The 72,089-nt window shown below is 44.0% G+C and overlaps 1 long non-coding RNA gene across 1 annotated transcript; it reads left to right on the top strand.

The window, feature by feature from the left end:
• Window positions 1-14,047: 14,047 nt before the first annotated feature.
• On the top strand, window positions 14,048-44,281 carry LOC130288969 (uncharacterized). Its single transcript, XR_008847460.1, has 4 exons — window positions 14,048-14,354; window positions 15,453-15,515; window positions 32,667-32,744; window positions 42,076-44,281. It is a non-coding gene; the product is annotated as an uncharacterized LOC130288969 (long non-coding RNA).
• The last annotated feature ends 27,808 nt before the right edge of the window (window positions 44,282-72,089 follow it).

The following is a 72,089-nucleotide window of genomic DNA, read 5'->3' on the forward strand; positions in this document are numbered from 1 at the left end:
GCGCAAGCAAGGTCCCCCTGCTCAACCCAGCACATGTCCAGGCCATCTGAAGTTTCCAATGACCACCTGGATGATCCAGAGGAGGAATGAGACAGGGTCTGATGAGCTTTTTGATCTAAACTCCACTCACTTTGTTTGGAGGAAGAAGAAGGATGAGTACAACCCCAAGAACACCATTCCAACCGTGAAGCATACAGGTGGAAACAGGGGGTGGAAAGGGGACAGGATGATTGCGCCGTATTGAGAGATGGATGGATGTGGCCATGTATCACGAGATCTTGGCCAACAACCTTCTTCCCTCAGTAAGAACATTGAAGATGGGTCATGGCTGGGTGTTCCAGCAAGATGACCCAAACACACAGCCATGGCAACTAAGGAGTGGCTCCGTAAGAAGCATCTCAAGGTCCTGAAGTGGCCTAGTCAGTCTCCAGACCTGAACCCAATAAAAAATCTTTGGAGGGAGCTATAAGCCTGTATTGCCTAGCGATGGCCCCGAAACCTGAAGGATCTGGAGAATGTCTGTATGGAGGAGTGGGCCAAAATCCCTGCTGCAGTGTGAGCAAACCTGGTCAAGAACTACAGAAAACGTTTGATCTCTGTAATTGCAAACAAAGGTTTTTGTCCCAAATATTACGTTATGCTTTTCTGATGTATCAAAGATTTATGTCATGCCAAAAAATCCTTTTTTTTTTTTTTTTTTTTACAAATCATACAATGTGATTTTCTGGATATTTGTTTTAGATGCTGTCTCTCACAGTTGAAGAGTACCCATGACAAAAATTATAGACCTCTACATGCTTTGTAAGTAGGAAAATCGGAAAATCTGCAAAATCGGCAGTGTATCAAATACTTGTTCTCCCCATTGTATGTATCTAACTTCAGCAGATCATCTACTTTGCAGTTAAAATATTCTGTAGTTCAAAGAAAAAGGTCTACCATGGTGACAGACCTGGCCATCTATTAGATATTCTAATTAAAATAAGCCCCCAGGTGCTCTAAGGCTGGGTTCACACAGCGTAAAATTTGTATATTTTTTTTTACAAGCCAAATTATCCTGGAAAATGCAGTTGTAATCAGTGGAAATGCAGCAACATTTTTCAAGGAAATCGGTGCATGAAAAAAAACTACACACCAAAATTTTACCTTGTGTGAACCTAGCGTGAAAGAGAATTCTTTAACAGCATACATAGACTTAAGATAGAACAATAGTCAAAAAATAGGACTAACTTTTAGTGCTGGTTATCCCCATTATACTATTAAGGACAAGAAAACTTGCTTGTTTAACCCATAGTCTCCTATTTTGCTCTATTGAAGAGATTTTCCAGGAAAAAAAGAAAATATGGCCTATCTACAGGAGCTAATCATCAGTAGTTTTGGACTGGGGTGCCAATGAAATTGATTCTAAGAGCCCACCAAACACCTACAGAGTGTTACACTTCGCGCTCCAGCCGCACGCACTGGCCGCATGTGAATCCCAGCCCGTCACTTACCACACTTCTCTGCTGCTGCCTCTGCTCCAGCGCGCGTGTCCCTGTCCCCTAGGGCATGCGCACACCGGCGCTCTAAAATTTAAAGGGCCAGTGTGCCCATAATTATGTCCTACACCTGTCACCAGTCTATAAGTTCCTGCACCTCCCCCTCTTCCCTTCTGGATCTTCAGTGCCCCTAGCCTGAGATTAAGCATTCCCTATTGCCTGTTTGCCTTACCCGTGTATCCAGACCTTCCCGTTACGTTATTTGACTACGCACCTTTGCCGCCTGCCTTGACCTTCTGCTAAGTTCGACTACGCTACTGCCTCTTCCTTTGGTACCTCGCCTGCCCAGCTACCTGTGTGGTTGAGCCGTGTCGGGGGTAGCGAACTGGGTGTCACCTGCCACAGTAAGCACATCCTGCCTAGTGGCGGGCTCTGGTGAAGACCAGCTGCACCTTAGAATCTGCTCCCCGATACGGTCCGAGTCATTTGGCCCATAGGTTAGAGGATCTACATCCAGCTCCGTAACAGCAAGATCCGGCCATGGATCCCGCTGGGGTTCCTCTGCCTGATAATCCGGATCTCGCTTCTATTGTGGCGCTCCAGTCACAGCAGTTGGCCCAGCAGTTGAGCCAGTTGTTCGCCATGATGCAGCAGTTGCTAACTGCTCAACAGCAACCGCAACTGCCACAGCCTCCCACACCTACAGTCGTCTCCAGATCTAAACTCTATCAGTCTCTTCCTGAGAAGTATGAGGGGATCCCAAGTCCTGTTGTGGTTCCGTGACTCAGTACTCCATGCACAATGAACTCATGGCGGAACAGTTTCATACTGAACGAGCAAAGGTGACCTTCTTCATCAGTCTCTTAACTGGGAGGGCCTTGGCCTGGGCAACCCAGCTTTGGGATCGCAGTGATGCTCTCACAAACACTCTCCAGGATTTTCTGACGGAATTTCGGGGAGTCTTTGAAGAACCAGCTCAAACTTCTTCTGCTGAGACGGCATTGCTGAGTCTTTCTCAGGGTAATTCCACTGTGGGCGAGTATGCCATCTGTTTTTGTACCCTAACATCGGATTTATCATAGAACAATGAAGCTCTTTGCACCACCTTCAAGAGAGGACTATCTAGTCATATCAAGGATGTCCTCGCTGCCAGGGAATTGCCATCTAGCCTGAATGAACTCATACAGTTGGCATCCCGGATTGATATCCATTTCTCTGAGCGGTGAGGAACTATGCCAAGAAAAGGAGTCTGCACGACCTCGGCGCTTTCCTCGTCTGGCACCTGTCTTCCAGCAACCACCGCAACCTTCTACGTTGCCTCCCGCAGTGGAGGCTATGCAGGTGGACCAGTCTCGCCTGACCCTGCAGGAAAGAGCTCTCCGACAAACTGAGATTCTTTGCCTATACTGCGCCAGTGCAGATCATTTCCTCAGAGATTGTTCTCTGCGTACACAGTCACAGGGAAACGCTGGCATCCAGGGTTTGTGGGAGAGGCCTCCCTAGGTGTGAATACAACCTCTCCACGTTTGAATTTAACGGTCCAGCTTTTTCTACCCTCCAAAGAGATTATTTCCGTTCTCGCCTTCCTGGACTCTAGTTCTGCTGGAAACTTTATTGATGCCTCCCCTAGTACATAGGTATCATGTGCCATTGTCTCGCCTGTTAAAGCCCTTGTACATCTCTACGGTCAATGGAGAAAGACTGTACTGTACTGTATCGCACAGAACCCTTATCTATGCAGGTCAGAGTCTTGCATAAGGAGAACTTGTCCTTCTATGTACTTCCTCATTGTACTTCTTCTTTCCTGCTTGGCCTACCTTGGTTGCCATGCTCCACAGCTGGATTGGAAGTCTGGAGAAGTTCTCCGTTGGGGACCGTATTGCAACAATCACTGTATTCATCTATGTCTTTCTAAGTTGGAGCCATCTTCTATTCCTCTGCCTGGTTTGCCTTCGTTCCTTCAGGGATTTGCAGATGTCTTCAGTGAAAAACAAGCTGAAGTCTTACCACCACATCGTCCCTACGATTGTCCAATCGACTTACTGCTCGGCACCACACCTCCTCGGGCAGAATTTATCCTTTGTCAGTCCCTGAAACTCAGGCCATGGCCATTTACATCCAAGAGAATCTCCAGAAGGGGTTCATCAGAAAGTCCTCTTCCCCTGCCGGAGCCGGATTTTTCTTCGTGGAAAAAAAAGACGGGTCTTTGCGACCATGCATTGACTACCGAGGCTTGAATAAAATTACTGTAAAGAACCGCTGACCACTTCCTTTAATTTCGTAGTTATTTGATCATCTGCGGGGTGCCAGGATCTTCTCCAAACTCGTCCTTTGTGGGGCCTATAATTTGATTCGTATACGAGAAGGAGACAAATGGAAGACTTCGTTTTATACTCATGACGGACATTTCGAGTATCTTGTGATGCCATCCGGACTCTGTTATGCTTCAGCAGTTTTCCAGGAGTTTGTCAATTATATTTTTCTAAATATTTTGGAGTTTTTCACAAAAATTTCTACATGTGTCAACAAAAATGCACCACTTAAAGTATAATATGTCACAAAAAAAGGATATCAGGATCACTCCGCTCAGAAAAAGCGTTCTAACATTATTACCATTTAAAAGGAACACATGTCAAATTTTAAAAAAAAGAGCCTGGTCATTAACCCCTTAAGGACCCAGCCAATTTTCACTGTAGGACCCGGCCATTTTTTGCACATCTGACCACTGTCACTTTAAGCATTAATAACGCTGGGATGCTTTTACCTTTCATTCTGATTCCGAGATTGTTTTTTCGTGACATATTCTACTTGATGTTAGTGGTAAAATTTTGTCGATACTTGCATCGTTTCTTGGTGAAAAATTCCAGAATTTTATGAAAAAATTGAAAATTTAGCTTTTTTTTTTTAAACTTTGAAGCTCTCTGCTTATAAGGAAAATGAATATTCCAAATAAATTATATATTGATTCACATATACAACATGTCTACTTTATGATTGCGTCATAAAGTTGACATGTTTTTACTTTTGGAAGAGATCAGAGGGCTTCAAGGTTCAGCAGCAATTTTCCAATTTTTCACAACATTTTCAAAATCAAAATTTTTCAGGGACCAGTTTTGTTTTGAAATGGATTTGAAGGGCCTTCATATTAGAAATGCCCCACAAATGACCCCATTATAAAAACTGCACTCCTCAAAGTATTCAAAATTACATTCAAAAGGTTTGTTAACCCTTTAGGTGTTTCACAGGAATAGCAGCAAATTGAAGGAGAAAATTCAAAATCTTCATTTTTTACACTGGCATGTTCTTGTAGACCCAGTTTTTGAATTTTTACAAGGGGTAAAAGGAGAGAAATCTTCCTAAAATGTGTAACCCAATTTCTCTCGAGTAAGGAAATACCTCATATGTGTATGTCAAGTGTACGGCGGGCGCAGTAGAGGGCTCAGAAGGGAAGGAGCGACAATGGGATTTTGGAGAGTGAGTTTTTCTGAAATGGTTTTTGTGGGGCTTGTTGCATTTAGGAAGCCCCTATGGTGCCAGAACAGCAAAAAAAAAAACACATGGCATACTCTTTTGGAAACGACACCCCTCATTTTTTTCCACTAAAATGCTAGTTTTCCCAAAAATTTTTAATTTTTACAAGGGATAATAGGACACAATGTCCCCCAAAATTTGTAACCCCATCTCTTCTGAGTATGGAAATACCCCAAGTGTGAACGTCAAGTGCTCTGCTGGTGCACTACAATGCTCAGAAGAGAAGGAGTCACATTTGGCTTTTGAAAAGCGAATTTTGCTGAAATGGTTTTTGGAGGGCATGTCGCATTTAGGAAGCCCTATGGTGACAGAACAGCAAAAAAAAAAAAAAACACATGGCATACTATTTTAGAAACTACACCCCTCAAGGAACACAACAAGGGGTACATTGAGCCTTAAAACCTCACAGGTGTTTGATTGTTTGATGACTTTTTGCTAAAGTCGGATGTGTAAATGGAAAAAAAAAAATTTTCACTAAAATGCTGGTTTTCCCCCACATTTTATATTTTTACAAGGGGTAATAGGAGAAAATGACCCCCAAAATTTGTAACCTCATTTCTTCTGAGTATGGAAATACCCAATGTGTGGATGTCAAGTGCTCTGCTGGTGCACTACAATGCTCAGAAAAGAAGGAGCACAATTGAGCTTTTGAAGACAGAATTTGGTTGGAATAGAAGTCGGGGGCCATGTGCATTTACAAAGCCCCCCGTGGTGCCAGAACAGTGGACCCCCCCCCACGTGACCCCATTTTGGAAACTACACCCCTCACAGAATTTAATAAGGGATGCAGTGAGTATTTACACCCCACTGGCGTTCGACAGATCTTTGGAACAGTGGGCTGTGCAAATGAAAAATTAAATTTTTCATTTTCACGGACCACTGTTCCAAAAATCTGTCAGACACCTGTGGGGCGTAAATGCTCACTGTACCCCTTATTACATTACGTGAGGGGTGTAGTTTCCAAAATGGGGTCACGTGTGGGTATTTCTTTTTTTGCGTTTATGGCAGAACCGCTGTAAAATCAGCCACCCCTCTTCAAATCACCAATTTAGGCTTCAAATGTACATGGTGCGCTCTCACTCCTGAGCCTTGTTGTGCACCCGCAGAGCATTTTACGCCCATATATGGGGTATTTCCGTACTCAGGAGAAATTGCGTTACAAATTTTGGGGGTCTTTTTTTTCCTTTTAACACTTGTGAAAATAAAAAGTAAAGGACAACACCAGCATGTTAGTGTAAATTTTTTTATTTTTTTACACTGACAGGCTAGTGTAGCCCCCAACTTTTCCTTTGCGCTGCGGCGTAAAATTAGCCGCAGCTCATACTTGAAGCAGGAAACTTACTGTAAACCTGTCCGTGTGAATGTACCCTGTAAGTTCACCTGGGGGGGCAAACCTCCAGCTGTTTCAAAACTACAACTCCCAGCATGTACTGACAGACCGTGCATGCTGGGAGTTGTAGTTTTGCAACAGCTGGAGGCACACTGGTTGGAAAACCTTCAGTTAGGTTCTGTTATTTTCCAACTAGTAACTCAGTATTTTCCAACTAGTGTGCCTATAGCTGTTGCAAAACTACAACTCCCAGCATGTACTGATCGCCGAAGGGCATGCTGGGAGATCTAGTTATGCAACAGCTAGAGGTACGCAACTACTTTTCCCAGCATGCCGAGACATCTGTTTCGGCATGCTGGGATTTGCAGTTTTGCAACATCTGGAGGGCTACAGATAGAGACCACTACACTGTGATCTCCAAACTGTGGACCTCCAGATGTTGCAAAACTACAAATCCAAGCATGCACAGACAGCAAACTGCTGTGTGGGCATGCTAGGAGTTGTAGTTTTGCAAGATCTAGAGTGCTACAGTATAGAGATCACTGTGCAGTGGTCTCTAAACTGTAGACCTCCAGCTGTTGCAAAACTGCAAATCCCAGCCTCCCCAGCAGCTGTTGTAGTTTTGCAACATCTGGAGGGCTACAGTCTCAGACTGTAGCCCTCTAGATGTTGCTAGGCAATTTACCGGCTTCCGTCGGATCCAGGGAGCCGTCCTCTTCTGCTGCACGACATCGCTACCCGCGCCGATCACCGCCGCCGATCCAGTCCCGCAGCCCCGCAGCTTCCACCGACGGGTAAGTGGATCTTCGGCGTTCGGTCCCTGTCATTTCCCCTTTCTGCCCCGCCTATTGTGGGTGGGCAGAACGGGGAAAACGAAAGTTAACCCCCCCCCCCCCCCGATCTGCTATTGGTGGTCGCGTCTAGACCACCAATAGCAGAGATAGGAGGGGTGGCACCTCTGCCACCTCACTCCTATCGCTACAGGGGGATTGTGGGTGTCTTAGACAACCGCGATCCCCCTTATTTTCCGGGTCACCATAGACCCGTATGACCTGGAATCGGCGCAAATCGCAAGTGTGAATTCACTTGCGATTTGCGCCGATCGCCAACATGGGGGGTCTGATGACCCCCCAGGGCATTTGCACGGGGTGCCTGCTGATCGATATCAGCAGTCACTCAAGTCTGGTCCCCGCCCGGCGCGCGACGGGGACCGAAATTCCCACGGGCGTACAGGTATAAATAGCTGATAACTTATACCGGAATATCGGGTGTTATCGGCTACCGGCCTTAACCTCCACAGATTATCAGTATCGGCCCTAAAGAATCGATATCGGTTGGTCCCTACTCCAGATGTTTTAAAACTACAATTCCCAGCATGCCCGGACAGAGTTGTAGTTTTGCAACAGCTGGAGGGCTACAGTTTGAAGACCTGGTGTAAGGTAACAGAGAGGACAGCTGAATAGAAGTCACTAGCAGGAAGACATTAGGAGTTGTAGTTTTGCAACCACTGGAGTGCAGCAGGTTGGGGAACACTACAGTAGAATGTAAGGTTAGAGAGGACAGCTGAATGGAGGATATTAGCAGGAAGACATTGGGAGTTGTAGTTTTGCACCAGGTTGGGGAACACTGCAGTAGAATGTAAGGTTACAGAGAGGACAGCTGAATGGAGGATATTAGCAGGAAGACATTGGGAGTTGTAGTTTAGCACCAGGTTGGGGAACTCTGCAGTAGAATGTAAGGTTACAGAGAGGACAGCTGAATGGAGGATATTAGCAGGAAGACATTGGGAGTTGTAGTTTTGCACCAGGTTGGGGAACACTGAAGTAGAATGTAAGGTTACAGAGAGGACAGCTGAATGGAGGATATTAGCAGGAAGACATTGGGAGTTGTAGTTTTGCAGCAGGTTGGGGAACACTGCAGTAGAATGTAAGCTAACAGAGAGGACAGCTGAATGGAGGATATTAGCAGGAAGACATTGGGAGTTGTAGTTTTGCAGCAGGTTGGGGGACACTGCAGTAGAATGTAAGGTTAGAGAGGACAGCTGAATGGAGAATATTAGCAGGAAGACATTGGGAGTTGTAGTTCTGCACCAGGTTGGGGAACACTGCAGTAGAATGTAAGGTTACAGAGAGGACAGCTGAATGGAGGATATTAGCAGGAAGACATTGGGAGTTGTAGTTTTGCACCAGGTTGTGGGACACTGCAGCAGAATGTAAGGTTAGAGAGGACAGCTGAATGGAGGATATTAGCAGGAAGACATTGGGAGTTGTAGTTTTGCACCAGGTTGGGGAACACTGCAGTAGAATGTAAGGTTAGAGAGGACAGCTGAATGGAGAATATTAGCAGGAAGACATTGGGAGTTGTAGTTCTGCACCAGGTTGGGGAACACTGCAGTAGAATGTAAGGTTACAGAGAGGACAGCTGAATGGAGGATATTAGCAGGAAGACATTGGGAGTTGTAGTTTTGCACCAGGTTGTGGGACACTGCAGCAGAATGTAAGGTTAGAGAGGACAGCTGAATGGAGGATATTAGCAGGAAGACATTGGGAGTTGTAGTTTTGCACCAGGTTGGGGAACACTGCAGTAGAATGTAAGGTTAGAGAGGACAGCTGAATGGAGGATATTAGTAGGAAGACATTGGGAGTTGTAGTTTTGCAGCAGGTTGGGGAAAACTGCAGTAGAATGTAAGGTTAGAGAGGACAGCTGAATGGAGGATATTAGTAGGAAGACATTGGGAGTTGTAGTTTTGCAGCAGATTGGGGAACACTGCAGTAGAATGTAAGGTTAGAGAGGACAGCTGAATGGAGGATATTAGCAGGAAGACATTGGGAGTTGTAGTTTTGCAGCAGGTTGGGGAACACTGCAGTAGAATGTAAGGTTAGAGAGGACAGCTGAATGGAGGATATTAGCAGGAAGACATTGGGAGTTGTAGTTTTGCACCAGGTTGGGGAACACTGCAGTAGAATGTAAGGTTAGAGAGGACAGCTGAATGGAGGATATTAGTAGGAAGACATTGGGAGTTGTAGTTTTGCAGCAGGTTGGGGAAAACTGCAGTAGAATGTAAGGTTAGAGAGGACAGCTGAATGGAGGATATTAGTAGGAAGACATTGGGAGTTGTAGTTTTGCAGCAGATTGGGGAACACTGCAGTAGAATGTAAGGTTAGAGAGGACAGCTGAATGGAGGATATTAGCAGGAAGACATTGGGAGTTGTAGTTTTGCAGCAGGTTGGGGAACACTGCAGTAGAATGTAAGGTTAGAGAGGACAGCTGAATGGAGGATATTAGCAGGAAGACATTGGGAGTTGTAGTTTTGCACCAGGTTGGGGAACACTGCAGTAGAATGTAAGGTTACAGAGAGGACAGCTGAATGGAGGATATTAGTAGGAAGACATTGGGAGTTGTAGTTTTGCAGCAGGTTGGGGAAAACTGCAGTAGAATGTAAGGTTAGAGAGGACAGCTGAATGGAGGATATTAGTAGGAAGACATTGGGAGTTGTAGTTTTGCAGCAGGTTGGGGAACACTGCAGTAGAATGTAAGGTTAGAGAGGACAGCTGAATGGAGGATATTAGCAGGAAGACATTGGGAGTTGTAGTTTTGCAGCAGGTTGGGGAACACTGCAGTAGAATGTAAGGTTAGAGAGGACAGCTGAATGGAGGATATTAGCAGGAAGACATTGGGAGTTGTAGTTTTGCAGCAGGTTGGGGGACACTGCAGTAGAATGTAAGCTAACAGAGAGGACAGCTGAATGGAGGATATTAGCAGGAAGACATTGGGAGTTGTAGTTTTGCAGCAGGTTGGGGAACACTGCAGTAGAAGGTAAGCTAACAGAGAGGACAGCTGAATGGAGGATATTAGCAGGAAGACATTGGGAGTTGTAGTTTTGCAGCAGGTTGGGGAACACTACAGTAGAGTGTAAGGTTACAGAGAGGACAGCTGAATGGATTATATTAGCAGGAAGACATTGGGAGTTGTAGTTTTGCAGCAGGTTGGGGAACACTGCAGTAGAATGTAAGGTTAGAGAGGACAGCTGAATGGAGGATATTAGCAGGAAGACATTGGGAGTTGTAGTTTTGCAGCAGGTTGGGGGACACTGCAGTAGAATGTAAGGTTAGAGAGGACAGCTGAATGGAGGATATTAGCAGGAAGACATTGGGAGTTGTAGTTTTGCACCAGGTTGGGGGACACTGCAGTAGAATGTAAGGTTACAGAGAGGACAGCTGAATGGAGGATATTAGCAGGAAGACATTGGGAGTTGTAGTTTTGCAGCAGGTTGGGGAACACTGCAGTAGAATGTAAGGTTAGAGAGGACAGCTGAATGGAGGATATTAGCAGGAAGACATTGGGAGTTGTAGTTTTGCAGCAGGTTGGGGGACACTGCAGTAGAATGTAAGCTAACAGAGAGGACAGCTGAATGGAGGCTATTAGCAGGAAGACATTGGGAGTTGTAGTTTTGCAGCAGGTTGGGGAACACTGCAGTAGAAGGTAAGGTTAGAGAGGACAGCTGAATGGAGGATATTAGCAGGAAGACATTGGGAGTTGTAGTTTTGCAGCAGGTTGGGGGACACTGCAGTAGAATGTAAGCTAACAGAGAGGACAGCTGAATGGAGGATATTAGCAGGAAGACATTGGGAGTTGTAGTTTTGCAGCAGGTTGGGGAACACTGCAGTAGAAGGTAAGGTTAGAGAGGACAGCTGAATGGAGGATATTAGCAGGAAGACATTGGGAGTTGTAGTTTTGCAGCAGGTTGGGGGACACTGCAGTAGAATGTAAGCTAACAGAGAGGACAGCTGAATGGAGGATATTAGCAGGAAGACATTGGGAGTTGTAGTTTTGCAGCAGGTTGGGGAACACTACAGTAGAGTGTAAGGTTACAGAGAGGACAGCTGAATGGAGGATATTAGCAGGAAGACATTGGGAGTTGTAGTTTTGCAGCAGGTTGGGGAACACTGCAGTAGAATGTAAGGTTAGAGAGGACAGCTGAATGGAGGATATTAGCAGGAAGACATTGGGAGTTGTAGTTTTGCAGCAGGTTGGGGGACACTGCAGTAGAATGTAAGGTTAGAGAGGACAGCTGAATGGAGGATATTAGCAGGAAGACATTGGGAGTTGTAGTTTTGCACCAGGTTGGGGGACACTGCAGTAGAATGTAAGGTTACAGAGAGGACAGCTGAATGGAGGATATTAGCAGGAAGACATTGGGAGTTGTAGTTTTGCAGCAGGTTGGGGAACACTGCAGTAGAATGTAAGGTTAGAGAGGACAGCTGAATGGAGGATATTAGCAGGAAGACATTGGGAGTTGTAGTTTTGCACCAGGTTGGGGAACACTGCAGTAGAATGTAAGGTTAGAGAGGACAGCTGAATGGAGGATATTAGCAGGAAGACATTGGGAGTTGTAGTTTTGCACCAGGTTGGGGGACACTGCAGTAGAATGTAAGGTTACAGAGAGGACAGCTGAATGGAGGATATTAGCAGGAAGACATTGGGAGTTGTAGTTTTGCAGCAGGTTGGGGAACACTGCAGTAGAATGTAAGGTTAGAGAGGACAGCTGAATGGAGGATATTAGCAGGAAGACATTGGGAGTTGTAGTTTTGCACCAGGTTGGGGAACTATGCAGTAGAATGTAAGGTTACAGAGAGGACAGCTGAATGGAGGATATTAGCAGGAAGACATTGGGAGTTGTAGTTTTGCAGCAGGTTGGGGAACACTGCAGTAGAATGTAAGGTTAGAGAGGACAGCTGAATGGAGGATATTAGCAGGAAGACATTGGGAGTTGTAGTTTTGCACCAGGTTGGGGAACTATGCAGTAGAATGTAAGGTTACAGAGAGGACAGCTGAATGGAGGATATTAGCAGGAAGACATTGGGAGTTGTAGTTTTGCAGCAGGTTGGGGAACACTGCAGTAGAATGTAAGGTTAGAGAGGACAGCTGAATGGAGGATATTAGCAGGAAGACATTGGGAGTTGTAGTTTTGCAGCAGGTTGGGGAACACTGCAGTAGAATGTAAGGTTAGAGAGGACAGCTGAATGGAGGATATTAGCAGGAAGACATTGGGAGTTGTAGTTTTGCACCAGGTTGGGGAACACTGCAGTAGAATGTAAGGTTAGAGAGGACAGCTGAATGGAGGATATTAGCAGGAAGACATTGGGAGTTGTAGTTTTGCAGCAGGTTGGGGAACACTGCAGTAGAATGTAAGGTTAGAGAGGACAGCTGAATGGAGGATATTAGCAGGAAGACATTGGGAGTTGTAGTCTTGCACCAGGTTGGGGAACACTGCAGTAGAATGTAAGGTTAGAGAGGACAGCTGAATGGAGGATATTAGTAGGAAGACATTGGGAGTTGTAGTTTTGCACCAGGTTGGGGAACTATGCAGTAGAATGTAAGGTTACAGAGAGGACAGCTGAATGGAGGATATTAGCAGGAAGACATTGGGAGTTGTAGTTTTGCAGCAGGTTGGGGAACACTGCAGTAGAATGTAAGGTTAGAGAGGACAGCTGAATGGAGGATATTAGCAGGAAGACATTGGGAGATTTTAGTTTTGCAGCAGGTTGGGGAACACTACAGTAGAATGTAAGGTTACAGAGAGGACAGCTGAATGGAGGATATTAGCAGGAAGACATTGGGAGTTGTAGTTTTGCACCAGGTTGGGGAACTATGCAGTAGAATGTAAGGTTACAGAGAGGACAGCTGAATGGAGGATATTAGTAGGAAGACATTGGGAGTTGTAGTTTTGCACCAGGTTGGGGAACACTGCAGTAGAATGTAAGGTTACAGAGAGGACAGCTGAATGGAGGATATTAGTAGGAAGACATTGGGAGTTGTAGTTTTGCACCAGGTTGGGGAACACTGCAGTAGAATGTAAGGTTAGAGAGGACAGCTGAATGGAGGATATTAGTAGGAAGACATTGGGAGTTGTAGTTTTGCACCAGGTTGGGGAACTATGCAGTAGAATGTAAGGTTACAGAGAGGACAGCTGAATGGAGGATATTAGTAGGAAGACATTGGGAGTTGTAGTTTTGCAGCAGGTTGGGGAACACTGCAGTAGAATGTAAGGTTAGAGAGGACAGCTGAATGGAGGATATTAGCAGGAAGACATTGGGAGTTGTAGTTTTGCAGCAGGTTGGGGGACACTGCAGTAGAATGTAAGGTTACAGCTGAAGGGGTTACTGTTAGGAAGACATCTTCCCTGTCTTCACACGACACCTCTCCATCTTTGTGGGGTATTGTATAAGCTCCTATGTAATCTCTAGTTATTTTCTCAGCCTGTATACACGTCTCCTATCTCCCATAGAGGACAGTGAGGGATGTGACAGCCTCCTCCATGCACCATTCCCCTCCTCACCACAGACATGCTCAAAAAAGGGCAGGAGGCAGCGGCGGGGCTTATGGCGGCAGCACGTCCCTGTCCTGGTTGCCTCACACGACCTCTGCTGCAGGTTTCTGATTACAGTATGCCCCCTCCCTCGCCTGGCACTCCGCCACGTCTGTGCAGCAGCCTGGCGAAGGTTCATGCCCGGGCTCCTGACCAATGTCTCCGCGGAGAACATGGAGCAGGAGGGACCCTGATAAGTGACGCTCCCAGGCGCCAATCCCCTGTCCGCACAGACTGGAGGGGCTGCTCCCTGTCTGCAGAATGGGGATCATACGAGGTCTGAGCTCCTCCAGAGGAGGGGGGATCGTGCACCCCACCCGCAGCACACGGAGGAGGAGCTGCGCCCCGGGAAGGGACGGCCTGCAGGCGGCGCCAGTGCGCATCATTGGCTGCGAGGCTCTGGCTTGCAGACAGGGGGGGAGACTTGGAGTTGCAGATTATTGCAGACTAAGCAGTCTGGCTCTGCAACAGCAGCGGCACAAGCACCGGGAAGCCGGCCAGGCAGCACCCGGATCGGCTCATTAATAGACAGCCGGCGGCGGGGAGAGGCTCTTCTTAGTAGTCCTCCCGTACAGCGGCAGCATGCCCCCGGTGCGGCCACCTCTCTGCTAACTATGTATAAGTGAGGACTGAGCGGAGCCGTCTGCCTGTGAGTATCCTCCGGTGCCACGAGAAGAAAGCCGTTACCGGCTGCAGAAGAGCAGGATGACGTCACCCCCGGCTCCCTGGGCTGACAACTATTTATACTTTCTATGCCAGTCTTTCCCAACCAGGGTGCCTCCAGCTGTTGCAAAACTACAACTCCCAGCATCCCCGGACAGCCAACGGCTGTCCGGGCATGCTGGGAGTTGTAGTTTTGCAACAGCTGGAGGCACCCTGGTTGGGAAACACTGTTGGCTCTATAGACACATCTGCCTATACATTTCAATGAGTGCTGGGTTATTCATTTCATTCATTTACTATAATGCATGCATTGCAGCTATTGATTATATATATATATATATATATATATATATATATATATATATATATATATATATAATATATATATATATATATATCAAACTCTCTTATCTCTATCTATCTATCTATATATATATATATATATATATATATGCAAACTATGGATGACAGATTAGATTGCATGTGGCAGGGTTAGCAATAGAGAACTACTTTACACCCCCTATAAGCTTCCCGATGCCCCATAGATTAATTATAACCTGGAATGAAAGTTTGATGATTGACAAGAATTGATCCTTATACAGAATCGGTGATAATGGGTTAAATGCTGACAACATCCCTTATAATAGCTTTGCATTGCCTAAAATAACCTCCGGTGTCAGGCTCTGAATGGGGGACAGGGCTATTGTTCTGCCATACACAGCACATAGGTAACAGGGGGGGGGGGAGGTTGAGGGGGGATTGTGGTTTTTGGCTGATCCAGTCTGAATCGCTGGGTGCACTTCAAAGTTGTGGATGAGTCTATTAATAGAGCGGCTCCGCAGGGATGTGCTGCCAATGGTTGGTTGGGGGGGGGGGGGGGTGCCGGTGCCGGCATCCAAGACTCATCCTAGAACAGTCTTATTTCTGTGCACCTTCAATATGAAAAATACAATGTCATCATTGATTGATACATGTATGTAATCCTGGTATATTGGTCACGTGCAGATTAGTCGTGGATTTATAAGATGTATTCGGACTCGGAATAATACACACTACTTACATGTATTCCTTTTTATTTCTGCAGGTTGTTCTCCTTGTGGTCACGGCCACAATGCAGCCTCCACACCGCTGCCAGGTTGTCAGAGTGGTAAGATCGCTTAGACATAAATCTATTGTTTTATTAAATGATGATGATGAATAAACAAGGGATTTTATAGATGTATACCACTTCGCCACATTTCCCACATTCAGCTTCCCTATTTGGTCTTGCCTTCTCATACATAATGTTTTCTAGCTCCTCCTCCTGGTGCTGGTTCCTTTAGGGACAAAAGCCGCTTGCAGTCTTCACTCGTCGTGATGCAATGTTTATTTTCTGAACACAAAGATGAATAGGGAAGAATATAATAACATCGCTTGTCATTCTTTCAGAATTAGGTCAACGGTGCAGAATGAAAGAGGTATGTTTTTATTAGATGTACTACACGCACAATGGAATTCCCTAAGTAATTCAACACTTGACTTCTAACCTAGTTCTGAAATGCATACACAGCAAAAAATGCGTTGGCTGTATTACGGCGGTTTTGTAAGTGAATTTCTGCCTGTTACATGAAGTGCACCCAATCCTATATCCAAATGATTTAATATGGACATTGTTTGCTCCACTTTTAAAGTGTACCTGTGCATTCAAAATAAGTATTTTTTTTTTCCAGATTAACCCTTCAGAGTTTTGACATGTTGATTTTAGTGCTCTCATGCTGGGATTGGGCCCCTGAGAATCCCTCACCATGGGGCACAAATACACTGCTCAAAAAAATAAAGGGAACACTAAGATAACACATCCTAGATCTGAATGAATGAACTAATCATATGAAATACTTTCATCTTTACATAGCTGAATGTGCTGACAACAAAATCACACAAAAATTATCAATGGAAATCACATTTATTAACCCATGGAGGTCTGGATATGGAGTCTCACTCAAAATCAAAGTGGAAAACCACACTACAGGCTGATCCAACTTTGATGTAATTAGGGATAAACCGATATCGATTTTTATTTTTTTTAAAGGCTGATACCGATAATCTGTCACCTTTCAGGCCGATAACTTATACCGGAGTATCGGCTATTTCAAACACCACCGACACCCCCCCCCCCCCCAACCGACGGGGCAGAGGCAGTTGCAGATCAATGATCTAAAGTGGGCGCTTTAAATCAATGAACTGCAGCGGCTTTTGCCGGGCCAGAGGCCGCCGACGCGCGCTTCGCTCCCCCTGTCTGTCCTGGGGTCCTGAATCTATACACCACAGTTGCCCCATCGACTTCCCCCCCCGATCCTCTGCCCACATACCACCGCCACCCCATCGCCTCCCCCCCCCCCCCCATCCCCGGTGTTATAATTACCTGTTCCTGAGGTCCGCGATCCTTCTGATTCCATCGGCATCCTGCTCTCTCACTGTGCGCACTGACGGTGACGCCGCGTTGGGGACGTCACCCTTCATTACGTAGCGCACAGCAACAGCGCAGGAGCCAGAAGTATCGCGTACCTCGGGAACAGGTAATTATAACACTGGCGATGAGGCGGCGGCGGTATGTGGGCAGAGGATGGGGGGGGGGGAGGCGATGGGGCGGTGGCAGTATGTGGGCAGAGGATGGGGGGAGGCAATGGGGCAGCGGCGGTATGTGGCCAGAGGATGGGGGGAGGCAATGGAGCAGCGGCGGCAGTGATATGTGGCCAGAGGATGGGGGAAGGCAATGGGGCAGCGGTATGTGGGCAGAGGATGGTGGGAGGCAATGGGGCAGCGGTGGCGACGGTCGTCTCTGGCCGGGGGCAGGGCATTATCGTCAAGTTAATTACCAATAATGTCCAAAATTGCGATTATCGGCCAAACCGATAATCGGTCGATCCCTAGATGTAATGTCTTTGACCAGGCCTATTTTGGCCTTAAAGGGGTACTCCCGTGGAAAACTTTTTTTTTTTTTTTTTTTTATATTCAACTGGTGCCAGAAAGTTAAACAGATTTGTAAAACACTTCTATTAAAAAAATCTTAATGCTTCCAGTACTTTTTTGGGGCTTTATACTAAAGAGAAATCCAAAAAAAGAAATGCATTTCCTCTGATGTCATGACCACAGTGCTCTCTGCTGACCTCTGCTGTCCATATTAGGAACTGTCCAGCACAGGAGAAAATCCCCATAGCAAATATATGCGGGCCAGTCTATAGCATCAATGCCTTCCTCTTGCAGGAACTGCTGACACACTCCAGCCACATGAGGTCTAGCATTGTCTTGCATTAGGAGGAACCAAGGGCCAACCGCACCAGCATATGATCTCACAAGGGGTCTGAGGATCTCATCTTGGTACCTAATGGCAGTCAGGCTACCTCTGGCAAGCACATGGATGGCTGTGCGGCCCCCCAAAGAAATGCCACCCCACACCATTACTGACCCACCGCCAAACAGGTCATGCTGGAGGATGGAGACAGCAGAAGGTACTCCACGGCGTCACCAGACTCTGTCACATGTGCTCAGTGTGAACCTGCCTTCATCTGTGAAGAGCACAGGGCACCAGTGGCGAATTTGCCATCTTGGTGTTCTCTGGCAAATGCCAAATGTCCTGCACGGTGTTGGGCTGTAGCACAACCCCCACCTGTGGACGTCAGGCCCTCATACCACCCTCATGGAGTCTGTTTCTGACTGTTTGAGTGAATACATGCACATTTGTAGCCTGCTGGAGGTCATTTTGCAGGGCTCTGGCAGTGCTCCTCTTTGTACAAAGGTGGAGGCAGCGGTCCTGCTGTTGGGTTGTTGCCCTCCTATGGCCTCCTCCATGTCTCCTTATGTACTGGCCTGTCTCCTGGTAGCGCCTCCATGCTCTGGACACTATGCTGACAGACACAGCAAACCTTCTTGCCACAGCTCGCATTGATGTGCCATCCTGGATGAGCTGCACTACTTGAGCCACTTGTGTGGGTTGTAGACTCCGTCTCATGCTACCACTAGAGTGAAAGTACCGCCAGTATTCAAAAGTGAGCAAAACATCAGCCAGGAAGCATAGGAGCTGAGAAGTGGTCTGTGGTCACCACCTGCAGAACACCTCCTTTATTGGGGTGTCTTGCTAATTGCCTATAATTTCCACCTGTTGTCTGTTCCATTTAAACAACAGCATGTGAAATTGTCAATCAGTGTTGCTTCCTGAGTGGACAGTGTGATTTCACAGAAGTGTGATTGACTTGGAGTTACATTGTGTTTTTTAAGTGTTCCCTTTATTTTTTTTGAGCAGTGTATTTCTCATTCTCTCCCATTTGAGGAAAGGGGACCATAGCTGGGCTGTTAGTCAGTAGTACTCACACAGAGGTTTTCACTCCTACTTTTCTGGACAATCAAAGGACAGCACTTACTACTCTCTGCAATGCTGTTACATAGTGCTGGTAAAAGTGCAGTGGACTCGACAAACTGATATTGAGCAGCGAGATGATTTACAGTATACTACTACACATGGCAAGGAGAAGGGGTTATTAATACAGTGGGTTTGCAAGGTGCCATGTTAGCAAAAAGGAAAGAAACAACACAGCAAAGGAAGGTGTTACACTAATCACTAAACTACTGATGATGATTATAATAATGATGTTGACAAGCCTGAAGACTAAATTGATGGGGAGATTACATTAAGGAGGTTGTACGGTGTATGTACAATAGTAGGATCACTGATATTCACATATTGAACCGCTTCTTAGAACGTTATAGGGGGGTAAGAGGTATCCATGATTTTTCTTTCAGGGACCTTGAGGATTCTTTGGAGAAGGCAGACAGGCTCACAGATTATAGATATGCAGCCCAAACTCTTCTTTTCTGCACATAGTGCTACCCGCATCCTGTGTTCTGCCTTGGTCTCTGTTACTAGAGACAGATTTCCCATAGCAGACACTGCACAGTGAGTGGTGTACGGAGAAGTGAGACACCTAGTGGCTAATTTCAAACTTTTCTCTGCAGTAAGGAGTAATTTTTTGTAAATGTGACTCAAAAATATGTTAGAAATCACAGGCTATTACATGGAGGGAAGTTGTTTGAAACGACAGGATAGTGACCATTTAAATGTTGAAATGTAAAGAAAATTACATAATCATGCATGCTATTATCTGAAATATTCCTTTTATAAAGGGTTATTCCTTTTTTCATTAATTTCAAGCATGTCCACATGATAGATGTGAAACCCATACCTGTGTCGACCAGGTGTCCTGACACCCACCCAGCATAGTGAGCTGTTAAGCATGGCAGCTCAGTTGAGAATTCAAGGTGGTGTGGAAACACGCTGGCAGATCTATCCATTGACTTCAGCTGTGCCATTGTGGTGTCACAAGCTTTATATGTCCATGTAGCTGCTGAAAAGCAGATCTCTGAGCTGCTGTTCACATAGCAGTAACTCTGGCTAAATGGCTGTCGAGGCAATAGTTGCAGGGACAGCACTTTTTTCATTCAAAAATATACACATTTTTAACCAATTTATATTATAAATATACATATAATGGTATTATCTACATTATATAAAAAAAATTTACTTACAACAGGTACACTCTATTTCCTAATATGCAGATTTCTCTTTCTGAGCAAGGAATGTGGCATCAGGCTGTTTGAACAAACTATTCCCCTCCCCTCCAGTCAGAAATCGCCTCCTATTTCAGGTGTATGCATTTCAACATAATTCTTCAGTCTACATGACATGCATGCCATTGCCCATGTGAGCGTTACATAGTTAGTATGGTTGAAAAAAGACATACGTCCATCATGCCATTGCCCATGTGAGCGTTCTTCTTGTAATCCAGAGTGCAGGCGCCGATAAATACTAGGTACACCCAGAAGTCAGGTGCGATGCAGCGTCTGCTCTATGCATTATAAGCAGAATGGACATGTGGGCAATGGCATCATGCACATGTGAGAGTAAAGTTGAGATGCATAATTGTGACGTACAGGGCAATTTTGGCCAGAGCGGCAGTGAAATGGGTTGCTAAAACAGCCGAACACAGCCTTAATTGCTCAGAAACAGATATTTTGCATATGAGGAAAATAAAGCTTACATAGGAAGGGCTCCACAGATTTTACCATGTAAAAAGTGTTTTAGTCGGCAACACTCACACTATTAACCTGTGTAAGCAGTCTAGTGCAGGTGATGCTGTTGTCAGTTTCCCTTTAACCCAGAAAAAAAACTCTAAAACCTTGTCCTCTAGGTGTCTCTTTTCCCTGCAAATTGCTGTCTACTGATTGTTGTTAGGCTTAGTCTGTCTTTAGTTAGAGAGACAGCTAGACAGAACATAGGAAGAAGGGGTGGAGCTTAGCTAGTGCTATGTGTATGAGAGAGCCTGTAAAGCTGTGTACCTGCACTCTAGGAGCCTCCCTGCCTTCTCACTGAATTCACACTGTTTATAAAAGATAAATGAAGACTATGTCCAGTGTGTTGCCTCCTGAATGTAATCCTTCTTTCTTTTAGTCTGGAAGTTTAGTCTGGAGGTTCATTATCATCATCAGCAGTTCAATGCTCAACAACAGCAGTGAGAGCACCAAAATGACCCTATCACCACTCTAAAGGGTTATTGCAATGAGGTTTGCCATCGTTATCATCATCAGCAGTTCAGTGCTTAGTGTAACTCCTTCCTTGCTGTGCTTCTGTTATTTCATTCCTTTCTAACATATCACATTGCAAAACAAGTGCCTCCAAAATCCATCTATAGTAATGTACTGTAAAGTGCCAGTCTGTTAAGTTCAATGCCGTTTTATTAACACTATGGGGAGGATTTAAACCCTGTGTAGAGAGAGAGTGGTGCAGTTGCCCATAGCAACCAATCAGATGGCATATTTCAATTCAAAATGGCCTCTGAAAAATGTCATGGCATAGTGGGGTGGTGTGGGTGCTGTGATGGGATTGGCCAGTCAATCACAGGGGCTCAACAACAGCAGTGAGAGCACCAAAATGACCCTATCACCACTCTAAAGTAATTGCAACAAATTTAAGCATTATGAAAATGGAATGCTCAGGTACTATTGTGATGCATATGAGCACATCTATCGAAGTAGCCAATTGATTGACCACAGGTGCCTGGCACATTTTATCTGGTAATGTCTGCAGGGCAGAGGGAGAAATTAAATTCCTTGGGTTGTTATTGGATTGCTCCAGATTGTTGGAGTGATTTTAGTAATATGAAGTAACTCCTGATAACAGAATTCCAGTACATAATAATTCAAGTTGGAGCCTGGAGTTTATCTCCCTTTCATGCTGTGTACTGATCTTGGAAGTTGTCCAATATTACAGTAAAACTGACTAAATACTCCCCCCCCATTGTACATAAACATATGTAATTAAGAGATCTAGATACTTACATTTTTTTTACTTTTTCATCACATGGCCTGAGACAGTGCACAGAAGGTTTGGTGCTGAATTTCTCATTTGTCTGTCTATGAATTAAGCTTTAGCCACATTTTGAACTTTGAAGGGCTTTCTAAGTCTTGAAAAAGAAAACTTTTAATCCTCTTGTTTTAATCTTGAAAACATATAATCCCTTGAGACTTTTATCAAAGTACTTAAATGTAGATAAATTAGTTTTTGTGACTTTTTTTTAAATGTTCAGGTAAATGTTCAGAGTTCATCCCCGTGTCTCTGTATTTTAGAATACATTATAATTTTTCTCAGTTTATACAATTTCACCTCACACAGAATGTACATATTTGTATCAGCAATTCACCAACATGAAGTTCTGCAGCAGCTGAAGCTATATATTGTATACTGAAAAAAGGGGAGCTCTGGGATAGTAGATTTTGCAGCAGCAATGACACATCTCCTGCAAAACCTCTTTTAAACTAGGGATCAACCAATTATCGGTTTGGCCGATATTCACGATTTTGGACATTATCGGTATCGGCAATTACCTTGCCGATATGCCAATAATGCCCGCCCGCCCCGCTCCCCAGCCAGAGACAACTGCTGCCCCATTGCCTCCCCCATCCCCAGTTTTATAATTACCTGTTCCCGGGGTCCGCGCTACTTCTGGCTCCTGCGGCGTCCTGCACTGTTGCTGTGCGCTGCGCAATGACGAGTGACGTCCTCAACGCGACGTCACCGTCGGTGCGCACCGTGTGATAGCTCAGGACACCTCCGGAGCCAGAAGTAGCGCGGACCCAGGGAACAGATAATTATAATACCAGGGATGGGGGAGGCAATAGGGAAGTGGCGGTAGTTGGACTTAGGACCGGCAGGGAGAGATAAGCGGGCGGCGGCGGTGGTCTCTGGCCAGAGGATAGGCATGGGTGGGCAGCGGTGGTGGTGGTTGGACTAGGGACCCAGGACAGGCGGGGAGAGAAGCGGGTGGTGGCGGCTGTCTCTGGTCCCGCAAAAGCCGCTGCAGTTCATTGATTTTAAGCACCCGCTTTAAATCATTGATCTGCCGAGGCTTCTGCGGGGGGTGGGGGGTTTCGGAGGGAAATAGCTGATAACTTATACCGGAATATCGGTATAAGTTATCAACTATCGGCCTCAAAGTTCACAGATTATCGGTATTGGCCCTAAAAAATCAATATCGGTCAATCCCTATCTTAAACCCTTAAGGACCAAGCCTATTTTCACCTTAAAGGGGTACTCCCCCCTAGCATCTTATCCCCTATCCAAAGGATAGGGGATAAGATGTCAGATTGCAGGGCTCACGCCGCTGGGGACTTCCGGGATCTCCGCTGCAGCGCCCCGCTATCATTCCTGCACAGAGCAAACTCGCTCTGTGCGTAATCACCGGTGATACAGGGGCCGGAGCATCTGTACATCACAGCTCTGTCCCCTCATGACGTCACGACCACCCCCGCAATACAAGTCTATGGGAGGGGGCATGGCGGCCATCATGCCCCTCCCATAAACTTTTATTGAGGGGGAGGGCCGTGACGTCACGATGGGGCGGAGCCGTGACTTCACGATGCTCCAGCCCCATTATCGCCGGTCATTACGCACAGAGCGAGTTTGCTCTGTGCAGTAATGATAGCGGGGCACTGCAGCGGAAATCCCGGGGGTCCCCAGCGGTGGGACTCCCGCGATCTGACATCTTGTCAGATGCTAGGGGTGGAGAACCCCTTTAAGGACTCGAGCATTTTTTTGCTCATCTGACCACTGTTACTTTAAGCATTATTAACTCTGGGATGCTTTTACTTTTCATTTTGATTCCGATATTGTTTTTTTGACATAGTATACTTTGTTAGTGGTAAGTTGATATTTGCATCATTTCTTGGTGAAAAATTCCAAAATTTGATGAAAAATTCCAAAATTTTGCCTTTTGTTTACTTTGAAACTCTCTGCTTATAAGGAAAATGGACATCCCAAATTGTATATATTGATTCACTTATGCAATATGTCTACTTTATGTTTACATCATAAAGTTGACATGTTTTTACTTTTGGAAGACATCAAAGGGGTTTAATTTTTAGCAGAAATTTTTCAATTTTTCCCAAAATTTTCTAAATCTGACTTTTTCAGGGACCAGGTCAGTTTTGAATTGGATTTGAAGGGCCTTCATATTAGATATACCCCATAAATGAACCATTATAAAAACTGCATTCCTCAGAGTATTCAAAATGACATTCAGAAAGTGTGTTAACCCTTTAAGTGTTTCACAGGTATAGCAGCAAAGTAAAGGAGAAAATTCTAAATCTTCATTTATTTTTTTAAACTTGCATGTACTTGTAGACCCAGTAGACAGGGCTCAGAAGAGAAGGTGCACCATTGGGCTTTTGGAGAGAGAATGTGTCTGGAATTGAAGGCCATGTGCGTTTACAAAGCCCCCATGGTGCCAGAACAGTGGCCCCCACCTGTGACCCCATTTTGGAAACTACACCCCTCAAGGAGTGTAACAAGGGGTGCAGTGAGCATTTACACACCACTGGTGTCTGACAGATTTTCTGAACAGTGGTCCATAAAAATGAAAAATTTTATTTTTCATTTTCACATCCAACTTTAACGGAAATTCTTCAAACACCTGAGTGGTGTTAAGACTCACTATACCCCTTGTTAAGTTCCGTGAGGGCTGTAGTTTCCAAAATGGGGTCACATTTTTTTTTTGTTTTTTTGCGTTTGTCAGAACCGCTGTAACGATCAGCCACCCCTGTGCAAATCACCTCAAATCTACATGGTGCTCTCACTCCTGAGCCTTGTTGTGCACCCGCAGAGCATTTTACATCCACATACGGGGTATTTCCTTACTCGGGAGAAATTGTGTTACAAATTTTGAGGGTCTTTTCCTTTTACCTCTTATGGGGCAGTATGTATGGGGCAAGAACCTGCTTGTTAGTGTAAAATATAAAAAAAAATTTACAGTAACATGCTAGAGTAGACCCCTACTTTACCTTTTCATTAGGGGTAAAAGGAGAAAAAGCCCCCAAAGTTTGTTAGGCAATTTCTCCCGAGTATGTAGCCTTAAACGATTGCCTTGAAATACGACAGAGCTCCGAAGTGAGAGAGTGCCATGCACATTTGAGGCCTAACTTAGGGATTTGCATAGGGACGGACCCGGATGCAGGAATTAGACTTGCCTCCGATACTACAATTACCCTACGGCAGTGTTTCCCAAACAGGGTGCCTCCAGCTGTTTCAAAACTCCCAGCATGCCTGGACAGTCTGGCTGTCCGGCAATACTGGGAGTTGTTGTTTTGCAACAGCTGGAAGGTCCGTTTTGGAAACAGTGCTGTGCCAGATGTTTTTCATTTTTATTGGGGGGGGGGGGGGGAGAGGACTGTATAGGGGTATATGTAGTGTTACCCTTTATTTTGTGTAGGTGTAGTGTTTAAGGTACATTCACATGGGTGGGGGTTTACAGCAAGTTTCCTGCTGGGAGTTTGAGCTGCAGCAGAGAATTTGCAGCATCTCAAACTTACAGCAAGAAACTCACTGTAAACCCCCCGCCCGTATGAATGTACACTGTACATTCACATTGGTGTGTGTGTGTGGGGTGGGGGGGGGGGGGGTGCAAACCAAGCTGTTGAAAAACCACAACTCCCAGCATGCTCTTTGGCTGTCCGTCCATGCTGGGAGTTGTAGTTTTGCAAGCCACACTGGTTGTAGTTTTGCAAGCCACACTGGTTGCGAAACACTGAGTTAGGTAACAAACTCAGTGTTTTGCAACCAGTGTGGCTTGCAAAACTACAACCAGTGTGGCTTGCAAAACTACAACTCCCAGCATGGACGGACAGCCAAAGAGCATGCTGGGAGTTGTGGTTTTTCAACAGCTAGAGGCAAACTACTGCATCTCCCAGCATGCCCTTTGGTAGTTTGTGCATGATGGGGGTTGTAGTTATGCAATTGCTGGAGGCACACTTTTTCACAGAAAAAATGTGCCTCCAGCTGTTGCATAACTACAACCCCCAGCATGCACAAACTACCAAAGGGCATGCTGGGAGATGCAGTAGTGTGCCTCTAGCTGTTGTATAACTACAACTCCCAGCATGCCCTTCTGCTCTCTGTGCATGCTGGGGGTTGTATAACTCCCAGCATGCCCTTTTGTGCATGCTGGGAGTTGTTGCTAAGCAACAGCAGGAGGCCAGCCTTACCTCCTGCTGCTGCTCTGGGATCGGGAGCCCCCACTTCAGGTACATACTCCCAGCACCCGGAGTAGGGGTGGAGCGTGTGCCGTTAGGGACACCCCCACAGCAGGCGTCCTGATTCTGCGTTTGTTACCGGACGACAAATCGGGACAATCGAGAGGTGCCACTCCTGCTGCTAAAGGGTGATGGGTGCTTTGTCGGACGGCACCTATCGCCCTTTTTTTCCGGGTCATTGGGGACCCGATTGTCCTGGAATCGCCGCAAATCGCCAGTCTGAATTGACATGGGGGGGGGGGTCCCAGGACCCCCCCCCCCCCCAGAGGTTTGCACGGGGTGCCTGCTGAATGATTTCAGCACGCATCCTGGTCCGGTCCCTGCCCAGCGTACGGTGGGGACCGGAATTCCCATCTAAAAAAGCCTTCAAAGTTCTGGAACATCATCCTATGGACAGATGAGACCAAGATGAACTTGTACTAGAGTGATGGGAAGAGAAGAGTATGGAGAAGGCAAGGAACATGATCCTAAGCATACACCTCATCAGTGAAGCATGGTGGTGGTAGTGTCATGGCATAGTGGGCATGTATGGCTGCCAATGGAACGGCTTCTCTTGTATTTATTGATGATTTGACTGCTGACAAAAAGCAGCAGGATGAATTCTGAAGTTTTTCGGGCAATATTATTATCTACTCATATTCAGCAAAATGCTTCAGAACTCATTGGATGGAGCTTCTCAGTGCAGATGGACAATGACCCAAAGCAAACTGCAAAAGCAACCAAAGAGTTTTTTAAGGGAAAGAAGTGGAATGTTATGCAATGGCCAAGTAAATCACCTGACCTGAATCCGATTGAGCATTTCACTTTCTGAAGACAAAACTGAAGGGAAAATGCCCCAAGAACAAGCAGGTACTGGAGACAGTTGCAGAAGAGGCCTGGCAGAGCATCACCAGGGATGAAACCCAGCAATGTCTGCTGATGTATGTGCGTTCCAGACTTCAGGCTGTAATTGACTGCAAAGGATTTGGATGTAAATGCAAATTAAAGCTAACAGTCTGCAGTTAAAGCACATCTTGTTTGTTTCATTTCAAATCCATTGTGGTGTATAGAGCCAAAAATGTTAGAATTGTGTTGATGTCCCAATATTTATGGACCTGACTGTAGCTTATTGTAAGAGATGCGATCCAATGTCACAAATCACTCATTTTTAGTCTTGTCATATATACCGTATATACTCGAGTATAAGCCGAGTTTTTCAGCACGATTTTTCGTGGTGAAAACACCCCCCTCGGCTTATACTCGATTGAACTCTCCGCACCCTAACCTCCCGCCGAGCGGAGGTGAGTACAGAACTAAAGGGGGTAGGGGTGGGGGGTCTGGATGATGTTGAAGGCCGCAGTGGTCTTAAACCTGCGGACCTCCAGATGTTTCAAAACTACAACTCCCAGCAACTCCCTGGGAGTTGTAGTTTTGAAACCTCTGGAGGTCCGCAGGTTGAAGACCACTGCAGCCTTCAACATCATCCAGACCCCCCACCCCCTTTAGTTCTGTACTCGCCTCCGCTCTGTCCGGTGGGATAGTCATTCCGGGCTGTCCATCTTCACCGGGGGGGCCTCTTCTCCGCGCTTCGGCCCCGGAATAGTCAAGTTGCCTTGACGAAGACGCACAGGGACTTTCATTAGCAACGTCCCTCTGCGCCGTCGTCAAAGCAACGCCTCTATTCTGGGCCCGAAGCGTGGAGAAGAGGCCCCCCGGTGAAGATGGACAGCCCGGAACGACTATCCCACTGGATGACCTCCCCACCGGACAGTCCTGCAGCACAGATGGCCTGGACCAGCGCACCCTAACATCCCGCCGAGCGGAGGCGAGTACAAAACTAAAGGGGGTGAGAGGGTGGGGGGGGGGCTGGATGATGTTGAAGGCCGCAGTGGTCTTCAACCTGCGGACCTCCAGAGGTTTCAAAACTACAACTCCCAGCAAGCCCAGACAGCCGATGGCTGCCCGGGCTTGCTGGGAGTTGTAGTTTTGAAACATCTGGAGGTCCACAGGTTGAAGACCACTGTATCATACATTGACAAGCGGTGATGATGAGGGGGGGGGGGGTGATGACATGTGGTGATGATGAAGGGGGGGTGTGGGATGATGACAAGGGGATGATGAAGGGGGGGTGTGGGATGATGACAAGGGGATGATGAAGCAGGGGTGTGGGATCATGACAAGGGGATGATGACAGGCGGTGATGATGAAGGGGGGATGATGATGAGGGTGTTAATGACGGGGGTCTGGATGATGACAGGGGGGATGATGTATTTCCCACCCTAGGCTTATACTTGAGTCAATAACTTTTCCTGGGATTTTGCGGGGAAATTAGGGGCCTCGGCTTATATTCGGGTCGGCTTATGATCTAGTATATATGGTAATTTTAAATGTTATATTAATAATAGATGTTAGAAATGTTATGTAAATCTTAAAATCACATGACACTGATGTTTGTAGTTATGCAAATGCAGAAAAGATGATTGAAATCATCCATAAACTGTCAGCACAGACAGACAACATCAGGCCTGGCATGCTTTAGATTATTATCATAGATTTGTCAAAATAATAAAATGAGACTGTATTCTGGGCACATACAATGTGGACTCATTTAAACTATGATTACAATTTAGACTTTCTTCATCATAAGTATATAAATACTTTGTATAATTTTTATGGTTGTGAGCCCAATTCTTATGTGCCGGATACATAATAATTACAGAAAAGAGGTCATAGTTACTGGTACAAGAGCAGATTAGGCACAGTTTCCCATTTATGATGCAGATGAGCCACAATGCTATATGAGGGTGTGTTCACACGCTATTACTAGCAGCGGAATCCTGCTGCAAATTACACTACCATTGATTTGAATGGGTCCACAAACAGTCCACAATAATGTCAGATTTGCGGACTGTCTGCGACCCATTTAAATCAATGGTAGCGTAACTCTCAGCGGGAAACTCGCTGCTAGCTACTAGCGTGTGAACGCACCCTAAGGGGAGGTTGCACAGGTTCAGAATTCTGATGAACAACCACTCGCACACCTACTATCCATGAGGGGGGTAGCTGCTTAATATTATAGTTGTACACAGATAAGTCATACACAGGGTGCTAGTTACATGATAGCGTGTGGTGCACCATGCTGGCTTATAACCTATTAGTGACGCCTATACTATTTCATCAGAAGGGCTGCCAGCATCTTATATGTGCTCCTCACATAGCACTGACACCTCGGGCTCCCCCAGCATCACAAGGCCAGATCACATCATGAAAAATATCTACGAGACATGAAAAACATGAGGTATTCATTGATATTTTGGCCAAAATACACTTTGTAGCTGAATAGGTGTGTAAACAGTGTAACCTATGTAAATGTGTAACCTGCCCTTGTGCCATTATACAGTAAGTATGGGCTCTTTTCTTATAGAGAGCAGAGGAGGATGGCATCTCCAATGCCAGTAGAGGCAGCTAATGTTGTATGAAGTAGTTGTGCTGAGTCATGGATACTTTTACTATTATTAAAGTTCATGGTTTATTTGATGTACATTCTCTGTATTATATAACCTTTATGCTATCTTTTATCAAGTCTGGCAGATAATTGTTCTTGTAACCTTGTGGTATTATTAACATAATACCAATTGTAACAAATAATGTCTTGCCTAGCAGTGTGCAGTCATTTACAAATCAGAACAAATGTACAGATGTTCTGTTCGCCTTGGAGCCTTTATTAGCGATTCCATCATATTTGACAGGAAGAATATCACAGCATAACAATGATGGACACCAGTTTAGAACCCATTACAAGTTAGCGAGGTCCAACAGGCACCACTGTTGTCCATCATGTGATTTAACTGTTAGTGTTAAATTCTTTTTGCTCCTATGATAGAACAGGAAAACAGAATTTATAGCCCCAATGTGAACAGAGCCTGACTTGTCCATTATTTACTGTTTGTGCACCTTTTACTTTATTTCATTGCTCCAATATTACTAAGCCGTTGATACGGTTAAAGGGGTATTATAGCACTTTTTTGCAAACTGTCATGCTTTTAGGCATCTACTACTGAGGAGGGGCTTCTTCTGGTCACTTTGCCATAAAGCCCAGATTGGTGGAGGCTGCATTGATGGTTGACCTTCTGGAAGTTTCTCTCATCTGCACACAGGATTTTTGGAACTCAGCCAGAGTGACCATTGGGTTCTGGTTATTCCAATTTTTTCCACTTTTTAGAAATATGAAGGCCTTCTTTACATTGAGTCCCTTTGTCGGCTCTGCGGTCTTTTCAGTTGACTATCTTTCATGCATATAGTCGATGGATGGAGTTAGCGAAATTGGGATTGGCTCTGCTCCATCCTAATTCCCTCCTCTGGAGTACTGCTCCCCCTTCTACCCCCCCCCCCCCCCCCCCCAGGTCCCTTGCTGGGCCCAATGTATGGGGAAGTCTAATCTACTTTCCTCCTCGTCTCCATTGCGCTCCTTCATTTATCATCCTGCTTTTCCCTCGGGCCTATCTTCAGGTATGGTGCGGGAGTGGGGTTCTAGGGGTCTTGATGGGATCTCCCCTCTTCTGAGCGGTGGTTCCACTACCTGCAACTTAGCCATTTTATGGCTTCCACGCTAGGTTCTACTCTGTGTCCCTGCCTACGAGTTTTGAGCGATTGTGCCGTGGTGGACCTCAGGCGAGGGGACTTCTCTATGATATCTACTCTGTCCTTCTGTCCTGTCTCTCGGGCGCTGCCCCTTCTCATCGCTATATACACCGTTGGGAGGAAGCCCTGGGTGTCACCATAACTTTCCCTCAGTGCAAATAATTTGGGAATGGGCCTTTTAAGGATTCTGTTTGCACTGCTTATAAGGAAACTCAGTTTAAACTGCTTATGGGGTGGTATTACACCCCGGAGCTTCTGAACAAATTGAATCCCACTATTCCGCCCCAATGTTGGCGCTGTAGGGTGGGTCTGGGGACTGTCTTCCACATATTCTGGTCTTGCCTGCTTATCGTAGACTTCTGGAGAATGGTGAGTCGACTGATTCAGGGAGTGTTGGGAGTTTCTGTACCCCTTGACCCATTACCCTATCTACTGCACTTGTCTTCTCAGATTTTAGCTAAGAAGCCCTTTAAGCTTTTCATGCACATTGTCCTTGCTTCTAAGACTCTCATTGCTAAGTACTGGAAAAGGACTCTCCCTCCATCTGAGGCTGACCTTGTGCCCCGCTTACAAGAGATTAATTCTCTCTGATCGCTCACGGCCTCCTTAAATAATGCTATCCCCTTATTCCTCTCTGACTGGGAAACATGGGACTGCTTTTCTGATCGACAGCCCCCCTGATTTGCTTTCTTTTCAGTTCTCCTTTTCCGTAGTTTCCCTCTTCTTGTCTTTTCGTCTTGTTTTCTTTTTGTATCATTGTGTGTTCTCTGTGTTTTTGTCTTTGTTTGTCTTTTGTGTTTTCGTTCTATAAGTATTCATATGTTTTTGTGATGGTTACTGGCAACTACCCCTCAAATTTTGTATATGTGTGCAGGATTTTTGCCATAATGGTTCCTCCTTCTGGTGGTGGGGGGGGGGGGGGGGGGGATGATTTGTATTCTGTAGCATCACTTTATTGTTGCTTAAGTACTGGATAGGTTTTTGCATTGTTGGCGTGGTTCTACTGGCTATACTTGGGCCTTTGGGGCCCTTGTGTATTTGACCTGCTGTTCTTATTTTTGTCTGTACATCTGAAAACCTTAGTAAAAATTTACAGTTAAAAAGAAATAGGAAGGTCACTGTGCTTTTGAGAACTTCCATGCAATAGAATTTTTTGAACAGTTCACCATAACTTCACCATGGCTTAGTTTGGACAGGGGTGTGTCTTTCCAAATCCTGTCTAATAAACTGAATTGACCACAGGTGACGCCAGTCAAGGTCATCAAGAGAAATGGGAGACCCTCAGAGCTAAATGGGACTGAATACTTATGTACATGTGAAATCTTATGTTATTGTCACATTCTCATTGTGAGGCCTCATTGGGAGTTCAGAATGGAGGGGGATTTTTTTTTTTTTTTTTAAGGCCACTACATAATGTGAAAAAAGCTAAAGGGTCTGAAAACCTTCGGAGTGTATTGTATGTGTCTAACTTAACCATTTCTGTTTTTCAGACAGGATAACAGATATCTACTATGAAATTGTAGTTTATTGATAACTTGTACCAGTGGGATTAACCATTTATTGCTTTCATTTAATTGCATCCGGAGTGTATTTGCACTGTGGATGCTCTGCCGGCAGTCACAGAGCTACGGCAGAGTGAGCTCCCTGCGTCTGTAGCTCTGTGTGTCTGCAAGCAACTGAAGTCACCAGCGGATACACAGACCTACGGCAGCAGCAGGAAGCTCGCTCTGCGACTGCTGGCAGCGCATTCACAGTGCCAAATAAGCTGCACATGTGCTCCTGTATAACCCTACCCTAAGACTGTATTTTCCCATTTCCTATTTCTATATAAAAAAAATAAAAAAAAGTCATAGGAGGATCAGATTACTGCTTCCATTTTGCAGAAACCTTTTTTTAAATGAAAGAAGCAATCTGATTGGTTGCTATGCGCAACTGGTCAGTTTTTCCCCTGCACAGATTTTGATAAATCTCCCCCATAAATTTTGACTGATCATAATGGTATTAATATGTAACTTCTGCATTCCTTTTTGATTAGTGTAACAGTTTGTAATAATTGTCATTACAGGTATGTCAACCACTTATGACAATCTGTGGTACTGGGGACACATGTGAAACCACATTGATAGATGGAAGAGTTCCTAAGGTAACATAAGTATATGTATGCTGTATGTTGTAGCATATTGGTTGGTTATTGGAGATATGCATCCTCTTGAAGGCTTTCTCCAAGTAGAAAGGGTTGGTTGGTTGGTTGTTGGCAACAACAATTAAATTGTACATTGTAGTCCGGAGTAGAGGACTGCATAGAGACTAAGATCCTGCAAGACCCATCAAAAAACGCACGGGCGGTCACATGCTTTACTTGTGGTTCCTGCAAATCCTGCACCACAGAGCAATCATTATACCCTGACCCTATTCTCTTTTATATGTCCTAGCAAGAATGGCCCTGAACCTAAGGTCACTTTTCACTAAAATGTATTTCACCCGACATCCGGTGCCCGGCAAAGCTCATTGGGGGTCAGACACTAGAGTCATGCTGTGTGTTGGCTCTAGTGTCTGATGTCTGGCTGCGCTCCCCTGGATTCATACCCCTGTCGTAAGTGTACCTGAGAGTGCAAATATGCCATATTAGCCCAAAATGTTTGCGGGAGCAGGCGGCATTGGACACAAAAGTTGCAGTAGTGGAACACTCACGTAGCCTGAGCAGGCAGTAATAATCTGAAATTCTTTGGGAGCAGGCAGAAGAGGGAGTAAAGAATACAGTCCGCGCAGTGCTCTAGTCTGGAGTCTCTTCTTGAAGGAAAAGTTCAGATAATCATTGTTGGTAACAGAACTTTTTTAGGGTCGGCAGGAACTATAATTATAGTGTCAAGCTTAAAGAGGTACTCCGCCCCTAGACATCTTATCCCCTCGTGATGTCACTGCCACGCCCCGCCCATAACGTCACTGCCACGCCCCCTCAATGCAAGTCTATGGGAGGGGACGTGATGTCCGTCACACCCCCTCCCATAGACTTGCATTGAGGGGGCGTGGCCGTGACATCACGAGCCTCCGCTCTGCATCGCCAGTCATCCGGGACGAAGCAAAGTTCGCTCCATCCACCGGATGTCTGGGGTGCCGCAGCCGAGATCGCGGGGGTCCTCTGCGGCCCCCGCGATCATATATCTTATCCCCTATCCTTTGGAAAATGTCTAGGGCGGAGTAACCCTTTAAAATATACTAGCATAAATTCAGTGACAGATCTACCCTATTGTGTGTGGTGTGAGAGGGCCAGTGATCTAAGAGAAACTGATATACTATAAGAATTTATTAAAGAGATTAATATTAAATAACTTAATGAAATTACATTATTTCAGTAATTTATAGGGATTGGCCACTTAATAGAAACATTTTCAAAAGCCATAAACAGAAGGGTTTATTTTAACACATACAGCTGCAGCTGACTTTATACTTTACCCCAAATCTAAAATGAAAGGCCCCTCCTACCCAGGTTTAATTTCAGAGTTGGGATAAAATATAAAGCCAGTTATAGCTGTATGTGCCAAACTGCCATACGGTTTATGGCCTTTTTGTAAACGTCTTTATCAACTGACCAACCCCTTTAAGCTTTCCCAACAAAAGGAGTGACAAGTATTTGTTGAGGGTTTTAATGACAGATCTGTGTAACTTTTGTTCTCAGGAGTCTGGCTGTAGAATGAGTCATATTGGCTTTCAGTTATTCTGGAAGATTATCTGGCAGATATTTCAAAATGTGACTAAACCAAGCAGAATGTTTCTTTCTTTCTTTCCTATTAGTAGTCTGGGCGGTTTTACTAACCAGACTGTCAGTTTATAAATTAAAAGCTCATTTCTGGGTGTAAAAACCTGTGAGTTCCTAGGGGACCTAGGGACCATCTAGTAGTTTAATGAACATGGACTTGATGTGCTTACAATAAAACAGAATTTATACCCATGGCAGAGGAAGATCAATGCTTTTAAAGGGGTATTCCAGGATTTTTTTTTATTGGACTATGCTACAGGGGCTGTAAAGTTAGTGTAGTCCATAATATAGTGTCTGTACCTGTGTGTGATGGTTTTCTCACAATTCTTCTGTGATTTTCACTCCAATGTTTGTTTTTACCAGCATACAAAATGACTGTTGTCTCAGATTTTTCCCAGCTTGCAATGCGGCCAAGACCTGACTCACTAGTCAGCTGATGACAGGGAGCCTGTTTGCTTCAATGGGTGGAGGGATCATTCTGCAACTAATGCAACAGCTGTAGGCACCCTGATTGAAAACCACAGGTCTTTTGAATGGATGCAGCTCATTTATGTTTCAATGGGTGGGGTGGCTAATGTTCGGGAGGGAGGAAGATGGAATTGTGGGATTTGTAGTAAAAAGGAAAAAAAGTCAAACAGGAAATAGCAGTTCACAAAAAGCTAGCCACAGTGTTATAGTAATCTCACAACATAGCCATTTATCCCCAAGACAAGCGCAGATCCTTCCTAAGCATGTCCATTACTGCCTGCCAGATACGTACTAAAATCAACTTATGGTGGATAACCCCTTTAATAAAAAGTATGCTACATGGCAAGTCTGTTTTTGTCTGTGTCCTATTTAGGAAAACATTCAGAGAAACGGATCCACAAAGTTGGATGTTAACTTCTATTTTAAAGGGGTGAATGGTGTATTTTCTAATGCAAAAGCATATTGCTAGGATATTCCATATTATAAAGATTCTAAGGGCTCTGACTTCTGGAACCCCTGTTTATCCTGAATCTCTGTATTAATTGGGATGAAAATATTTCCTAGGAGCCTCAACTCTAAGCATTGGGGTTTTTTCATTTGAGGGAATCCTGATTGTTAGGTCCACTTTACACTGTGGGGATCCATCGGCGGAAACACAGGAGTATAAGGATGGCCATTGCTAGATATGTGTAAATAAGGCTCACATGCCCAGGAGGTAAGAGCCAAAACAACTCCTGGCCAAGGCCCAAATGCACCCACCTACCCTGTTTGACAGCCACTAGATAAAAAGGAGATGGGTTGAATTTACCTGAGCTCTTGCCTTGCTGGGAAACACCCCCTAGTCACTTAATGGGACCCTTCAAGGTATGTTCATGCTTATTTTGCTGCAGCAGCAAAATGTTCACATGTAAATGTACCATTCAACACTCTTGTCCATAAGCAAATAGGCAGGTTCACAGTACAGTAGTTCTGGGTTTATTGTAACAATTCATATACAGCAACAAGATCAGCTTGCAGGATAACAGAAACTTAAAATGTCCTTCTAATCAGGCTCTTTAGGTAACATAAACTTCTGAGCATCTCACCCAAAACATGGCAGGTTCAGTCCCAAAGTCCATCATTTTGGTGTAAGACAGGGTAACCTGCTTCAGAGCAACTCCTTTCTGCTGTGCTGCTCTCTGTCAGTGCTCACACCTGTGAGATCAGCTTCAGGACTGCAACACATACCAGAACCAGGGTATTCTGGTAAATCTTTTCTCACAACACGTTATATAAACTTAATTTCCATAATATGACTCTGGTCTATTGCACAGCATATTTTATGGTGACAGGTTCCCTTTTAAAAGGGTATTCCGGTGTCCCTAAAAACAATACATTGTTGAGGTTGTAGAAAAGAAAAATCAATACTTCTCTACCCCTGGTATCTTGTACCTCTTGCTTCAGCTCCCAATGTAGATCTTTCCGGTCTATTCTTGCTGCCCACCAATGTCTCTTCTCAGCCAGTGATTGGCTGAGTGGACAGGTCCCCACTCTGACCTTTCATCTTGAAAGCAGGCAGAAAAGAAAAGCAACTAGTGTCCAGAAGTAGCCCCAAGGGGAGCTGAAGCAGGGAAAGGTAAGCATGGCTTATTTTTTCACAGCCTTTAGAATTATTCCAAGTTTTTATAGACTCTGAAATACCCCTCCATTGCTAACTAATGTGAGAATGGATCTGCATATTAAAAACCAAAAATAATACAATATATATTTACTGGTAGAAGGAAAAACAGCTACTTAAAGGGGTAAACCCGACTCAAACATCTTATCTCCTATCTAAAGGATAGGGGATAAGATGTTAGATCATGGGGGGCCCGCCGCTGGCGACCCCCGCGATCTCTGGCACCCCGTCATTCTGCGCACGGGGCAAACTCCACTCCGTGCCCGATGACTGGTGATGTGGCCGCCACGCCCCCTCCATTCACTTCTATTGGAGGAAGCGTGAAGGCCTACAAGCTTCCACGTTCCTGACGCTGCAGCTGCTGGCACGGAGATCGTGTAAGGCCCCAGCGGCGGGACCACCGCAATCTAACATCTTATCCCCTATCCTTTGGTTAAGGGATAAGATGTTTGTGGCAGAGTACCCCTTTAAGGTCTGTAGATGCGGACTACACCAAAGTAATATAGAAAATTCTTGGATCTAATTATGAGCCCACTATGATTTTAGATAAGTCACTGTATTCCTTTGTGTCTGAGTCAAACTACCACCTACCACTTTTTACTTTGTTATAAATGTGTGTGGGTTGCCTAATAACTACTGTTTGCATTTTCCCCTGACTAAAGGAATCCATATTTATAAAAGATATTGAAGGTTATTCTGCCACATATTAGTTACTAAAAATGTTATGTTCGTTTTAAAGGCGAAACTTGTTAAAACATGGAAAGTACAAATTAATTGTACTAATATTGATTAAACTAAATCGGAAAAGCATGTTATAGAAAAATAACATGTAACTACAAGAAATACATATAGTATATAATTCTGTATACTTCTCAACATTAAAATAGCAACAAGACCTAAGATTAGGCAAATCAAGGAAGTAGGAGGTGTTGCGAAGTTCTTCAAATGATCAAATTTTCAAGCACTTCGGTCTGTGGCACATGGATGGGCTTCTGTGGTATAAAAGCCAGATTGAAAGCAAATTTTTTCAGCCACATGAAACATCAGTACAGTATGATTGTGCGATGCGAGTGTTCCAGTTATCACCACTTGTCACAAACAAGGGATAGAATCCATGAACGGAGAGATCTTGGTTTTATCACTCAGGCAGATTGTGTTGTGTGTAGTTATATATTTTGAACTGAAAGGGAAATTGGACGTCACATACTAATCGTATAGTTGCGAACATTCTAAACAATCAGAATGTGCTTTTACAACATTAGGCTACGGGCCAGATGCCCAGCTTCAGTCGTTTTATTGATCTCACACCACTGCTCGCAAGGCTCCCAAGGTGCAGAATGAGATGACAGCGGAGGATATTTGTCTTTATGGCTGGAGACCATGTGGGCCAAGCCATAAAAGACCTTAACAGGAAAACGTCACACCGGTCCTACTTCTGGGCTTATAGTGTGGGGTTACATAATGTATGGTAACTGGACCCCTCTAGACATCATTGGCAGTACACTTATAACTCGACGTTTGTTATGAAACCAGTGGTACAGCTATTTTTCTGAAGTGTTCAAGTACATCTGGGATGTTTTGAACATTTTGTTTCCTTTTTTTTTTTGTTATACATTATTTTAGCGATCCTGTAAATTCCAAAATTCCACGACCTGTCCTTCTTGGTGTTTAAAAGAAAATTTAAAATCTTCATTTTTTACACACTCCTGTTCTTGTGCACCCAGTTTTTACAATTTTTCAAGGGATAAAAGAAAAAGCCCCCCCCAAAAATTGTAACCCAATTTCTCTCAAGTAAGGGAATACCTCATATGTGGGTGTAAAGTGCACTACAGGGCTTAGAAAGGAAGGAGTGACATTGGGATTTTGGTGAGTGAATTTTGCTGAAATGGTTTTTGGGGGTCGTATCACATTTAGGAAGCCCTTATGGTTCCAGAACAGCAAAAAAAATACCTACATGGCATACTGTTTTGGAAACTACACCCCTCAAGGCACATAACAAGGGGTCCAGTGAGCCTTAACACCCCACAGGTGTTTGACGACTTTTCGGTAAATTTGGATTTGTAAATTTATTATAATTTTTTTTTTTCACAAAAATAGTTTCCCCCCCCCCCCCCAAATTTTCACTTTTTACAAAGTAATGGGAGAGAATGCCCCCCAAAATTTGTAACCCCATTTCTCTGGAGTATGGATATACCCCATGTGTGGACATAAAAAGTTCATGAGTATAGAAATACCCCCTATGTGGACGCAATATGCTGTGAGTCACAGAGCTATGTTTGTATTTGAGGCCTATGGCATATTAGTAGCTGACGGTTACATATATTCAGTGGAAAGTAACAAAAAGAAACACCCACATGTAACACCCCCCCCCCCCCCCAGCCGGGAAGGTGTATAGGAGGGACTTGACATTTGGAATGGACGGATGTTCCCGAAATGTATTTTCCAGGAATGGATGAAGTGTACTATGGTATAAAAGTTGTCCACTTACACGTGGTAACCCTTATCCAGCAATGGGTGCAAAAGGTCCCAAACTATTTTCCCGTCAACACCCAAAGTGGGGGGACATTCTGGGGGTTCAATACGGGAATCTCGTTGCTCATATACTCTAAACTTGCAAATGTACTCTGAAGTACTTTCACAAAATTTGTAAAGTTTCATGCCATACATCGCCCACTTCAATGAAATGTACTGGCGGAAGAGGAGTCCTCCCCTTAAAACTGATAAGAGACTAATCTACAGAGAGCTCTCTTAGGTCTATGACCGCCTCACTTTGTAAAGGGGGGGGGGGGGCATGCTGTATTATCAGTAATAATGCAGGAATTTCCGTATGGCCTCGAACCGTCCCCGTGTCATGGCCATACTGTAGAGTGTGGTCTGGTAGAGGACGTCCCCGCTCCAGTATTGTCTGACACTGGGTTTTTTGACGAGGCGGGACCCCATGATCAAACATCGTATCCCCTATCCTTTGGATAGGGGATAAGATGTCTAGGGGCGGAGTACCCCTTAAAATTCACATTCCCTATTGAACGAAAGTTACCACCCAGCTTGCTGTCTATTGATAAAGGGAGGCATAGAAACCATTGTGGTTTCTAACTGACCACAGGTATCCTTTAAGACCACCCTAATAGAGCCCCTACTTAATCCTATTTCTAGGCATGGAAAACGTCCAGTTTGGCCATGGTGGAACCAGATGTTATTTTTAGCCTCCCAGGCTAAACCACAGAATCAGCCTGTGTGTGGGCAGCAGTGCTTCCTTTATAGCAGGAGAACTTTCATGTAGTTAGTGTTGACATCCTGTTTTTAAGTGAGCTGGTGGAAATCTCTGAAACACCACGTTTCCTCTGAAGTTTTAAGCAGAACAAACTAAACAAAGTAAACACGTGTTGCCTCATCATCAAGAATCTGCAGAGGACACATTTGTTAAAGTCATATCAGTTTGTCATTTTTATCTCGTATATGGTTCCAGTGTATATGAGCATTTTACTTTATTGCTAGGAAAACCGTACGACTTCTGGTTGGAAAGGTCTCATCATATTTGAGCAGACTATCACCTTTCATCTCCCTAAATATTTTCACAGCTGAAAGGAACTGCCCCACACAATACTTTGGGAAGTTTTCCCAGACTGCAGTCAGTATGCAGTTGATGTTTTGTTGCTGACACCCACACCCTGCAGCACAGCCGGGCTGGAAGAAAAAACACCCTATGCTATAAAGTCTATTAACTGACAAGAAAGACAGCTCTGTTGATTGAATCATATTTTAATAAGAAATACATATTAGTGTTCTCCTTCTGGCTGATTTGGATGATAAACTCTAATCAGTGTAAACATGAACTGTTAAAGATGATTTATCTGCCACAGCATGTATCTGTGCTTTGGTTGCTATTCTAGGAGTAAAACTAGTCTTAAAAGGGTTCTCCGCCCTTAGACATCTTATCCCCTATCCAAAGGATGCAGCTCCGGAGGCTCGTGACGTCACAGCCACGCCCCCTCAATGCAAGTCTATAGGAGGGGGCGTGGCGACCATCAGGCCTCCTCCCATAGACTTGCATTGAGGGGGCGTGGCCGTGACATCACGAGCGGGGTGGGACCGTGACGTTTCGAGCCTCCTACTGGCATTTTCAGTCATCCGGCACACACACCTAAACATTGGTGTGAATGAGTCTTCCCCTATTGCATTCACATTGCGGAATTTCGGCGGCTGTAAATTCTGTTGGGGAAATTAATTGGCCGAAAGAATGAACATGTTTAAATACTAAATGGCTTTCCTGTTACTGCTAAAAATATATTGATATAGCTAGAGATTTTCAGTAATGCTTACTTTCCATTGGTGCACTGGGGACAGTCGCCTGGACCACTCTAGTCTACTCCTGTAGCTACGCTGAACCATCAAGCCGCATCTTGGCAGTGACGTCGAGCCATTTGACAGTTCTGAAACACAACACAAGCGGGAGATCGGGCATCAGCCTTGGCTCCATATCACTGCTGAGGGGCAGCTCTGGCTATGTGCTCAGATGGGGCTACAGGAGTGGTCCGGGCTACCACCCCCCAGTGCACCATGGACTATAAGCATACAGTATAACTATGGCTATATCGATAACATTTTTTAGCAGTGGCAAGGAAGTAGTGTGGTGTCACTTTATTCGACACTTATGTCGAAGGGCTGTGGAAATAAGCGCATATTCCATATTATTTTGTTCTATTTATCATGGAGCAGAACAGAGTCCAAACGCAAACACATTTTTATGTTTCTCTTTTTAAAATTACAGCACCAATATCCAAAATGAAAAAATATTGTGCACATTATTTGGTTAAATGTGGTTTTGAGTGCTGAAAGGGGGGTTGGGGAGGGGGTCCAACCAACAGCATATGGCAGTTAAGTGTGAGAGGATTTATGATTAGATGAGGTTGGACACACCCCACTCAGCATTCCAGGCTGCACTTTCTGTGTTTGGACTTCGGTCTAAAGTCTGTGTATGAGATGGGGGGGGGGGGGGGGGGGGGAGGGGAATGTGCTCTTGAGCTTTTTTTAAGCACAAATAAAACATTTTTTTTTTAAAACAAAATATATTAGAAATATTTTTTAGTTACCATAAGGAGTGCAATAGCAAAAATTTGTTTTAATTAGTTACCCTTTAAGAATCGACTTACGTATGTCTGGTACCAGGTTCAGAGTCCGAAGTGGGTATGATATTTTGGACACAATGGGGGAGATTTATCAAAACCTATGTAGAGGAAGAGTGGTACAGTTGCCCATAGCAACCAATGAGATTGCTTCTTTGGGGTTTTTTAGAGGCCTTTTTAAAAACTTAAGAAGCAATCTGATTGCTATGGGCAACTGCACCTCTCTTCCTCTACATAGGTTTTGATGACTCTCCCCCTATGACCCTCAAGGGAAACCTTTCTTTAAAAATGTTACTAGTGCTGTCATCAATGTCCTGTTATAGTATATCCTCATAAATCATACAAGAACTCTTACTACCTATGTCACAGTTATTAGATGATATATTTTTTCTCTATGCGATTCCTCTTTTACAGTAACAGTTTTTTACTCTATATTTTGCCCAAAATAATTCTCTCTTCCCTTTACCAGGGGACTCTCCATCTACCTAGAAGTGTCGACCACAAAGAGAACAACGCGGCAGACAGACTCCGGACTCCAGAAAATGGTTGCGGACATCATTTCACTGAAATTAATTACCTCTTCCTTTTTTAATTGTATGTCTTCCATGTGTAGTACATTTGGTTTATGGTCATTGACACGCTCATGATGTCATATATTGGGAACTGTTCCTGTGTATATCATCAAGTGTAAGACTATATGGGACTCTGAGCCTTGCTTTAGAGAATTACCACAGACAAAGTTGTACTATTAACTCAGTTTTTACCAACTAGGTCAGGTGAATCTTCACAATTTGAATCCATGTTTACACACAGTGCAGGTGGGCCTTTTGGCCTGTTTCTACCACAGCAACGTCTTCCTCTTCTCAAGCACCTCCGTTCACAATAAACCGGTAACTTAAAGCATTCAATTTCAGTAACAGTTTGCTACTTTTTTCACCTGTTGTTTACTCACTGTAGAGGTAGTCGCTTCATGAGCTAAAATGGCATTCATAAGAAAGTAACCTAAGTATTTACTACAAACTAATGGCAATTCCTACATGTTGGGTATATGATACCTCCATAGTATTTTTAGTCCCTATGAATGGATAGGCCGTATTCTTGTGAATGTTAGGCCTGGTTCACATTGCCGTTGGACTCTGCTATTCGGACTTCCGTTGGCAATCCAACCAGAAGGACGAGAGTTTGGCGGTGAAAAAAAATAGTGCAAGCACTATTTTTTTTTTTTTTTTCTCTGCTAAAATCCTAAAAAATTACTGGGTCACCGACAGACCCCATGCAAGTGAATGGGGTCTGTCATGACCCAGTAGTAGCTGTTTGCATCTGACCCGTTTCAGGGTCTGATTGGCTCAAGAAAACAAAACTTAACAGGTCGGATGCAAACAGCGGTGTGAACCAAGCCTCAGTTTAACTCCGGAAATGTCTGCCATCACAGTGTGTAAGTGATGGATGCACTTTGACACTTAACTACCCTCTCTGAGGCTAAGAGTCCCCCTTATATCATGTATCTTGTTCACCTAGATGTAGCATACTCGCTTCCTTTATTTTCATTCATTGTCTGTATATCTCTATATTTTATCCATGTACACTTTTTTAATGTATAGAAATAGTTGTTTGAAACACATTGTTTCCTTGTGGTAAGTGACAGAGAAGCTGCCACAGGATTTGAGACACTGATGAATGGTGCTATTTTGGACTTCTAAACATGCTCCTTGGCAAGGTAGCTCTGACGGGAGTTTTCTTTTTTTCATGTTCTAAGAAGGTGTTGGTATTTTTTCCTGATTGTTGTTCTATAGGCAGGACTGACTCTCTTGTCTACAGTGTGGCTTTTGTAGGGTAAATAACTGCTAACAGGGCAAGTCAGACAAGTAAAAATTTTCTTTACTTTTCGTTTTTACAATTCAGGGTAGATACGCCAACATTCAGCTATTCTAGTAGGAGCAATCACAAAACTGTAATTTACCTATTCTCGATAATCTATGCCCCTCTCCTACATTCGATAACTGTAGCAATAATGTTTCACTAACCTTGTAGAAATCTTTTTATTTTTTTCTCTCTGTTTTAGAAGGAGTATATAAGAGAAAAGGGCATGTTTTTGTAAATGTCCTGGGTCTGTGGCAGGTAATTTTAGGAACGAGGCAGCTAATAATTTTGCATACTATTTCTTTTTATGTTGCGAAGTAAAAAAAAAAATTACAGATTTTTTTATTGTTCTTGCTCTCAAGTGACAAAGTAAAACTACTCTTGAAATGCTGTTGTGTTAGACACAATCTGGAAGCCCACCTTAACACTTTTTTAATGTTTTTTGTTTATTATATATACCACAGTCTTTAGCTCTTCCTTCACAGTGCGGACTATACTCTGAGCTGTTGTAGCTTTTGACTGTTATAGACAGTGCATGCTTAGCCTATGATTTCTTTTTCTTGTAATTTTTTTTCTTACGTTTTTTGAGTGTTCTATTGTATGAGTAGAAAGATATCAGCTGTGCTGTATATAATAGAGCAATTTAATCAATATTAAGCAGTTGTGGCATATATGTATGGTTGCAGTTGTGTATTGATAAAAAAAAAAAAGGCAAGCTTTTGTAATAATGTGATCTCTAATAATGCACTTCAAGTACCCAATGTATTTTAACATTTTAGTAGAATTTGTTCAATAAACATGCAAGCTCTAATGGTTTCAAACTGTGTTCTCATTTGTCCTGTCTTCTACAGCAGTACAACTAAAGATGTAAAAATTAAAGGGGTTATCCAGCCTTAAAGTAATGTTGTGCTACCATATTATTTCCAAAAACTACCACTTCGGCAGAAAACGGGACCAATTTTCCAATTGTAATAACACTGATAAGACTTATCTTTTATTATATTTCTCAAACAAAAAAATGGGGAAAAAAATATTTTATGCTGGGGAAAAAGTTTTAAAAATGATCTCCACTGTCTGTGTTTTTAACTATGATTGATAATACTGATAATGACAGGTAAGCTTGAAGACATGTAATTCAAGGGTTAATTGTATAGGCTGGCTATCTGACCCTGCTGCAGATGTCTTATTAATTTCTTATATCTAGTTTTAATATTATATATACCCAGAGATATAAAATATCATAGTGCTTTAAACCACACACACACCTTCTTTTTCAAGGGCTAGATAGGCAATCATTGATATATCCAGTGAAATGTGAAACTTCAAATCGGTTGTCTTACAAATGAATTATGATTTTAATAGTGCATCTTTTCTAACCACTGGCGGACAGCTATTATCACCAGCCACATTTGACCGTACAGGGGAAATGTAGTGTTACATGCCAACTATACATTTAAAAAAAAAAAAATAATCTTTATCATATAAACATTACAAGAGCTTTAAAAGTAAAAAAAAAAAAAAAAGAAATAAAATAGGTCAGCTCCTATATCCCATCCCCATATCGTGACCTCATGTCCTGTCCTCACATCCCGTCCCCATATCTAATCCTCCTATCCGGACCTCCTATCCCTTCCTTATTTCTAATCCTCATTTCCCGTCCTCAGGTGGGGCTGAGTTGTAAAGATATTGTGAGCTGAACATAAAATGGGTGTGGCTTAAATGGTGGGCGTGTCTTTGCAAGGTGGGGCATGGAATGCCAGCCAAATTGACACATTCACCAGGAGATGCAGAGCTTGTGGAGTAAGGCACCAAAAGTCCCATATACTTGCATGGGACTTGAAAGAAAAAAAAAAACCATCCTTTACATATGGGGGTAGGTTAGGGTTAATTTAACTATTATATATTTTTATTTGACGTATAAGTAACATGTGACCAAGGATTATCGAAATATCTCCAGCCATACGGAAGTTATTCTGGAACATACATTTCCCCTAGATTTGCATTGGACTTTAAACAAAAACCCCAACCCTTGAAAATGAGGGTAGTTAGGTTAGAGTTAAATTAACTATCCTATATTTTTCGTGGACATATTAGTAACATGTGACCGAGTATTATCGAAATATCTCTAGCTGTTTGGAAGTTATGCAGTAATATATATTTCCCATAGGCTTGTATGGGACTTTAACCCCTTAAGGACCAAGCCCATTTTCATTTTAAGGACCAGAGCATTTTTTTGTACATCTGACCACTGTCACGAAGCATTAATAATTCTGGGATGCTTTTACTTATGAATTTGATTCAGAGATTGTTTTTTCGTGACATATTCTACTTTAACATAGTGGTAAATTTTTGTCTATACTTGCATCATTTCTTGGTGAAAAATTCTAAAATGTCATGAAAAATTAGAAGATTTTGCATTTTTCTAAAATCTGAGGCTCTCTGCTTGTAAGGAAAACTGACATGCCAAATAAATTATATATTGATTCACATATACAATATGTCTACTTTATATTTGCATCATAAAGTTGCCATGCTGTTACTTTTGGAAGACATCAGAGGCTTCAAAGTTCAGCAGCAATTTTCCAATTTTTCACAAAATTTCAAAATCAGAATTTTTCAGGGACCAGTTGAGTTTTGAAGTGGTTTTGATTGCCTTCATATTAGAAATACCCCATTATAAAAACTGTACCCCTCAAAGTATACAAAATGACATTCGGAAAGTTTGTTAACCCTTTAGGCATTTCACAGGAATAGCAGCAAAGTGAAGGAGAAAATTAAAAATCAAAAAATTTTTTTTTTACACTAACATGTTCTTGTAGACCCAGTTTTTACATTTTTACAAGGGGTAAAAGGAGAAAAAGCCCTTCAAAATTTGTTACCCAATTTCTTTCGAGTAAGGAAATACCACGTATGTGAACGTAAAGTGCTCTAGAGGAACTAGAGGGCTCAGAAGCAAAGGAGCAACAATGGGATTTTGGAGAGTGAATTTTGCTGAAATGGTTTTTGGCAGGCATGTCACATTTAGGAAGCCCCTATGGCATACTATTTTTTAATCTACACCCCTCATGGCACGTAACAAGGGGTACAGTGAGCCTAACACCCTACAGGTGTTTGACGACTTTTCGGTAAAGTCGAATGTGTAAATTACATTTATTTTCACAAAAATGCATTTTTTCCCCCAAATTTACCATTTTTACCAGAGATAATAGGAGATAATGCCTCCCAAAAGTTGTAACCCCATTTCTTTTGAGTATGGAAATACCCCATGTGTGGACGTGAAGTGCTCTGTGAGAGCACTACAATGCTCAGAAGAGAAGGAGTCACATTTGGCTTTTTGAAAGCAAATTTTGCTGAAATGGTTTTTGGGGGGCATGTTGCATTTAGGAAGCCCCTATGGTGCCAGAACAGCAAACAAATCCCCATATGGCACATTTTTTGTGAAACACCCCTCAAGGAACGTAACAAGGGGTACAGTGAGCCTTAACACCCCACAGGTGTTTGACAAATTTCATCAAAATTTGAACGTGAAAATGAAAAATTTTATATTTTTCACTAAAATGCTAGTGTTACCCCAAATTTTTCATTTTCACAAGGGGTAATAGAAGAAATGCGGTTAAACATTTTGGGAGGCTTATTCTCCGGAGTATGAAAATACCCCATATGTGGATGTAAAGTGTTTGCGGGCGAACTACAATGCTCAGAAGAGAAGGAGCGCAGTTGGGCTTTTGGAGAGAGAATTTGTTTGGAATGGAAGTCAGGGGCCATGTGCGTTTACAAAGCCTCCATGGTGCCAGAATAGTAGACACAATTTGTAACACCATTTTTTAGGAGTATACAAATATCCCATGTGTGGACGTAAATGCTCTGCTGGCGCGCTACAGGGCTCTGAAGAGAAGTTCCACTGGGCTTTTGGAGAGAGAATGTGTCTGGAATTGTGGCATTGAAGGCCATGTGTGTTTACAAAGCCCCCATGGTGCCAGAACAGTGGATTCCCCTACCCCCCACCCCCACATGTGACCCCATTTTGGAAATTTCGCCCCTCACAGAATTTAATAAGGGGTAGAGTGAGCATTTACACCCCACTTGCGTTTGACAGATCTTTGGAACAGTGGGTTGTGCAAATAACAAATTGTGCTAAATGCTCATTGCACCCCTTATTAAATTCTGTGAGGGGTCTAATTTCCAAAATGGGGTCACATCTGGAGGGGGGGGGATCCACTGTACCTCTTGTTACATTTCTTGAGGGGTGTAGTTTCCAAAATGGGGTCATGGGGGGGGGGGGTCCACTGTTCTGGCACCATGGGGGGCTTTGTAAATGCACATGGCTTTCAATTCCAGACACATTCTCTCTCCAAAAGCCCAATGGCGCTCCTTCTCCTCTGCGCTCTGTAGTGCGCCAGCAGAGCACTTTACGTCCACACATGGGGGTATTTGTATACTCAGAAGAAATGGTGTTACAAATTTTGGGGGGCTTTTTTCCTATTACCCCTTGTGAAAATAAAAATTTGGGATAACACCAGCATTTTAGTGAAAAAATAAAAAATTTTCATTTTCATGTCCAACTTTAATGAAAATTCGTCAAACACCCGTGGGGTGTTAAAGCTCACTATACCCCTTGTTGCATTCCGTGAGGGGTATAGTTTCCATAATGGTGTCACATGTGTGTGTGTTTTTGCATTTATGTCAGAACCGCTGTAATGATCAGCCACCCCTGTGCCAATCACCTTAAATGTACATGGTGCGTTCTCACTCCTGAACCTTGTTGTGCGCCCGCAGAGAATTTTACGTCCACATATGGGGTATTTCCATACAATTTTTTTTTTTTTTTTTTTACCTTTTTTTTTTTTTTTTTTTTTTACCTCTTGTGAAAATGAAAAGTATGAGGCAACGCCAGCATGTTAGTGTAAAAATTTTAATTTTTTACAACAACATGCTGGAATAGACCCAGGGCTGTGGAGTCGGAAGATAAATGTTCCGACTCCACAGTTTTTTGTACTTCAGACTCCTCTGTATTAATATGCGAATGTATTTATAAACACTTAATAGAAGCTGTTCCACCAAGTTCTTCTAAGCTCTTCTAGCAGAGAGAGGTAGTTTGGCAGAAGCTGCTGCCTTCTCCTTTTTGTGTGCTGATCTGCTGCTGATGATAGGGCAGTGGGAGGATCACGGAAGGGGCATTTATTATAAAACATAATTTCCCTAGTAGAATCCCATAGTCATGTTTAAAGGGGTACTCCGCTGCTAGACATCTTATCCCCTATCCAAAGGATAGGGGATAAGATGTCAGATTGCCGGGGTTCCGCTCTGTGTGTAATGACGGGCAATACAGGGGACGGAGCAGCGTGACGTCATGGCTCCGCCCCACGTGACATCACGGCCTGCCCCCTTAATGCAAGTCTATGGCAGGGGGCGTGACTACTGCCACACCCCCTCCCATAGACTTGTATTGAGGGGGTGGGCTGTGGCGTCACGAGGGGCGGAGCCGTGACGTAACTATGCTCGGGCCCCTGTATTGCCTGTCATTACGCGCAGAGCAGAAGCGATCCCGGGGGCCCCTAGCAGCGAGACCCCGGCGATCTGATATCCCCTATCCTTTGGATAGGGGATAAGATGTCTAGAGGCGGAGTACCCCTTTAAGCTAACAATCAGTTTACAAGTTTTTATAACCTTAGCTGAATGGCAGCAGTTTTTCCAATGGTTTACAGTTTCAGTCTTGAACTATTGACCCTCCATTCCCTTCACTTATACAAGTGTCTCTAGTCCTGCAAAAAACATATTTACTTAATCCCTTATCAGTGTGAGGCTAGGTTACCCATGGGTTCCCTGTAACAGCAGAACACAACACTATGGAAAGTATAAGTATTGCCGCTCCTAATTGTGCGTTGCGTGCCATATAGTAAAGCACATGAAAAGCATGCTTCTTCACGGTCACTTAACGTGTTCGTTTTCCGGTTACGTGAGGCACTGCATGCATTGGTCTTTATTCTTACAGTAGAGAAGTCATTAATTAGAACTTTTTGTGAATTGGGACATTTAAACTTGCTTTTTTTTTTTTTTTTATTCCAATCTAAATTTAGTAGGAGTCGGAGTCGGTGCATTGTTTGCCGACTCCAGGTACCCAAAATTTAGTCCTACTCCTCGAGCCCTGAGTAGACCCCAACTATACATTTTCAAAAGGGGAAAAAGCCCACCAAAATTTGTTAGGCAATTTCTCCCGAGTACGTAAATACCCCATATGTGTCTCTAAACTGTTGCCTTGAAATACGACAGGGCTCTGAAATGAGAGAGCGCCATGCGCATTTGAGGCCTAAATTCGGGATTTGCATAGGGACGGACCCGGATGCAAGAATTACACTTGCCTCCGATACTAAAATTGCCCTACGGCAATGTTTCCCAAACAGGGTGCCTCCAGCTGTTGCAAAACTCCCAGCATGCCTGGACAGTCAATGGCTGTCCGGCAATACTGGGAGGAGTTGTTTGGCAACAGCTGGAGGCTCCGTTTGGAAACGGTACCGTACCAGACATTTTTCATTTTTATTGGGGCTGTGGTTAACTGTGTAGGGGTGTGTGTGTATATAGGTGTAGTGTAGTGTTTTTAGGGTACACTCACGGCGGGTGTTCAGAGTGAGTTTCCAACTGGGAGTTTTAGCTGCAGAGGTAAACTTGCTGCATCTTAAACTTGCAGCGAGAAACTGACTGTAAACCCCCGCCCGTGTGAATGTACCCTTTACATTCACATGGGGGGGGGGGCAAACCTCCGTCTGCTGCAAAACTACAACTCCCAGCATGCTCTTTGGCTGTCCGTGCATGCTGGGGGTTGTAGTTATGCAACAGCTGGAGGCACACTGGTTACAAAACACTGAGTTTGTTACTTAACTCAGTGTTTCCCAACCCGTGTGCCTCCAGCTGTTGCAAAACAACAACTCCCAGCATGCATGGTCTGTCAGTGCATGCTGGGAGTTATAGTTTTGCAACAGCTGGAGGCACACGGGTTGGGAAACACTGAGATAGGAAACAGACAATGTTTCCCAACCAGTGTGCCTCCAGTTGTTGCAAAACTACCAGCATGCCCAGATAGCCGAAGGGCATGTTGGGAGTTGTAGTTATGCAACAACTGGAGAACAGTTTGGAGACCACTGTGTAGGGGTGTCCAAACTGTAGCCCTCCAGATGTTGCAAAACTTCAACTCCAAGCATGCCCAGGCATGCTGGGAGTTGTAGTTCGGCAACATCTGAAGACATAGACAGGACATAGACTGGGGGGAGGTGTTCTCAAATACTGATACAGAAGGTAAATGGGACAGCTTTAAATCAACTCTAAATAACTATACATCTAAATATATACCAAAGGGGAACAAATATAAACGATTAAAACTAAATCCTACATGGCTGACAAATGATGTTAAAAGAGCAATAAACAACAAAAAAATAGCCTTCCAAAAAATTCAAATCTGATGGGTCAGCTATAACATTTAAACAGTACAAAGAGCTTAATAAAATCTGTAAAAATATAATAAAAACAGGAAAATTCAAAACGAGAGACAGGTGGCCAAAGAAAGCAAAACTAATCCTAAATATTTTTTTAGATATATAAATGCAAAAAAACCAAGGACAGAGCATGTAGGACCCCTTAATAATGATAATGGGGAGGTTGTCACGGGCAATCAAGAGAAGGCGGAGCTACTGAATGGGTTCTTTAGTTCTGTATACACTATGGAAAAAGGAGCTGACATTGGCCAGGTTAGTGCTGGTAACACATCATGTAATGTACTGAACTGGCTTAATGTAGAAATGGTACAAGGTAAGTTAAGTAATATAAATGTAAGCAAATCTCCAGGGCCAGATGGATTGCACCCAAGAGTTCTTAGAGAGGTAAGTTCAGTAATATCTGTACCCTTGTTCATGATATTTAGAGATTCACTGGTGTCTGGTATTGTGCCAAGGGACTGGTGCAAGGCGAATGTGGTGCCAATCTTCAAAAAGAGCTTTAGGTCTTCCCCAGGAACTATAGACCGGTAAGTCTAACGTGCATTGTGGGTAAATTGTTTGAAGGACTTATAAGGGATTACATACAGGAATACATAGGGGATAATAGTATTATATGTGATAGCCAGCATGGGTTTACCAAGGATAGAAGTTGTCAAACCAATCTAATTTGCTTTTATGAAGAGGTGAGTAGAAGCCTTGACAGAGGAATGGCTGTGGATATAGTGCTTCTGGATTTTGCTAAAGCGTTTGATTCTGTCCCTCATAGACATCTGACAGGTAAGTTAAGGTCTTTGGGTTTGGAAATTTTAGTTTGTAACTGGATTGAACACTGGCTCATGGATCGTACCCAGAGAGTGGTGGTCAATGATTCGTACTCTGATTGGTCCCCGGTAATTAGTGGTGTACCCCAAGGTTCTGTACTGGGCCCGCTGTTGTTTAATTTATTTGTCAATGATATAGAGGATGGTATTAACAGCTCTGTTTCTATCTTTGCAGATGACACCAAGCTTTGTAGCACGGTACAGTCTATAGAGGATGTGCATAAGTTACAAGATGACTTGGATAGACTAAGTGTCTGGGCATCCACTTGGCAAATGAGGTTCAATGTGGATAAATGTAAAGTTATGCATCTGGGTACTAATAACCTGCATGCATCGTATGTCTTAGGGGGGATTAAACTGGCAGAGTCACTGGTAGAGAAGGATCTGGGTGTACTTGTAGATCACAGACTTCAGAATAGCATGCAATGTCAGGCTGCTGCTTCCAAAGCCGGCAGGATATTGTCATGTATAAAAAGAGGCATGGACTCAAGGGACAGGGACATAATACTCCCCCTTTATAAAGCATTGGTACGGCCTTACCTGGAATATGCTGTTCAGTTTTGGGCACCTGTCCATAAAAGGGACACTGTGGAGCTGGAAAGGGTGCAGAGATGTGCGACTAAACTAATATGGGGCATGGAACAGCTTAGCTATGAGGAGCGATTAAAGGAGTTACAATTGTTTAGTCTTGAGAAGAGATATTTAAGGATATGATATGATATGATAAATGTATATAAGTATATTAATGGCCCATACAAAAAATATGGAGAAAAACTGTTCCAGGTTAAATCCCCCCCAAAGGACGAGGGGGCACTCCCTCCGTCTGGAGAAGAAAAAGTTTAGTCTCAAGGGGCGACACGCCTTCTTTACCATGAGAACTGTGAACTTATGGAACAGTCTACCTCAGGAACTGGTCACAGCAGGAAAAATTAACAGCTTTAAAACAGGATTAGATACATTCCTGGAACAAAATAACATTAATGCTTATGAAGAAATATAAAATCCCATCCCTTCCCCAATATCGCGCCACACCCCTACCCTTTAATTCCCTGGTTTAACTTGATGGACATATGTCTTTTTTCGACCGTACTCACTATGTAACTATGAACTACAACTCCTAGCATGCCTGGACAGTCTCAGCATGCTTTGAATAGTAGTTTTTCAACATCTGGAGGGCTACAGTTTGGACACCATGGTGCAGTGGTCTCCAAATTGTGCCTTTCCAGATGTTGCAAAACTACAACTCCCAGCATGCCGTGACTGACCAGGTATGCTGGGAGTTGTAGTTCGGAAACATCTGAAGGGCCAGATGTTACAGAACTACAACTCCCAGCATGCCTGGACTTGTAGTTTTGCAACATCTGGAAGAGCACAGTTTGGAGACCACTGCATAGTGGTCTCCAAACTGTGGCCCTCCAGATGTTGCAAAACTACAACTCACAGCATGCCCAGACAGCCAAATGCTCTCTGGGCATGCTGGGCATTGTAGTTTTGAAGCTCCTAGAAGTAGCAGTGAAGATCACTTAACAGCAATCTTCACTGCTGCCTCTGACGCCGCCTCCACTTGCCTGTGCCTCCTTTCTGGAGATGGTCCCTGGTCCCCGCATGTCCTCCAGGTAACTGCCGCCGGCCCCCGCACCATTGCCGCTATCTACCCCCACTCTGCCCGGACTTCCAGGGTGGGCAGAGCGGGAAACTGCACTTTCACCTCCTGCACCTGCCCTGCGATTCACTAATCGCTGGGGATAGGAGGAGGTGGCACCCTTGCCATCTCACTCCTATCCTTCAGGATAATCGGGGCTGTTTATGACAGTTCCGATCATCACTATTTTCCGGGCGATCGGGTCACCAGAGACCCGATCAGCCCGGAATCGCCGATCCCTGACATGTGGGGTCCCAGGACCCCCCCAGAGGTTTGCACAGGGTGCCTGCTGAATGATTTCAGAAGGCATCCCGATCCGGTCCCTGCCCGGCATTCCCACAGGCGTACAGATACGCTCTTGGTCCTTAGGTACCAGGACGTCAGGGGGTGGGTAAGGGTTAAATTACCTATACTATATTTGTTGTTGACATACAGTGGAACAAAAGAAGTATTCAGTCAGCCACCAATTGTGCAAGTTCTCCCACTTAAAATGATGAGAGAGGCCTGTAATTTTCATCATAGGTATACCTCAACTATGAGAGACATAATGAGAAAAAAATCCATAAAATCACATTGTCTGATTTTTTTAAGAATTTATTTGCAAATTTTGGTGGAAAATAAGTATTTGGTCACATACAAACAAGCAAGATTCCTGGCTCTCACAGACCTGTAACTTTTTCTTTAACCTCCCTGGCGGTATGATTCTGTGTGGAAATTTGTACCAAAAGCGGTACAATTTTTTGCATTGAAATTTCATATTTCCCCCCGCCCATTTCACATCTTTCCCCGCCCATTTCACATCTCCCCCCGTCACATTCCCCCTCCCTTGTCACATTACCCCCCCCTTATCACATTCTCCTCCCCCTTGTCATATCCCCCCCCTTGTCACATTCTCCCCCCCTCCTTGTCACATTCTTCCCCCCTTGTCACATCACCCCCTCCATGTCACATTCCTCTCCCACACTGTCGAATCCCCCTTGTCACATCACCCCTCTGTCACCTTCCCCCCTCTGTCACATTCCTCCCTCTGTCACCTTCCCCCCTCTGTCACCTTCCCCCCTCTGTCACCTTCCCCCCTCTGTCACCTTCCCCCCTCTGTCACCTTCCCCCCTCTGTCACCTTCCCCCCTCTGTCACCTTCCCCCCTCTGTCACCTTCCCCCCTCTGTCACCTTCCCCCCTCTGTCACCTTCCCCCCTCTGTCACATTCCCCCCTCTGTCACATTCCTCCCTCTGTCACCTTCCCCCCTCTGTCACCTTCCCCCCTCTGTCACATTCCCCCTCTGTCACATTCCCCCTCTGTCACATTCCCCCCTCTGTCACATTCCCCCCTCTGTCACATTCCCCCCTCTGTCACATTCCCCCCCTCTGTCACATTCCCCCCCTCTGTCACATTCCCCCCCTCTGTCACATTCCCCCCCTCTGTCACATTCCCCCCCTCTGTCACATTCCCCCCCTCTGTCACATTCCTCCCTCTGTCACATTCCTCCCTCTGTCACCTTCCTCCCTCTGTCACATTCCCCCCTCTGTCACCTTCCCCCCTCTGTCACCTTCCCCCCTCTGTCACCTTCCCCCCTCTGTCACCTTCCCCCCTCTGTCACCTTCCCCCCTCTGTCACCTTCCCCCCTCTGTCACCTTCCCCCCTCTGTCACCTTCCCCCCCTCCTTGTCACATTCCCCCCTCTGTCACATTCCCCCCTCTGTCACATTCCCCCCTCTGTCACATTCCCCCCTCTGTCACATTCTCCCCTCTGTCACATTCTCCCCTCTGTCACATTCTCCCCTCTGTCACATTCCCCCCTCTGCCACATTCCCCCCTCTGTCACATTCCCCCCTCTGTCACATTCCCCCCTCTGTCACATTCCCCCCCTCTGTCACATTCCCCCCCTCTGTCACATTCCCCCCCACTGTCACATTCCTCCCTCTGTCACATTCCTCCCTCTGTCACATTCCTCCCTCTGTCACCTTCCCCCCTCTGTCACCTTCCCCCCTCTGTCACCTTCCCCCCTCTGTCACCTTCCCCCCTCTGTCACCTTCCCCCCTCTGTCACCTTCCCCCCTCTGTCACCTTCCCCCCTCTGTCACATTCCCCCCTCTGTCACATTCCCCCCTCTGTCACATTCCCCCCTCCTTGTCACATTCCCCCCTCTGTCACATTCCCCCCTCTGTCACATTCCCCCCTCTGTCACATTCCCCCCTCTGTCACATTCCCCCCTCTGTCACATTCCTCCCTCTGCCACATTCCTCCCTCTGTCACATTCCCCCCTGTCACATTCTTCCTCCCTTGTCACATCGACCCCCCCCCCTCTTCATGTCACATTTTTCCTCCCCCCTTGTCACCTTGTCTTGTCCTGCAGCAGCAGATTTCAAACCTAGTGTATTTGCTGTAGAACAAGTCCTTTCCCCTTCAGCCAATCACTGGCTTGAAACCACTGCGTCCAGTGATTGGCTGAAAAGGGAAAGGTCCTGCAAGATGAATAGTGAAGAGAGAAGGGACCGGAGCGCACGGAGGGGAACGGCATATGCAGGGACCGGGATTAGGTAAGCAAAAGTTTTTTTTATTTTCCTCCTTTTTACTTTTACACTTAGCTCAGTGTTTTTCTACCAGGGGGCCTCCAGCTGTTGTGAAATTACTACTCCCAGCATGCCCGGACAGCCTTTGGCTGTTCGGGCATGCTGAGAGTTGTAGTTTTGCAACATCTGGAGGCCCCCTGGTTGAGAAACACTGACTTTTAGTATATGTCTTTACCTGCTCTAGCCGGCCCCCGCCACGGGAGCCGACCCGAGCAGATAATCACATGTTTTGCCGGGGGCCGTATCGCTATATCGCAAAAAGCAAAAATCGCGATTCGATTGCTTTTGCAATATATCGTGCAGCCCAGCCGGCAACTCTGCAATTCTACCCCGAGCGTGACTCGGGGTTACCGATCCTGGCAGGGAAAATTAACCCCGAGTCACGCTCGGCATAACCTCTCAGGAGGTTAAGAGTCTCCTTTGTCCTCCACTCATTACCTGTATTAATGGCACCTGTTTGAACTTATCAGTATAAAAGACACCTGTCCACAACCAAGTGATTACCAATCTGTGTTTCCTTTATTTATAAGAATTTAGCTGCTTATATTGTCTCAGGCCATGTGATGAAAATGTTTAAAAAATTTCTGTTTCTAGATCTTGTTTACGTATGTTAATGTACGTACAGTGGGGGGGGGGGGGGGGGGGAGTATTTAGTCAGCCACCAATTGTGCCAGTTCTCCCATTTAACCTTTTAAGGACCAAGGGCGTACCTGTACGCCCTGAGTCCACTCCCGTTCTATAACGCGGGGCCACGGTCCGGCCTCTAACAACGGCAGGGACCCGTGGCTAATAGCGCGTGGCACTGATCGCGGTGCCGCATGCTATTAACCCTTTAGACATGGCGTTCAAAGTTGAACGCCACGTCTAAAGTGAAAGTAAATCATTGCCGGTTAGCTCAGGGGGCTGTTCACGATGTCCGCAGCGAAATTTCGGCATCCTGAACAGCTGTGACCCAGCAGGAGGGTCCCTTACCTTGCCTCCTGGTGTCCAATCGCAGAATGACTGCTCAGTGCCTGAGATCCAGGCATGAGCAGTCAAGCGGCAGAATCATTGATCAATTGTTTCCTATGAGAAACCAGTGATCAATGTAAAAGATCAGTGTGTGCAGTGTTATAGCCCCCTATGGGAGCTATAACATTGCAAAAAAAAAGTGAATAAAGATCATTTAGCCCCTTCCCTAATAAAAGTTTGAATCACCCCCCTTTTCCCATAAAAACAGTGTAAACAAAAATAAACATGTGTGGTATCGCCGCATTTGGAAATGTCCGAATTATAAAAATATATGGTTAATTAAACCGCATGGTCAAAGGCATACGCGCAAAAAAGTCCAAAATAGCGTATTTTTGGTCACTTTTTATATCATTAAAAAAAATGAATAAAAAGCGATCAAAAAGTTTGATCAACACAAAAATGGTACCGCTAAAAGCTTCAGATCACGGCGCAAAAAAATGAGCCCTCATACCACCCCATGCGCGGAAAAAAAAAAGTTATAAGGGTCAGAAGATGACAATTTTAAAGGGGTACTCCGGTGAAAACCTTTTTTCTTTTAAATCAACTGGTGGCAGAAAGTTAAACAGATTTGTAAATTATATATAAGGAAAAAAAGGGGGGGTACCAAATGCCTCTAGACTAATACCATAACATGGTACATGATGATGGAATTACAGAAAAAATAAATAAATCGGACTGTGCTTCACTTTAAATGATGTACAAATTTAATATAAAAAATATTACAAATAAGACATAAAATAAATAATGCAAATCTAATACATAAATGCCTCCTACCACAGGGCCCTTGTGGGGAGGTATGATATTTGAATACAAAGCATATATTAAAAATTTTTAAAATATAGCATGTGAATTACGTTCTACCGCTATCCCAATATATTGCAAACCGACATAGTGTACTTTTGTGCGGTACACTCCGTTCTCATGTGATTTAGAACAGATCACAAAGTGATATAGTTACCAACTCCTAAGGGTAGTTTTGGCTGGACGTCCGAGAGATGGATATGTGAGGGCTGTGTCCAGCGCTAGCGTGCGCATACGGTGACGGGCCCGGATGCCACAGGCCAAAAAGGTCACCGGTCACGGAATAATTGCAGGCTCGATGGCAGATGTAGTGGAGGCTGTGTCCAGCGCTGGCATGCGCTTGCGGTGACGGGCCCGGTTGCCGCAGGCCGAAGAGAAGTCACCGGTCACGGAGTGGCTCCGGAGGTGGAGATATACTCGGAGATAGATGGATCTTGCTCCGGAAACAAGGAAAGGAAAGCCTCGTGGAAGATCTCTCGGCGTCTGGTGGAATGGCGGATGAATTACAGCCAGGTGTAAAATCAGCAGATGATGGAGTTGTGTAGGAGGTAAATGATGGCGGTTTGTGGATTGCGGTGGTCATGCGGTAAATATTTCTTTCTCTAGACGCGTTTCAGGGTACTTTATATATGACCCTTTCCTCAGTAGAGATATCTTTAACAGTGAAGCTCAAAGTCCTTTTATACATGTTGCCTGTCTAATTGTTACAGGTGTGTTTCTGTTTAGATCTTCCGCAAATAGCGGAATGGAATGGGAAACATGGGGTTGTTTCATCTTGATAAAGCAGTGTTCACATTTAGAATCAGTATGTATGCGTTCTTATTTAAATATAGTATTATATATATTGTAAACATTGGAATGGTACATATAGTATACAGTAAGATGTACAGATAAAGTGTATAATACTGAGATAGAGATATTGACAAAAATAAAAATAAATAAAAATAATAATAATAATAAATATAAAAATAAATAAATAAAGAATAATAAATGTAAAAATAAGGATGATAATAATATAAAAAAATAAAATATAGAAGTAGAAATAAATGAAAATAAAAATAAGATTAGAAATAAAATAGAAAAATACAAAAAATGGGGTAATAAATAAAAGGATGTAAAATAAATATAAAATAGGTGCATAAGTAAAATAAAATGCTATAGATTTACATGAAAATAATTAGTGTACAGGAAGGTTGAAGGATGGCCAGTCACGCAGAACAAAGATAGAGTGGGTCCGACCCCTCCATGGGGGCCCCCAAGTAAAAAAGGGGGCCTCCATGGGGAGAGCGGGACACACTCTACAGAAATCCAAAAAGTTCAAAATTCGAGTTCAGGCCATTCGGCTCTAGAGAATTAAATTCATAAATCTTCTGACTTTCAGCCTTAGACATTTTAACTATGAAGCTGCCTCCTCTCCAATCTTTCTTAATAGTTTGTAAGCCTGTGTAGAAGAAGGTAGTAATTTCTTTATTATGAAATTTTGCAAAGTGGGCTGATAAAGGGTGTTTTAGGTTTCCATTTTTTATGTTTGTTAGGTGTTCAGCAATTCTAGTCTTTAATGGTCTTTTTGTTCTCCCAATGTATTGTTTCATACATCCACACTGTATCAAATATAGTACTCCACTTGTGTGGCACGAAATGTGTTCTTTAATGATCCATTTAAAGTCAGTAGTACATGATGAAATTTCTGTCGTTTTTTTAGGGCCCTTCACTTTCATACAGTTGGGGCATATTCCACATCTAAAAAAGCCTTTTGTGTTTAGCCACGTCTCAGACATATTATGAATTTTTATGGGTGGTTTTATACTTGGTGCAATCGTTATCCCCAAATTGGGGGCCTTTTTATATACAATGGGGGCTCGGTCTGGCAGCAATCCTCCTATATCCTTATCTTGTTTAACCATATACCAGTGCTTATTGATGATTTGTTCAATTTTTTTATATTCATAATTATAAGGTAAAATTAATTTAATTGAATGTTCAGTGGATATAGTGTCATTATCTTTTGGTATAAAAAATGTGGTTCTATCTAGAAGTTTAACGTGATTAAGGGACTGGGTTAAAAGTGTGTCCGGATAATTTTTGTCTTTGAAAAGAGAAGTCATATCTTCTGCTTCTTCCAAAAAAGTATTGTTCGATGTACAGTTACGTTTTAAACGGCGAAACTGTCCTTTAGGGATATTTGTAAGCCAACTAGACAGGTGGCAACTTGTATAGTCGATATAACTGTTTTTCGTAGTAGGTTTCTTATAAGTATTGCAATTTAATCTAGTTTTATCCGGACTCACTTTGATCTCTAAGTCAAGAAAGGTGATAGATTGTGTGCTAATGTGTGAGGTAAAGTTGAGAAAGTGACTATTAGTGTTTAAATTATTAATAAATAATTCTAAATCTGTGATGGACCCATCCCAAATTAAAATAATATCATCAATGTAACGTCTCCAGAGCACCAGATTTGCGCCAAGGTGGGGGGTGATGGTATCCTCTTCCCAAGATGCCATAAACAAATTAGCATAACTTGGCGCAAATCTGGTGCCCATCGCGGTACCGATTAACTGTAAAAAATAATCACCATTAAAGTAGAAATAATTGTGAGTAAGAATGAAATTAATAGCTGTGAGGATAAATTCAATCTGTGGGGGTTTGTGATTGTGTTTGAGTAAAAATTTCTGAGTTGCTGCCAGACCTAAATTGTGACGTATATTTGTATAGAGAGATGATACATCCAGAGTGGCTAAAATATGATTATCAGACCAGTTAAATGATTCAATAATTTTGACAATTTGGGTGGTATCTTTAATATAAGATTTGGTACTTTGTATTTTTCTATTTTATTTCTAATCTTATTTTTATTTTCATTTATTTCTACTTCTATATTTTATTTTTTTATATTATTATCATCCTTATTTTTACATTTATTATTCTTTATTTATTTATTTTTTATTTTTTATTTTTATATTTATTATTATTATTTTTATTTATTTTTATTTTTGTCAATATCTCTATCTCAGTATTATACACTTTATCTGTACATCTTACTGTATGCTATATGTACCATTCCAATGTTTACAATATATATAATACTATATTTAAATAAGAACGCATACATACTGATTCTAAATGTGAACACTGCTTTATCAAGATGAAACAACCCCATGTTTCCCATTCCATTCCGCTATTTGCGGAAGATCTAAACAGAAACACACCTGTAACAATTAGACAGGCAACATGTATAAAAGGACTTTGAGCTTCACTGTTAAAGATATCTCTACTGAGGAAAGGGTCATATATAAAGTACCCTGAAACGCGTCTAGAGAAAGAAATATTTACCGCATGACCACCGCAATCCACAAACCGCCATCATTTACCTCCGACACAACTCCATCATCTGCTGATTTTACACCTGGCTGTAATTCATCCGCCATTCCACCAGACGCCGAGAGATCTTCCACGAGGCCTTCCTTTCCTTGTTTCCGGAGCAAGATCCATCTATCTCCGAGTATATCTCCACCTCCGGAGCCACTCCGTGACCGGTGACTTCTCTTCGGCCTGCGGCAACCGGGCCCGTCACCGCAAGTGCATGCCAGCGCTGGACACAGCCTCCACTACATCTGCCATCGAGCCTGCAATTATTCCGTGACCGGTGACCTTTTTGGCCTGTGGCATCCGGGCCCGTCACCGTATGCGCACGCTAGCGCTGGACACAGCCCTCACATATCCATCTCTCGGACGTCCAGCCAAAACTACCCTTAGGAGTTGGTAACTATATCACTTTGTGATCTGTTCTAAATCACATGAGAACGGAGTGTACCGCACAAAAGTACACTATGTCGGTTTGCAATATATTGGGATAGCGGTAGAACGTAATTCACATGCTATATTTTAAAAATTTTTAATATATGCTTTGTATTCAAATATCATACCTCCCCACAAGGGCCCTGTGGTAGGAGGCATTTATGTATTAGATTTGCATTATTTATTTTATGTCTTATTTGTAATATTTTTTATATTAAATTTGTACATCATTTAAAGTGAAGCACAGTCCGATTTATTTATTTTTTCTGTAATTCCATCATCATGTACCATGTTATGGTATTAGTCTAGAGGCATTTGGTACCCCCCCCCCCCTTTTTTTCCTTATATATTATTTTGTACTAGTATTTTTTTGGTGTAAATACTTTCCGTTTAGCCTCGATTAATTTATATTGTGAGCTGCACATACCCCAATTTTTTTTAGATTTGTAAATTACTTCTATTAAAAAATCTTAATCCTTCCTGTACTTATTAGCTGCTGAATACTACAGAGGAAATTCTTTTCTTTTTGGAATGCTCTCTGATGACATCACTTTCTTAAATCCATTTCCGAAACACCGCACATCAAAATGTTATATATTCTCCCCATTAACTTCCTTCCCTCCCCAGGGTGTTTGGGTACCTCCCTGCAGCGGGTACGGTACGGTCACACGACAGGAAGTACCCAAACATCCATCCTGCTCTGCACTGCAGGAGATTGGCGGAGGGAACTGGCTGTCAGTCACAGCCGAGATCCTCAATTGAGATTACACAGGTTGCATCAGTTTTAACCCCATAGATGCTGCGGTCTGTACTGACCACAACATCTATAGGATTGACAAGGGGAGGGGTTGGTTACCAAGGCAGCAAGAGGCCAGATGATGGCCTCCTGTCTGCCTTGTACAAAATCCTGTAAGTTCCAGTCATAGGCTTGGTCTCACAGGTGAAATGTCAGTCTAATATTGACAGTTCTACTATACTGCAGTGTCGCATAACAGCAAAGTAAAAAGTATCAAAATAGAAGTTTTTTCAATAACTAAATAAAGTGTAAAAAATTAAAAATAAATGCCCTTTTCCCAATAGAACCCTTTATTATCATTAAAACAAAAACCTATGCATAATAGGTATCCCCACATTTATAACGACTTGTACTATAAAACAATTGTGTTATTCATCCGGCACAGTTAATGTCATAAATAAAAAAACAACAAAAAAGCAACAAGAATTGTTAATTTTGGTCACCTTGCCATCAAAAAAGTGGAATAAAAAAGGTTAAAAAGAAAGCATGTATCGCAAAAGGATTCTGTTCTGAAAAGGAAAAAAAACAACAATATAAATTTGGCTTATTGCCTGGAGTTGTTATGGACAATACCAGACAGTTTTTGCAAATTGATTAATCTTGGCTATTGACGTGATCTTTTAATTTACCAGATCTCAATCTGAATGGGTATCTGTAGGATGTGCTGGACGAACATTCATTTAATCCATAGGTGCAACAGGACTCAAAAGATCTGCTGTTAAGTCCCCTGTACAATAGGACTCCTTCAGAGGTCTTGGGGAGTCCTCAATGGTCAAAGCTGTGTTGGCAACATAAGGGGACACTATGTTGGGCAGGTTGTTTTAATGTTAAAGCCATAAATAAAAGCACAAGCACGATCCTTTAAGATAATCCAGATGTACAATAAGTTCATTCAGTACATCCCTAGCATCAAGATGTTAAGTCAAAGTGGTTTACAAACCTATCTTTGATGCATCAAATATAGGTCCATTGGACACCAATGTCTGAAAAGTAAGCTGCTCTCTAAAATGTTGTATGGTTGTGTACCAGTAGGGCATGAAATATGTATTCAGAAGCCACTTTGACAAAATATTTGATGGTATGGAAGTATTGAATGAAAAGTCGATACATAACATCTTTGTTTTCCTGTAAAAAAAGGATTTACTGGTCTCAGGACTTTTATCGCTGAGAAACTTCTACTGCATGTATGTTTCATTCCCCTAGTCACCTGTTCTGTTCTTAGGCTAGGTTCACACAGTATGAAATAATAACAAAAAATGCCATTAAAATAGGTATAAAAAGTGGCCGTTTTTCTATCTAATAATGTGTCCTAAAAGTTTGGTTTTGCCTGTTTGCCAAAGTCTGGCAAAAAGTTCTGTTTCTGACTGAACTAGTTCTGTTCAAAGTGATGCTTCTGAGCTGTTTTTAAGGGATTCAATAAAAAAACTGGACTAGCAAATTTTTTAAAAGCAGATGCCTGCCAATGTTTGTGTACACACAGAGGTATATGTAACACTCACGTTTCAGTAGACTGGAACACTGATGATGGTGGATCTGCTGGACCTGTGTGGTAGATGACTCGGACTGTACTAGAGAGCGAAGTCTAAGGTGCCGCAGGTTTTCACCAGAGCCCGACGCAAAGCGGGATGGACTTTCTGCGGCAGGCGGCACCCAGGTCGCTACCCCTGGCTCGCCACAACCACACAGGCGGCTGAGGAGATTCGAGGCACAGCTGGGATAAGGCAACTCGTGGTCTGGATAGCAGGAGGTCAGGGTAGGCAGCACAGTAGCGTAGTCAGGAACGCTGACATGGACATCCCAGCACGGCGGCATCACTGCAGCGCCACTAGTCCAGGGGTTACCCTCCCCACCAGAATGCGGATGGTCCCTGCAGCTACTAGGCAACAGGACCGATAGAACTGGGGAGGTGAGTAGACAACGAGGGGGGCCTGTATGATGACAGGGGGGATATTGACTGGGGGTGATGATGACAGGGGGGATATTGACTGGGGGTGATGATGACAGGGGGGGTCTGGATGATGACAGGGATGGGTTTGACAGGGGGTGATAATGACGGGGTCTGGATGATGACAGGGGGGGGGGGGGTCACCCTAGGCTTACACTCGAGTCAATAATTTTTCCCAGGTTCTTGGGGTGAAATTAGGGGCCTTGGCTTATATTCAGGTCGGCGTATACTCGAGTATATACGGTAGATATTTATTCATTCATGTATATAGCCAGATATCTACTGGTTAATGCAGTATACAATATGATCTTTATATTGTGTAATTTGTTTTATTTGGACATGTCTGAAACGGTCCTGGCCAAAAAAGTGTAAAATATCCAGAAATTAGCCAAAAGAATAAAATGATAGGGATCAGGAAAACAAGCTTTTTTACCATTTGAAAGTTTGCGAACTAAATTATTGTAAAGACCCTACTATAGTATTATTAACCACCGATTCCATTTGATCCCATGCAGCATGCTCTATCTTTACAGATTACCAATATAAGGATTCCCATTTGCTTGTATAACCTGCCTAAATATTTCACATTGCATAGAAAGGTTTGTCAGCTGCCTGAATATCAGTATGCACTGCCATTAAACTCACAGCTACAATGATCGCTGTATGTGGGGAAAAAAAACCTATAAAAATGTTGATAGATGAAACTCTGGGGACAATAACTTGTTGCCTGGCGAGGTCACTTAGTGGAAAATTACCATCATGTTTATACTTAGAAAAGCTGTAAGTAAATCACATAGAGCCGAATGCATTTCACAATAAATAATGTTATTCCAGTTACTGTAGTGGAGATAATAGCAGAATTGATGTGTCATTTACCTAATAGCTTGTTTTTTTTTATTAGTTTATTAGCATAGTTATAATCCCCATCAGCAGCAGCCTCACCATCATGTATATGAAGTTACCTTGGTGGGGCATAAAAGAATTAAAGGGGTTATCCAGGAAACGAAAAATAGACCTATACTTTCAAAGACCGCTCCCTGTCTGTCTCCACTTTGGGTGTGGTTTACAACAAATGAAACTGTGCTGCAGAACCACACCCAACCTTGAGACAGACAGGGAGCGGTCTTTTAAGGAAATTATCTCTGTTTTTCAATTTCTGGATAATCCCTTTATTATCAGGTGATGAGTGGGATTATACAGTCTATATAATCCACCCATCACCTTATAGTTACTCCCAGGGGTCAAGTCCTGGGAGAAAAAGGTGTGGGAACTCAACCCAAGATTTCCACTCAAGGGCTTGTACTGCTAATGGGAACGGTGTTCCTGCTGTGGAAAAAATGCAGGAACTCAGTTCCCTTGTTACTCCCAGATTGTTACTCCCATTATTAACCCCTTAAGGACGCAGGGCTTACCTGTACGCCCTGAGTCCGCTCCCTTTCTATAACGTGGGGCCACGGCATGGCCCCACGTCATAGCGGGTCGGGCCCAGCACCTAGCAACAGCCGGAACCTGTGGCTAATAGCGCGCGGCACTGATCGCGGTGCAGCACGCTATTAACCCTTTAGACACAGCATTCAAAGTTGATCGCCGCATCTAAAGTGAAACTAAACTGCTCCCAGCTAACTCAGTGGGCTTTTCAGGGCATCCCGAACAGCTATAGGACACGAGGAGGGTCCCCCTACCTGCCTCCTGGTGTCCGATCGCCGAATTACTGCTCAATGCCTGAGATCCAGACATGAGCAGTCAAGCGGCAGAATCATTTATCGATGTCAGCCTATGGGAGCTATAACATTGCAAAAAGAAAAGTGAAAAAAAAAAGTTAATAAAGATCATTTAACCCCTGCCCTAATAAAAGTTTGAATCAACCCCCTTTTCCCATTAAAAAAAAAACCTGTAAATAAAATGAAAAGTAAACACATGTGGTATCGCCGCGTGCGGAAATGTCTGAATTATAAAAATATATCATTAACTAAACCGCATGGTCAATGGCGTACGCGCAAAAAAATTCCAAAAATAGCGTTTTTTTTGGTCACTTTATATATTATGAAAAAATATATTAAAAGCGATCAAAAAGTCCAATCAATACAAAAAATGAGCCCTCATACCGCCCTGTACATGGAAAAATTAAAAAGTTATAGGGGTCAGAAAATGCCAATTTTAAACGTATAATTTTTCCTGCATGTAGATATGATTTTTCCAGAAGTACGACAAAATCAAACTTATATAAGTAGGGTATAATTTTAATCATATGGACCTACAGAATAAATATAAATTGTCATTTTTACCGAAAAATTTACTGCGTAGAAATGGAAGCCCCCAAACATTACAAAATTACGTTTTTTCTTCAATTTTGTCGCACAATGATTTTTTTTCCATTTCGCTGTAGATTTTTGGGTAAAATGACTTATGTCAATACAGAGTAGAATTGGTGGCGCAAAAAATAAGCCATCATATAGATTTTTAGGTGCAAAATTGAAAGGGTTATGATTATTAAAAGGTAAGGAGGAAAAATCGAAAGCGGAAAAACGCTCTGTCCTTAAGGGGTTAAAATTGGATGGCGTTCCAAGAAACTGTGAAAAGGTGTTCGATCAAGACACCCTAAGCCAATGGTTCTTAACCTGGGTTCGGTGAGTCAGTCTTGGGGGTTCGGCGGGGGAGGCCCGCCGGGTGTTTTTGCCTCGGCACATCCCTGTGTTTCGAAACATGCTTTCGGAACACAGAGACGCCTTGGTTAAGAACCCTGCGCCCCCGTGTTTACTTTAAAAACGTGGGGAACGCCGGAAACTAGCGCACGCAGGGACGTCACTCACGTCCCATATGTGCGCCCATGGCAACGGAGCGCAGAGGAGCGGAGAAGAAGCAAGAAGGACGCGCTGGCAGTTGGTAAGTGTTTACCAGCGGCGCGTCAGCTTCAGTATTCCGACCAGTGATCCTCCGGTCCTGCTATGGCCGGACCCGAGGAGTGGTGGTCGGAACACTGAAGTGGGGCAGTACACAGGCATACAGCCTCCAGCTATACTGTATGGCTGGAGGCTGTATGTCTGTGGGGGAACATACTGCACCTGGGGGACTATATTGCACCTAATGTGGGGGAACATACTGCCAACCTAATGTGGGGGACTATATTGCACCTAATGTGGGGGAACATACTGCCAGCCTAATGTGGGGGAACACTGCCTGCCTAATGTGGGGGAACTCTGTCTGCCTAATGTGGGGGAACACTGCCTGCCTAATGTGGGGGAACTCTGCCTGCCTAATGTGGGGGGGAACACTGCCTGCCTAATGTGGGGGGGAACACTGCCTGCCTAATGTGGGGGAACACTGCCTGCCTAATGTGGGGGAACTCTGTGTGCCTAATGTGAGGGAACACTGCCTGCCTAATGTGGGGGAACTCTGCCTGCCTAATGTGGGGGAACATTGCCTGCCTAATGTGGTGGAACACTGCCTGCCTAATGTGGGGGAACACTGCCTGCCTAATGTGGGGGAACTCTGCCTAATGTGGGGGAACACTATCTGCCTAATGTGGGGGGGAACACTGCCTGCCTAATGTGAGGGGGGGGGGGACACTGCCTGCCTAATGTGGGGGAACACTGCCTGCCTAATGTGGGGGAACTCTGTTTGCCTAATGTGAGGGAACACTGCCTGCCTATTGTGGGGGAACTCTGCCTGCCTAATGTGGGGGAACACTGCCTGCCTAATGTGTGGGAACTCTGCCTGCCTAATGTGGGGGAACTCTGCCTGCCTAATGTGGGGGAACACTGCCTGCCTAATGTGGGGGAGCTCTGCCTGCCTAATGTGGGGGAACGCTGCCTGCCTAATATGGGGGAACGCTGCTTGCCTAATGTGCGGGAACACTGCCTGCCTAATGTGGGGGAACACTGCCATTGTTGCGAAAATGACATGAGAGTGGGACTTGCCAAGGTAAAGCCACGCATTTCTGAACTGGTCTCTGAAAGACAACAGCAGAAGTCACACTGATTTGCAGTAAATATTCATTATGTTTTAGTTTTTGTGTGAAAATCATGTTTTCATGGTTTTGTTCTTAATGGTTTTGTTTATTTTGTGCACCTATGTATAAATATATACTTAAATATATACCTCCTATGTTTTGGTAAATGCGCATATGAAACTGGTGGGGTTCAGTACCTCCAACAAGGTTTAGAACCACTGCCCTAAGCTATTTAATGATAATGCAATCTCATCCAAACTGATGACCTTCAGCTACTGCTAAACCACAACTCTCAGCAAGCCTGGACAGCCAACGGCTGTCCGGACATTGTAGGAGTTGTAGTTTTGCAATAGTTTCAGGTCTACAGCTTGGAGACCTAGACTTCAAGAACTTTTTACTTGTCCTATTTATTTGGTATAATTTTATTTTTGTAAGACTATTCCTGAAATATAATAGAATATGTAACTGATCGATTCTTTCTTATACCTGTCTGTTGGAAACATGTTCCTTCCACACTTATTTAGCTTTATGTACATGAACATATTGAGCACAATACACATTTTATGCACCTAGTCAGTTAAAGGGGTACTCCATTGGAAAACATTTTTTTTTTTATCAACTGGTTCCAGAAAGTTAAACAGATTGATAAATTACTTCTATTTAAAAATCGTAATCCTTCCAGTACTTATCAGCTGCTATATGCTCTACAGGAAGTTATTTTCTTTTTGAATTCACTTTCTGTCTGACCACAGTGCTCTCTGCTGACACCTCTGTCCATGTCAGGAACCGTCCAGAGCAGGAGAGGTTTGCTATGGGGATTAATTGGACAGAGGTGTCAGCAGAGAGCACTGTGGTCAGACAGAAAGGAAAAGAACTTCCTGTTGAGCATGCCGCAGCTGACAAGTACTGGAAGGATTAATATTTTAAAATAGAAGTCATTTGCAAATCTGTTTAACTTTCTGGTACCAGTTGATGTTTTCCAGGGGAGTACCCCTTTAACATAGCAGATAACCACGACTGCAGTACATACGAATACATTTAGCTTTGTCATGGTTTTTGCAGCATTCATGGTTACAGCTTATTTAAACAAACACATCTAGGAAACTTTTCCTAGAACTGCTTTAATGGATAACAGCATAGCAGTACTACATGTTGAAACAAATCCACAAGAATGCCGTGACAGGACTTATTGCTGCTTTGAAATGAAACACAGCCTGCCCTGAGAACTGTGTATTCTCTCCATGCACTATGTGAATGGAATCTTGGGAAAGTACCCTGGGGAGAACAGTGACTGAGAAGCTGACTCATCGAAATGACTTCTGACCAGCTGGATGTCTGCAAGGAGAATTCAGACCTTCCAAGGGTCACTACTAGAGATGAGCGAACTTACAGTAAATTCGATTCGACACGAACTTCTCGGCTCGGCAGTTGATCACTTTTCCTGCATAAATTAGTTCAGCTTTCCGGTGCTCCGGTGGGCTGGAAAAGGTGGATACAGTCCTAGGAGACTCTTTCCTAGGAATGTATCCACCTTTTCCAGCCCACAGGAACACCTTAAGGCTGAACTAATTTACCCAGGAAAAGACATCAACTGCCGAGCCGAGAAGTTCGTGACGAAGCGAATTTACTGTAAGTTCGCTCATCTCTAGTCACTACAGATGCATAGCACAAGAGAACCCTACTCTACTGATCAGGAACAACAACCCAGATACAGTGGTCCCTCAACATACGATGTTAATCCGTTCCAAACGGACCATCGTTTGTTGAAACCATCGCATGTTCAACCTGCAGACCTCCAGATGTTGCAAAACTACAACACCCAGCATGCCCGGACAGCCAACACCCAGCATGCCCGGACAGCCAACGTGTTGTAGTTTTGCAACATCTGGAGGTCCGCAGGTTGAAGACCACTGGTATAGGAAGTTTTACTCACCTGTCCCCGCCGCTCCGGACCGTCACCGCTCGTCACCACTGCCCGGGATGTCGCCGCGTCCCCGAGGTGTCCCCGATGCTCCGGTAAGGCCTCTGCTTCCCCGGGATCCGCGCTCTCCATCGCCGCCATCACGTCGCTACGCACGCCGTTCCTATTGGATGACGGGACGGCGTGCGCAGCGACGTGATGACGTCGGTGGAGAGCACCAACGATGGAGGGGATCCCGAAGAGGACGCGCCGGAACCCCTAGGACAGGTAAGAGACATCACCGGAGCTCACGGGTCACCGTAAACGGCTATCCGGCGGCAGCTGAAGCAGTCTGCGCTGTCGGATAGCCGTTTATGCGATGGCCCCGACATACAAAAGCATCGTATGTTGATGCTGCCTTCAACATGCGATGGCCTCTGAGAGGCCATCGTATGTTGAAATTATCGTATGTCGGGGTCATCGTAGGTCGAGGGGTCACTGTACAGTGTAGTATACAGCTGGGGCCTCTGGTTGGACTGATAACCCAAGCCACGTTTTAAGGCTCTGTAAAGGGCTGGAAATGGGCATACAGGGTCTCTACCTATAGGTAACACTAGAGAGAGAGTTTTTATTCTTCTGCGGGAGAGCTATTTTGCATGAGAGTCTTAGACCCATTTACACTACGTACTTTCGGAGTGTAACTGTGCTCCATAGCTCCGCTGTGGAAAATATGATGCAGCAGCCTCCCATTGCTTTCCACGGTGAAGCATTCACACTGCGGAATTTCAGAGACCAAAGTTCTACTGCGGAAACTCTGTATCCCAGACTCATTTTCATTCTTTCAGAAATTCATTGCCGTCTATGAATATGGTGCATTTCCGAGCAGTCCTAGCCTTTGTTTTTTTTTTTTTTTTGACCATGCCCGCTCTAGACAGAATCTCCGCACAAAATGGGGTAAATTTATTATTAGTGGTGGAAGCTTTTTCTTTTCTATACTGTATGTAGCGAACATTTTTGGGCAGTGAGTTATTTTGCGTCTTTTTTGTGTGTCTTTTTTGTTAGAGCAAAAAGCAACTACTCTATTTTTTTGTGGAATACATTTTGCAGTGGATAATAATTTATCATGTCTGTTTTTTTTTTCTGTGTGTAGATACATTCTAGTATTGTAAATGCAGTTGCAGTACCGCAGTGCTGGGGGACTATTTTGGGACAGTTAGGACTACTACTCCCATCATGGACAGACTCTGTCCATGATGGGAGTTATAGTCCAGGGGCTGAGGGGCACATCGCACCAGGTCATTCTCCAGAGATCTTCCACATTTATTAACTGTACAAGCCAGCTGCACATGCGGCTCCACTGCGCTCACCGCCAGCTCCTGTATACAGCTGTCACATTTCATAATCCCGGGAGACGGGAGCTCTGATTGATGAATAGCTTTTCACCAATCAGAGCTCCTGTCTCCCGGCGGCAGGGATTATGAATTGTGACAGCTGTATGTTTGGGAGCCGGTGGGGAGCGCAGTGGAGCCATATGTGCTGTCGGAATGTTAACTTAATATATGCGGATCGCAGCGGGTCTCTGGAGAATGACCTGGTGCGATCTGCACCTCAGCCCCTGGACTATAACTCCCATCATGGATGGACTCTGTCCATGATGGGAGAAGTAGTCCTAAAAGTCCCAAAAGAGTCCCGCAGCCAGGGGATGTGCAAGTGCCATCCCTCAGCGCTGCGGTACTACAACTACTCCCATCATGGGACAGACTCTGTCCCATGATGGGAGTAATAGTCCAGGGGCAGAGGGACTATTACTCCCTGTGATCTTTACTGCTCTGCCCCCTAATGATGACATCATTAGGGGGTGGAGCTGCACCGTCCAGGCCTGTCTCTGTAATCATTATGCATTTTG

Source organism: Hyla sarda, chromosome 1 (assembly GCF_029499605.1).
Source record: "Hyla sarda isolate aHylSar1 chromosome 1, aHylSar1.hap1, whole genome shotgun sequence".
In the NCBI taxonomy this organism is placed as follows: Eukaryota; Metazoa; Chordata; class Amphibia; order Anura; family Hylidae; genus Hyla; species Hyla sarda.